The sequence below is a fragment of the Saccopteryx bilineata genome, chromosome 1 (genome assembly GCF_036850765.1).
Source record: "Saccopteryx bilineata isolate mSacBil1 chromosome 1, mSacBil1_pri_phased_curated, whole genome shotgun sequence".
In the NCBI taxonomy this organism is placed as follows: domain Eukaryota; kingdom Metazoa; phylum Chordata; class Mammalia; order Chiroptera; family Emballonuridae; genus Saccopteryx; species Saccopteryx bilineata.
The window spans coordinates 371,800,830-371,872,918 of NC_089490.1; the positions used below are offsets into that span (position 1 = coordinate 371,800,830).

The following is a 72,089-nucleotide window of genomic DNA, read 5'->3' on the forward strand; positions in this document are numbered from 1 at the left end:
AATATGAATAAATCACCTCCAGGCCTATCTCTTGTCAACCAATGGTCCTCAGCATCAGTTCTACACCAGCAGTATCTGAGGTTCAGTGAAGGAAACGTCATTCAGTGCAAACAGCTCAATTGTGATAAAACATGCCTGCAGAACAGCTCAAGAGTGATAACAGCTTAATTATATCAGCTCAGTTATAAAGCGGCATGGCTTCAGAATAGCATGGTTTCCAGTCAGCCCTGGGGCCAGGCCCTTCTCTGGCTAGACTGCTCTGCTCTGGCCTGCTCCAGCTGCTCCTGTTCAGTCCACTCCCATCCACTCGGCTCTTCTCTAATCTGTTCAACTCTGCTCTAGTAAGACATCTTTGCTCCAGTGAGACATCTTGGATGTTTTAGCTTCAGCCAGGAACCAGTTTTCAGTCTTTTGTGGAAAGGGGAATTGCTCTCCCCAAGTCAGACGCAAGCAGGCTTATAGACAGAAGTCTTTACCCCTGCTCTCTGATTCATCTGTCTTCATGTAAATGAGGACTCCAAATCCTCACGGTTTGATTGTTCTCAAAGGCACCATCCTGATGGCTAGAATGGGGCTACTCTAATTGGTGAAGATGCTTATGGGTAGATTTAGCTGCACAGCTCCAATTGGCAAGGGAAAACCTCAGTCTTATTGGTGGAAATACAATTCCAAGAACTTCTTTATAAGGGCTGGCTCAGAAGGCAGTTTAGTGTATGAGGCAGGTAGTTTAGTGCAGGCTTCTCTTTTAAGTGGGTTTACATGAGAGGCCCTGCTGTAGAAATGACTTCTAGACTCTCTTTTATTTTAAATTTGAGCCCAGGTAAGCCATCAGGAGCCCCTCTTGGTAGGTACCTTCTTCCTCAGGTCCACACTCTATAAAGAAAGCAAAAACAGTAATAATGTTTCCTAAAATTACAAGACCAAGAAATTGTGATATAAATCATATAATTCTTAATTATGAAACCCTTCTATCAAAATCAATGAAAGTTGATAATCAATATTTAAGTAATTAAATAACACTGAGTTAATAAATGAACAAGAGGATGTTTATAGCAAACTATTCATTGTACTTTCACATCTCAAAGGTTTCATTCATTTTCTTACAGACATTTAACCATTATAACCAGATATACCTGAACAATTTCTATTAAATTGCTTGGTAAAAGATGCATAACTTCTATACTTTCAAATCATGGTTTGTTTAAGTTGAAGCCTTATTTTCTGTTTTGCTCTGTTTTATTTCAGCCTTAGAGTTGCTTTAGTGTACACTCTAATGAACATAATTTATTTCTGGATGATTAAAGATAATGAAGGATTTTTAAGTTAACAACCATCTTAAACATAGCCTTTCCTGTCTACAATGTTTAGTTTTAAATTTATAATATAGGATGAAGGCATAGTAATCAGAGCATATATTTAAATTTTTTATTAAAAATAAATTTCTGTTCTCAATGTTGTTCATTTTAGGTATGATAATTTTAATACAAATATTGCAAAAAGAAATTTACTTTTTAGAGATGTCACTGCAATTTCTTATTGTTATACAATAAATCAGTCTAAAACATGGTGCCTTAAAACAAGATTAATTTCATTACTATCCCCCATCATTCTGACAGTTGACTGGACTCAGCTAAGTAATCCTCAATTTTTTTAACTTGTGTGTTGACATCTGCTGGCAACTGACACCTATCAGCCAGAATACCTAAACATGGCGTCTACATATAGCCAACGTTTCCTCACAGCATGGTGGCTGAGTACATAGAGTCTATATTCAAAGAAAGAGAAAATATAAGTTGTCACAATCCTAAAACTTGAGTTTAGAAACTGTGCCTCCTACCATATTCCATTGCTCAAAAAAAAAAAAGGAGAGTACAAGTTCAAGAGAAGGAGACATAGAATCCACCTCTCAATGAAACAAAGAATAATGCATTTGGGACCATAGTTTGAAAATGGTAGAGTTGGTCTTCTGGTTATTTATATATCACTCACTTGAAGACCCCCTATTCCAAAGTAATACCTCTTTACAAAATTATTCTCCAGCTTGAGTCTTCAGTAATCTCAAATACATCAGGTCCAGATTCAGATAAACTTTTTCATGTGATTTTTAAAATAGATGTTTTTGAGTATAGTTACTCTCAACATAAAGGATCTCAATGAAAGAGACAAGTTCTCTTCCTCCACAACCAATGTATAATGTCAGGAAAGGCATAAAATATCTTTCACTCCAAAAAAGCAGAACATAAGATTTATACAAAAGTACTGGTCCATAGATACTTTAAAATATATTTGTGAACAAGTTGCCAATCCTTTGATTAAGGGTTAGTCTTACATCTTAAGAATTCATGGGATTTTTCTCTGCCCTCTTGGCTATCATTTTTGTTCTGTAATTCACTCTTTTTCATTAGAAATTAACATTGTTTACTGCTAGGTAGTTTCCTCGTCCAACTTTCTCACTGTATTGTATCAGGGACCCACAGTCCTCTTTTTATTTCTTATTGTCTCTGTACTTCTATAAATAAGTGAGTGGTACTTCCATCAGCACCTAATAACTCTTAACATTTTGTAAGATTTCTATGAATTTAATTTGGATGTACTAGATCAGACAAAAGCTACAGCCACAAGTCTTAAGATACATCCTTATAAACCTTGGTTTCCTTATACTGCAGCTATGCAACAATATCCTTAGGATTATTAGAAACTTTATTGTTTAACAGAGTGGATCTGTTTGGTACATAAAATCTTTATAGACTCATTGGTCTGTTTAAATCGGGGGTAGTCAACCTTTTTATATCTACCACCCACTTTTATATCTCTGTTAGTAGTAAAATTATCTAACCACCCACCGGTTCCACAGTAATGGTGATTTATAAAGCAGGGAAATAACTTTACTTTTTAAAATTTATAAAGCAGAGTTACAGTAAATTAAATCATATAATAATAATTACTTACCAAGTACTTTATGTTGAATTTTCACTGTTTGGCAGAATAAATCTTTATAAAACAACTTACCATAGTTAAATCTATCTTTTTATTTATACTTTGTTTGCTCTGCTACCACCCACCATGAAAGCTAGAACACCCACTAGTGGGCAGTAGGGACCAGGTTGACTACCACTGGTTTAAATGATTATATAGATTGTTCAAGATTTTTTTTTTTAATAAATTTTTATTAATGGTAATGGGATGACATTAATAAATCAGGGTACATATATTCAAAGAAAACATGTCTAGGTTATTTTGTCATCAAATTATGTTGCAAACCCCTCGCCCAAAGTCAGATTGTCCTCCGTCACCCTCTATCTAGTTCTCTGTGCCCCTCCCCCTCCCCCTAACTCTCTCCCTCCCTCCCTCCCATGTCCTCCCTCCCCCCCCACCCTTGGTAACCACCACACTCTTGTCCATGTCTCTTAGTCTCATTTTTATGTTCCACCAATGTATGGAATCATGTAGTTCTTGTTTTTTTCTGATTTACTTATTTCACTCCTTATAATGTTATCAAGATCCCACCATTTTGCTGTAAATGATCTGATGTCATCATTTCTTATGGCTGAGTAGTATTCCATAGTGTATATGTGCCACATCTTCTTTATCCAGTCTTCTATTGAAGGGCTTTTTGGTTGTTTCCATGTCTTGGCCACTGTGAACAGTGCTGCAATGAACATGGGGCTACATGTGTCTTCACGTATCAATGTTTCTGAGGTTTTGGGGTATATACCCAGTAGAGGGATTGCTGGGTCATAAGGTAGTTCTATTTGCAGTTTTTTGAGGAACCACCATACTTTCCTCCATAATGGTTGTACTACTTTACAGTCCCACCAACAGTGAATGAGGGTTCCTTTTTCTCCACAGCCTCTCCAACATTTGCTATTACCCTTCTTGTTGATAATAGCTAATCTAACAGGAGTGAGGTGGTATCTCATTGTAGTTTTGATTTGCATTTCTCTAATAACTAATGAAGCTGAGCATCTTTTCATATATCTGTTGGCCATTTGTATCTCTTCCTGGGAGAAGTGTCTGTTCATGTCCTCTTCCCATTTTTTTATTGGATTGTTTGTTTGTTTGTTGTTGAGTTTTATGAGTTCTTTGTAAATTTTGGATATTAGGCCATTATCTGAGCTGTCGTTTGAAAATATCAGTTCCCATATAGTTGGCTGTCTGTTTATTTTGATATCAGTTTCTCTTGCTGAGCAAAAGCTTTTAATTCTGATGTAGTCCCATTCATTTATCTTTGCCTTCACTTCTCTTGCCATTGGAGTCAAGTTCATAAAATGTTCTTTAAAACCCAGGTCCATGATTTTAGTACCTATGTCTTCTTCTATGTACTTTATTGTTTCAGGTCTTATATTTAGGTCTTTGATCCATTTTGAATTAATTTTAGTACACGGGGACAGGCTGTAGTCGAGTTTCATTCTTTTGCATGTGGCTTTCCAGTTTTCCCAACACCATTTGTTGAAGAGGCTTTCTTTTCTCCATTGTGTGTTGTTGGCCCCTTTATCAAAGATTATTTGACCATATATATGTGGTTTTATTTCTGGGCTTTCTATTCTGTTCCATTGGTCTGAGTGTCTATTTTTCTGCCAATACCATGCTGTTTTGATTATCGTGGCCCTATAATATAGTTTAAAGTCAGGTATTGTAATGCCCCCAGCTTCATTCTTTTTCCTTAGGATTGTTTTGGCTATTCGGGGTTTTTTATAGTTCCATATAAATCTGATGATTTTTTGTTCCATTTCTTTAAAAAATCTCATAGGGATTTTGATGGGAATTGCATTAAATTTGTATATTGCTTTGGGTAATATGGCCATTTTGATTATATTTATTCTTCCTATCCAAGAACAAGGAATATTTTTCCATCTCATTGTATCTTTTTCGATTTCCCTTAACAATGCTTTGTAATTTTCATTATATAGGTCCTTTACGTTCTTTGTTATGTTTATTCCTAGGTATTTTATTTTTTTTTGTTGCAATCGTGAAGGGGATTATTTTTTTGAGTTCGTTTTCTAATATTTCATTGTTGGCATATAGAAAGGCTATGGACTTTTGTATGTTAATTCTGTATCCTGCGACCTTACTGTATTGGTTTATTGTTTCTAATAATCTTTTTGTGGAGTCCTTCGGGTTTTCGATGTATAGGATCATATCATCAGCAAAAAGTGATAGCTTTACTTCTTCTTTTCCGATATGGATGCCTTTTATTTCTTTGTCTTGTCTGATTGCTCTGGCCAGAACTTCTAGCACCACGTTGAATAAGAGTGGAGAGAGTGGACAACCCTGTCTTGTTCCTGATTTAAGGTAGAAAGTCCTCAGTTTTATGCCGTTTAATAGGATGTTGGCTGATGGTTTATCATATATGGCCTTTATCATGTTGAGATATTTTCCTTCTATACCCATTTTGTTGAGAGTCTTAAACATAAAATTGTGTTGTATTTTATCAAAAGCCTTTTCTACATCTATTGATAAGATCATGTGGTTTTTGTTCTTTGTTTTGTTGATATGGTGTATTACGTTAACCGTTTTGCGTATGTTGAACCATCCTTGAGATTCTGGGATGAATCCCACTTGATCATGATGTATTATTTTTTTAATATGTTGTTGTATTCGGTTTGCCAGTATTTTGTTTAGTATTTTAGCATCTGTATTCATTAGAGATATTGGTCTGTAGTTTTCTTTCTTTGTTCCATCCTTGCCAGGTTTTGGTATGAGGGTTATGTTGGCCTCATAAAATGTGTTTGGAAGTATTGCTTCTTCTTCAATTTTTTGGAAGACTTTGAGTAGAATAGGAACCAAGTCTTCTTTGAATGTTTGATAGAATTCACTAATATAACCGTCTGGGCCTGGACTTTTATTTTTGGGGAGATTTTTAATAGTTTTTTCTATTTCCTCCCTGCTGATTGGTCTGTTTAGGCTTTCTGCTTCTTCATGACTCAGTCTAGGAAGGTTGTATTGTTCTAGGAATTTATCCATTTCTTCTAGATTGTTGTATTTGGTGGCATATAATTTTTCATAGTATTCTACAATAATTCTTTGTATATCTATGATGTCAGTGGTGATCTCTCCTCTTTCATTTTGGATTTTATTTATTTGAGTCCTGTGTCTTTTTTCCTTGGTAAGTCTTGCCAAGGGTTTGTCAATTTTGTTGATCTTTTCAAAGAACCAGCTCCTTGTTTTATTGATTTTTTCTATGGTTTTTCTGTTCTCTATTTCATTTATTTCTGCTCTGATTTTTATTATCTCCTTTCTTCAGCTGGTTTTGGGTTGTCTTTGTTCTTCTTTTTCTAGTTCCTTAAGGTGTGAAGTTAAGTGGTTTACTTCGGCTCTCTCTTGTTTGTTCATATAGGCCTGAAGTGATATGAACTTTCCTCTTATTACTGCTTTTGCTGCATCCCAGAGATTCTGATATGTCGTATTTTCATTTTCATTTGTCTGTATATATCTTTTGATTTCTGCGCTTATTTCTTCTTTGACCCATTCATTTTTTAGAAGTATGTTGTTTAGTTTCCACATTTTTGTGGGTTTTTTCCCCTCTTTTTTGCAGTTGAATTCTAGTTTCAAGGCTTTATGATCAGAAAATATGCTTGGTACAATTTCAATTTTTCTAAATTTGCTGATATTGTCTTTGTGGCCCAACATATGGTCAATTCTTGAGAATGTTCCATGTACACTAGAGAAAAATGTATACTCTGTGGCTTTGGGATGAAGTGTCCTGTAGATGTCTATCATATCCAGGTGTTCTAGTATTTCGTTTAAGGCCACTATATCTTTATTGATTCTCTGTTTGGATGACCGATCTAGAGCTGTCAGCGGTGTATTGAGGTCTCCAAGTATGATTGTATTTTTGTTAGTTTTTGTTTTAAGGTCAATAAGTAGCTGTCTTATATATTTTGGTGCTCCTTGGTTTGGTGCATATATATTAAGGATTGTTATGTCTTCTTGATTCAACTTCCCCTTAATCATTATGAAATGACCATTTTTGTCTCTGAGTACTTTTTCTGTCTTGTAGTCAGCATTATTAGATATGAGTATTGCTACACCTCCTTTTTTTTGGGTGTTGTTTGCTTGGAGTATTGTTTTCCAGCCTTTCACTTTGAATTTGTTTTTATCCTTGTTGCTTAGATGTGTTTCTTGTAGGCAGCATATAGTTGGATTTTCTTTTTTAATCCATTCTGCTACTCTGTGTCTTTTTATTGGTAAGTTTAATCCATTTACATTTAGTGTAATTATTGACACTTGTGGGTTCCCTACTGCCATTTTATAAATTGCTTTCTGTTAGTTTTGTATCTAGTTTGATTCTTCTCTTTTGTTTTTCTATCATTTGTTTTTGTTTGTTTGTGTTCCATACTTCTTTCCTCTGTTGCTACCTTTTTTAAGTCAAGTGTTTTTGTGGTGGTTTTTTTAAGGGTGGTTACCATTAAGTAATGAAAAGGGTACCTACCATATTCATTGTAGTACCCTATCTTATAAGTATTTCTGTACTTCATCATCCTTTGCTACTGTTAATCTCCATCCTCTCCCCCCTTTTTTTCCTTTGTTGTCACAGTTTAAGTTTGGTTTTATTGTGTTCTTGGTGGAGCTGTTACTTGTGGTGTTGTTTTCTTTTGTTCTTTGAATCTGGTTGGAAAACCCCCTTTAGTATTTCCTGGAGTGGGGGCTTTCTGTTGATAAATTCTCTCATCTTTTCTGTATTTGTGAATGTTTTTATATCTCCTTCATACTTGAAGGATAGCTTTGATGGGTATAGTATTCTTGGCTGAAAGTTCCTCCCTTTCAGGGCTTTAAATATTGGGGTCCACTCTCTTCTAGCTTGTAGAGTTTCTGCTGAGAAATCTGATGATAATCTAATAGGCCTTCCTTTATATGTTGTACTCTTCTTTTCCCTGGCTGCCTTGAGAATTTTTTCTTTGTCATTGGTTTGTGTCATCTTTATTATGATGTGCCTTGGAGTGGGTTTGTTGGGGTTAAGAAAACTTGGTGTTCTATTTGCTTCTTGAATTTGAGGTTTTAGTTCCTTCCACAGGCTTGGGAAGTTCTCGTCTATTATTTGTTTGAGTATATTCTCCATTCCATTTTCTTTCTCTTCTCCCTCTGATATACCTATTATTCTTATGTTATTCTTTCTGATGGAGTCAGACAATTCCTGTAGGGCTTTCTCGTTTTTTATTATTTTTGAGTCTCTTTCTTCTTCTCTCTGTTGTGCCTCAAGTTGTTTGTCTTCTATTTCACTAATCCTATCTTCAATCTGGGCTGTTCTGTTAGCTAAGCTTGTTACCTCGTTTTTCAGCTCGTGAATTGAGTTTTTCATTTTTGTTTGATTTGTTTTTATAGTTTCAATTTCCTTGGTAATATATTCTTTGTGTTCATTGAGTTGTTTTCTGATCTCCCTATATTGCCTTTCTGTGTTTTCTTGTATCTCTCTGAGTATTTTTAAGATTTCTATTTTAAATTCTCTGTCATTTAGCTCCAAGGCTTCCAATATGTTAAGTCTTTTCTCCATAGATTTTTCCACATCTATTTGTGTTACCTCTCTTTCTTTTGTATCCATAATATTCGATTTCCTCTTTCTTATCGGCATCTGAGGGTGGTCTTATTGATAGCACTAATTAGAATTAATAAAGAGTAAAAATTAAAAAAAAAAAAAAAAAAAAAAAAGGTAAATCACCCCACAAAAAAAACCCAGTAATAATTTATTATTTCCCCCTTTTTTTCTCTCTTCTCTTTCCCTCCTCTCCCCTCCTCAGGGAAATATCGTGCCTATAATGGAGGGCCTGATTTGGGGTGAAGAGTTCAAGGGGCAAAAAAAAGGAAGTAGGGGCCTACTAAATGCAAAAAAAAAAAAAAAAAAGGAAGAAAATCTTAGACAAGCATAAGATGATTTGCTTGTAAGTGATAGTCAACTAAGAGATATAATGAGAGGGATAAGAGGGAACCAGAAAAAAGGACCAAAAAAGAATAATAAAGAAGAAAAAATAAAAATAATAAGTAAAAATCTGTTGTATTAAGTGGAGCGAAGACTAAATACAATGGAGACCTTGGGTTGGGAGGACCCAAAATGCCACAAAAATAAACAAACAAGAAAAAAGAAAAAAAATAAAAACAAAAGCAAAAAAGAGAAATAAAGCCAAAAAAAAGCCTTGAGTCCCAAATTAACTTATTTGTTCGTGATTGAGGATTATATGGGATGAAAGTAAAATGAGAAAAGAAAAAACGAATAGAAAGGAAAAAATAAGAAAAAGAGAACAACGAAGGAAGAAATAAAATAGGAAGAGAAAAAAACAAAATAAAGCAAGACAAAAAAAAAAAAACAAAAGAGGAGAGAGTGAGAGTTAAGTGTTTTGGAGTATAACCTTAAAGGAGGGTGAGGATGAAGAAGAAAAATAAAATGCAACACTCATGGGTAGTGTAGTTCAAGAAAGGGGAAGCATGAGATGGGCAGAGAATAGAAGGACCGAGGTGGAGGATATAAAGGCAAAAAGATAGAAGAAACAAACAACAACAACAGAAAAAAAATATTAGTGGATCAAGTTGTAAAGTCTGTGGGTTTTTCTTGATTTTGAGAGGTTAACTTCTTCCTTTTTCTTTTCTCTCCCTCTTCCTGGTCAGTGACTCTGTACCCCAGGCTCTGCCCCTGTGTCACTCTTAGGTAGGGATTTGCAGTTGATGGGATTCTATGGCAATGTCATATAATTGGCTTTAGTCTTGCTGGAAGTAAAGGCTTGTTGGCGTTTGCAGGGTCCAACGATGAGAGAGTTTGCTTTCCTGGATTCTCTCTCCTAGTCCCCCCTTTCTGAATTAGCAGCCTGGTGATCCAGCTATAAGGCTGCAACTGCTTCTGCCTGGGGAGTAAGAGGCTCAAAGAGCTGGGAAATCCCCACTCTATCCCCACTCAGTGCAAGGCTTTGGGAAAGGCTCTGACAGTCAGGGCCTCCAGTGTAATCAGGCGGGGGTGGGAGTCAATTGTTGTCAAGGTGACTGTTCAGCGCCTATCATTTAGTTGGACCTCTCAACCCAGGCTTTCCACACTTTGTAGCCTGTTTTTGCAGGGAAGAAGAGGCACTAGTCTCTGCTTACGACTAGTGTAGTATAGACCTTATTATCTGCCAAGTCCTTCTTGTTAGCGTTTATCCCTGAATATGGAGGCTCTATCAATCAGAAGTTGCCCCCGCCCCTTTAGCGAGAGGCACTAAAAAATATCACGCCTCTTGTCTTGGATCGCTGAACTGAGAGAGATCTTATCAAATAGAACTGAGGGTGTGCAGATTTCATGGGTTAAGCTAATTTCAGTGATTGGGACGCAGCTGTGCTTCCGAAGGTATTTTAGGCTGCCTGCGCGCGCCCCTCCCCCAACGCTTGATTGTTAGCTTGAATGGCTGGGTGAGGTGCCCCGCCCACGGAGAGAATCTCCCAAGCCTCTCCCGCTCGCCCCGCTGCTGGCGGCTGGACCGCACCAGGCACAGGATAATGGGGCCCCCTGGGTGTGCGGGCCAGCAGGGCGCCCTGGGCGCGTGGAATGCCCAAGGCACGTGCGCGAATGGGGCGCTCCGGGCACCGGTGGCCGGCGTCCCCCACTCGCAGTGTGCGGGCCGCTGGGAACGTCATCGGTGCTCAACCGGACGGGGCGGCGTCGGCTCACGGGGGCTCGCGGCGGCTCGCGTTGGCCGCTCGCTGCGGCTCGCGGTTCCCAAGTATATGGGCTGACTCACCACAGGCGCACTTCCTTGCGGTTTGAAAGAACGTCCCTGTGGTAGATTCCTCCACACCCTCGTCTCTCAGATTCAAGTGATAACAGTCCTTTCGCTATCAGTTTGTGTGGAACTCCGGAATGCTCCGAGGATAAATTTTTCTGTTTCTAGTTGATAAATTTGTTGTGATTTAGGGGAGAGCTGTCGGACGCGCTGCTCACGGCGCCATTTCCGTGACGTCACTCCCTCAAGATTTTTTTGATATTAAAAAAAGTCTTAATTGCCTCATCTTGGATTTGATCTATGGCCTGAAGCTTTTCTGTTTTCACGAGATACTGGAAATTGCAAAAGCATTTATTGTACCCCTCATACCCTAGATTCATTTTATTTAAAAGCTCATTCTTAGTGCATTTTTTCTTCTCTCATTTTGTCATACACAGCAGGAGGAAGCCAGAGGGCACTCATTCCACCTAGAAATCTCTTTAACTATATCACCAAACCCATTAAGAACATTTTCTATTTTCCATGTTATTCCATAGAATAGTGTCCACCATTATTTCCCAAGCATACCATTTTCTCTGGCTTTGTAACATTTTCCTTTCTTTAACCTCAAGGTCATTAAAGTTTCAGTATTACTCCTTGACTCCCTTTAGGTTTTCCCACTCTCCTTGAGGCTCTCTGACTTCCTCTGCCACATGGTGAAAAAGCCAATACCATGTGTTTTAGGTTATTTTTATGATAGCACAGAATTCTGGTACTGTGTTATCATTTGTTGCACCACAAATTACCTCAAACATTGAATCCCCTGGGTCCCAGACAGAGTCCTCCTTGGCCTCATTCTGTGGCACAAATCCAGCATCTCCTCTTATGCCATGGGATCAATAATTCTGACGAGTACAGTTAATTCAAACTCTGTCTATTGCATTATAGGTATGAGGATTCCACATGACCCTGACTACTCCCTGATGGACTCAGTACTCCTTTGGGCACTGACTTCAAACCCACTAAACCTGGTGTACAAGAATCAAAAGTTCCTGGTCCAAGCCTTGTGCTCTGATCTGAACTATGCTAATATCTATTTCTCATTGTGAGCCTAGAAGCCATCGTAAGAGCAGGACCTTGCTAGCAAAAAAAGTGTCATAAGAATTAGGGATTCAAAATTTCCAGGCTTGTGCATCTTAACCAAATGTCCTCAGCCCATGACTCAGGTTCCTACTACATTCCACCAGTGTTGTTAATTTATTGCATGAGAAAGAAAACTTTTTCTGAAAAGACAAGATAGTAAATATTTTAGGCTTTCCTGGCATATACACTCTATTGCACCTGCTCAACTCTGCCATTAGAAAGTGTCACTTGATATAAACGGGCATGGTTGTGTTTCAGTAAAACAAACACTTTTTGTATGAAAGCTAGCAGTGGGCCAGATTTGGAGAGCAGTTTGCTTACTTCTCCTTCAATGTAACAAATATATCATGCTAAGCACTTAATTGATATTGTGACCTAAAATCTTATATACAAACCTTGAAATAGATTTTTAGCAATATCTATGACTGGAGATAAAGTACTTTTTAAAACATTCTAATATAGAAGATATAGAAACCTTCTAATTATCCTCTTGTGCCCTTATTTGAGCACTCAAATTTTATCATTTTTTCTTCATGTACATTTCCTAACTTTGTCAAAAAATAGAACACATGCTTCAGTTGTTTTTAATCATCATTGCTCATCACAGTAACTATGTACCACAGACATTTCACTTCTCAAAAACTTACCCTTTGGTTAAATTATATTCAGGGTTGGCTGTATAACTATGGGGTCTAATGAAAAACAAAAATGCAGGCCCTTGTTCAAAAGCTAGAAATTTTTTTTCTTTCTTCCATGGTCTTTCTCTCAATTGTCTTTTTTTTTTTAATTTGCTATTAAGTGTGACATTTTCTCAGGTATGAAGAAAGCTGTGTCATAAGGGTGGACCCTCTCTCATAAGAGTCCAGGGTCCTGCCACATGACAGAGTGGTACAGAGTGTACGTGTCTGACCTCAATCCTCTCTGTAACAGCGCCTAAGTTCCCAATTGGGGAAGAAGGGGGCAGCAGTCACTGGGCAAAAGCAGAGCATCAGGTGGCCAAGAACCAATCACAGGAAGGTAGAGAGGCAAGGCAATGTGTCCTTGCATGTGAGCTGAAGCTGCAAGTCTTTGGCACATGTTCCATTTTCCTGTAGGACTTCACTTACATAACAAGTTCAAAGATAAAATTATTAAGATTTCAAAAGAATGACTATAGAGCATTAAACCCTAAGCATGAGGCCCTTGTGTCAGCATTGCCTCTTGGAGCTGGTACTGACTATATTCTATCTTTCAATACACACTCATGATAATTTGAGTAACTATGATGCCACTGAAAATCATAGCTTACTATCTTTTCTTTTACTCCTAACTTTCCCTAACAAGAAAGATAACCATGTACTCATCAAATATGTATATGAGCAACCCAATCCCAAGTTTTCATTTCAAAGATCTGTCCCATAGGGATATTCCTGGTCTAATTACTAAATCTATGAGGATCCTAGTAGGGTAGAGGAGGGGGAGACCATCTACTCAAAGGTGGTGATTAAATAAACTCAAGAAAAAGACTATTTATAAAGTTGTTGGGCAAGGTTAAGGAAAAGTAACAAGGAAGAATTTAGTGCCTTGAAAAAAAATAGCATCCCTTTTAAGTCTGCAAGGATGATAGAGGGAGTTTTATTCTGAAAGAAAACTTTAGTTGGAGAACAACCAGACTGCAGAACTCATCCATTGTCAGTCACACACCAGGAAGGAGGAAGTTGGTGAAATAATTATTCTACCTCTCTTCCCTCCACCCTCTGGTCTCCTACTGGTGCCTCTCATCTGCCAACCAAAGCATTCCAAAAGTTAGCACTCATAAAGGTCACACTTTTGAGGTTAAGAACAACATAGGATACATTGAAAAACAGAAAGAATATAACAAAACAGAACATAAAGGACCAGTCATATTCACTTATGTGCCTACTGCCTACACCTAGCAGTGCTCAACCCAACCACCACCAAAAATGAAATGATGATGGTAACGATAATAATGTGTGCAGACTAAGTGTGCTGAAATTTCCAATTTATAAAGTCAGGCCAACCAATCTTCAATCATTTTCACATTTTGAAAATTAAAGTTTACAGTCTCTAAACTGGGCCCAGGCTGGATAACTCGGTTAGTTAGAGCTCCTCCAAAAATGCAGAGGTTTACAGTCGGATCCCTGGTCAGGGCACATACACAAACAAATCGATGTTCCTCTCTTAATCAATAAAATAAAAATGAAAAATAAAAGAATCTCTAACTGAGAACTAACTGTTTTGCTGATCCACGACTTTGCATCACCATGGTGGAGTAGCTTTGCATCAGCCATCAGGGATAGTTCCTTGTTCTTTCTGTCTTGCAATAATAATTATTATAGGCAAAATATGTGCTAAATTAATTTAGAGTGCTCACTTTGGCAGCACATATACTAAATTAATTGACAGAAATTTTCACAGCAGTAATTTGGAATGCATTGTCAAAGATAGTGCTCCACAGACACTCATGTTATGCCAGGCTCCTTTCATAATTGTTTGGAATATAATAGAATATAATAAAATAATTATATTATAGTATAGTATAGTATAATAAAATATAATAAAATAATTCTATTATATTATATTATAATAAAATGAAGGTAAACTAGAAGAGGAGTGGAAGATAATATACCTTAGAAAAACTGTTATGTAATACATGTGATTACTTAGTAAGAAAATTTGTCATACTCATGGATAATAGCAAGAATGATTGCATATTCTAATAATATGAATGTACAAAGCATTAGAACTAACTCTGTCTTGAGGTACAGGGAAACAGTAATATACTTCTGTTTAAAAGCTGATTAACTAGATATTAAGTTATTTAGAAACCAAATAAGCTCCTTATCATTCAAGGTTTCTATTTGAAGACAGCAGAAGCCACTCTAGTTAGTTCAAGTGGAAAAGCAATTTATTAAAAGGCACCACACAAAATCTCAAGGATCTGGGAAGGGTAAGGTATTAGGTTTAGAGAGTATCCAACTAAAGAAAACACTAAAACAACACTCTGAAGATGGACACTGAACATGAAAATAGCACTACTCCAACCTAACAACTTTATATTTTAGTCATATCTATAAAAATAATATTTAAGGATATAAAATAAAATTTGAATAAAATTTTAAAAGTTGTATATCATCTTAGGAAAGCTTACTTCTGTCACATCCCTGCTTTAAACTATTACTAGTTTCTCTCTAGGATAAAGACAAAACCCCTTCACAAGGCAGATGAGGCCAGTGTGGTCCTGGCCCCGCCTCTTCTTCTTCCATATTGTCCATTAAGTGGCTTCCCATCACCATCACCTCCACTCCCTGGCATTAAACCATATCCAGTTGTGCCCTTATATAGTACATCAGGGAGCACAGGTCCCGTAAAGTCCTCTCTTCTCCTGGTTTTTCCTGGTGCTGTTGACTCAGGGCTAGCATAGTGACTGAAAAAGGGATTGTCACGCTCTCTCTGGAGCATCCCTTTAAATTTACTGTTGGAATTCGCCCTGATCCTCACTACCCCCACACACACCACAAAGTTCCCCTGACTTGTTTCCTTAGCATCCCCTGCCTAGTCTCATTGTAACATTGACCACATGATGTTGGAATTGAATTGCTTGCTCATTATTAGTCCACCTTCTCCAGTGTTCTGTGAAACTGAGAGCAGAGCTGGATCTGGTGCAAAATAATTATGCATTCAATAAGTGGACTAAATTTCCAATTTCTCTTATGTGAAATAAAAGAGTTTGACTAGATGAACTAGAAGACGATATGGTCCTATAGACAGTAACACTGATAGGCTTATCCCAAACCCAGGAAATACCTTTTCTTTGTATTCCTTTGGTTCTGGGCATCTGATATACTCCCAAGTGTCGGGAATCAGAATCTGTAATTGCCATGAACTATTAGGATCTCATGTGGTTTGGTCGTGCAAGGGGACTGCGTTTCCCAGCTGCCTAGCATCTGAGTCCTGTGTTTCCCATATAGGATTCTGGGCCCTGAGCATCATATGAGGGGGTAGCTGAGGTTGAGTCTCTAGGGCTGGAGTTCTCAGTCTGTCCTGGACAGCTGATTCAGGGTCTAGTGATCCGGTCAAGACTGCCATTCATGGGAAGTTGGAGCAGGACCTAAGCCCTATCAGGCAACAAAATGTGTTTTAGCATGCCTATGGTGAGTTCTGGTTCTTAGGCTGGTGCACACAGGTGCTGCCCAGAGAGTTGGCCAGGCTGGTTCACATGCTAACTGCCATCCAGGTGTGGACCCCTACGTGTGGAGGAAGAAGCTTACTTAGCCTGAATGGGATTGAGAAAAATCAAAGAATTCCTTGAAACTCAAGAGAGGAGGAGGGCTGGGGTCTGAATGGTTAGAATAAATTACTGGCTTTCTTTGGATCAATACTGTGCAGGATTCCTAAGGATAAGGACCTTGGGCCCCATTCTACTGGTGCATATTCATCAGCTATTGCAACTTATTTGGGCTAAAGGTAAACCACAGAGAGGGCAGGCTCATTTACTACTGCTCTTGCCCTGGATTGGTCAGGGAGGACTGCCCAGTTAATGTACAGTAATGGTGACTAAGAAACCACACTTGGCCTACAGGATATATTCTGTCGTATTCCTAAGCATCAATAGTACATTAATTTTATTCTACTTCCTTCCTTTCCTTCCTTCCTTCCTTCCTTCCTTCCTTCCTTCCTTCCTTCCTTCCTTCCTTCCTTCCTTCCTCCTTTTCTTCCTTCCTTCCTTCTTTTCTTTTTATGACGCAGAATCTAAACAAAAAGAAAAAAACATTGGCAGTTACACAGGGAAAGATATTTAGAAGGCAGTGCAATTCTGCCACTGAGTAGTCATGGAGAGTCAGAAGATGAGCATGACCTCTGCGTTGGCTAATGCCCTAGTGCTGATGCTGTTTCCTGGACTAACAAATATATCTCTACAGCCAGGTTTGCATTAGAAGAAGAGTACTAAGTATGCTGAATCTGAGGGACCTGTGAACTATTAAGTATAGATAGAAGAGTTTTTTTATTCCTTCCCCCACAAAACTGCATTTGTGTTTAGACTTTGTGATCCCTTAGAACCAATTTTGTGTTAAAAGTTTTATTAATTAACTTATATTTTTCCGTCTTTACTCTTGAATTTCCTTCCATTCTTCTGCTATAAAATTATTTACTTTAATATGAATAGTAATTATATGTGTGTATATATATATACATACATCAAATCATCTTCCACAAACACTTGTATAATTTGCAGGTGTCCACTCTTTTTCTTTAGACTATGCAATTTCTAAGAGCAGTAACTGAAACTTTCTCTTTAATATGGTGACACTTGGAAAAATCTCTAAAAAATTAGCTCAAATTCTAATGAATTAGAAGGCCCAGTGAGCTTCTCAGTATTTAAACAGGATGATCTTGTTTTGTTATTGCTGCTGCTGTTGTTGCTGTCATTAGCATTCTGAACACATTCTCTACTCTGATTTAAATCAAGATTACCCTAGATGCTAATCTATGTAGGATAATTTTTTAGGGAAAGATCAACTTGTAAGTATATCTAAAGGAATGAAAACTGTGAGGTTCCCGGCTCTTGGTTCAGGGTGTCAAACAAGAGGTGACCTGTAGCAACTGCATAGACAAAATTGTTCAAAAAAAATAGTGAAAAGGGACTAAAATATGTCTTTGATGGATGTATCAGGTTGGAGTTTTCTGGCATGCAATAAATAAAGTCGCCACTTCCTTTGGAGGCGTGCTCCACATGAACCCACTTAAATTTCAGCCATGAAGTCCCACTAGGCTTATAAACTTTTACTATTTGGAACCATTGCCTCCTGCCCAGCTAGTGAGCTAAGGTGTATCCCTTGATCTTGGCATATCTGTGGTATATCTCTTCGCAATAATTTGTACAATTTAGAGGTCCATGGGGTCTCTAGTCCAATTACACTGTAGCTAACAGAGGTTTTTTTGTCACATAACATTTGACTTCTTTTCAGAAAAGACCACTCTGGAGTACAGCAGACTTCACTCTCAGTACTGTCATTTTATTTTAATGAGAGGCAAAGGTGTGTTGTCTAGGAAGCCCTTGACAGAATATCATTACAATGAGATGTTTAGATGTTTGTCTGGCACTAAAGTTCCCATTAGCACTTACAGAGAGTCCCAGACAAATCTCTTTATAAATGCTATTCAGACTGCCATGACAGAAATCACAACATTTACTCAGTCTTTTCATATATGCTCGATTTTTCTCTTTAAATTATAACCAAGCAATATTAGCACAACTGTAGTAAAATAAAGTTATATGCAGAAATACTTGAACAAAGTTTTGTTTTTCCTTTAGTGTCTTGTTATTTTCTTACAGAAAAATTAAAATAAAAAGTAGGTGATAAGTCTTTAAGAAACATCAGATATTGGAAAATAGAAAACACCAGTTTAAATCTGTGCACAATAATACAAATTTTAACACTTAAAGAGTGACACAAGTTTAAATATAGTTATACAAGATATATGTTTATAAAATTTTGGAAAGAAAACAAAGCAATATAAAATAAAGCAGATATTAATGTTAATGTATAAATAACCAAAACATTAATAATTTTTTCTTGACAAATGAATGATCTCTAGATGGTGTTAAGAACACTGCTTCTCTTGACTTCTTATAATTATAGATCAAGAAAATGTCTATGGCTAGAAACATAGACATTATTTGAATATTGGAAACTTAGGGGAGCAATGGCTACAGACTTTATTGTTTAGAATCAGTCAGATAACTTGTCATTTCTATGTTTTAATGATCTAATAGCTTCAGTGCTTTTCATTTCTATGTCTGTGAGCTACAACTGCAAGCATATGTCTATATGAAACAATGGCAATGATTTTGGCTTACCATTACCTAATCAATGCAGAAAAACACTAGCTGCTGCTCAATATTTTTAATACTGGATGGGAAACTGGTTTTAATACAGTCAGAATCAGCCCTGGCCGGGTAGCTCAGTTGGTTAGAGCATCATCCTATAATACCAAGGTTACAAGTTTAATGGTTTAATCTCCAGTCAGGACAGATACAAGAATCAAACCAAGAAATGCATAAGTAAAGTGAAATAACAAATCGATGTCCTCTCTCTCTCTCTTTTTTTTCCTCTCTAAATAAAAAAAATAATAATAAACATAGTAAAACTCTGGAGGGCAGCATTTCTCAAACTTTTGTCTAAAACTGACTGGAGAATAATTAAATATAATGTAGTGTTTTAAGCCCCACAAACATCTAAACTAGAATTTCTGAGAAAACTGTGTAAGGTAAAATAAATATGTAGTTTTAAAGAGCTCCTCAAGAAAATTTTTTCACACTAAATATTCGGAAAAACATTTTTCAGAATTATAATATATTAGGTGAGTAATGCAAGCTATTCTAGAATTTCCTGCCCTGGCCGGTTAGCTCAGTGGTAGAGCGTCAGCCTGGCATGCGGGGGGACCCGGGTTTGATTCCCGGCCAAGGCACACAGGAGAAGCGCCCATTTGCTTCTCCACCCCCCATCCTTTCTCTCTGTCTCTCTCTTCCCCTCCCGCAGCCAAGGCTCCATTGGAGCAAGGATGGCCCGGGCGCTGGGGATGGCTCCTTGGCCTCTGCCCCAGGTGCTAGAGTGGCTCTGGTCACGGCAGAGCGACGCCCCGGAGGGGCAGAGCATCGCCCCCTGGTGGGCAGAGCGTTGCCCCTGGTGGGCGAGCCGGGTGGATCCCGGTCGGGCGCATGTGGGAGTCTGTCTGACTGTCTCTCCCCGTTTCCAGCTTCAGAAAAATATAAAAAAAGAAAAAAATAGAATTTCCTTTTAAAGTCTTTTCTGTCTCCAGATCAAATCAGTTACATCACTTCAAAGTTACTGATATCTAATTTTTATTATCAACACCACAGCATGTTGGGACTCTGATACTCTATTTAAAAGAGTAGCTTCTAGCCACTTACAGCTAGTAAGTATTTGCAATAATGCGACTGAGAAATGAAAGTTTTAATTATATTTTATTTAAATTTGTTTAATTACAATTTTATAAATAAATACTTAATTCATATATTGTGAACAGTTTTTTTCATATATATCATTGAATTTATTCCTAGGTATATAATATTTCTTTACTGATTTTAATTTGTTGTGTTTACATATATTCTAGTGTCCCCCCAAATGCATCCTCCTCTCCTCTGTAATCCCCTCAACATCCTCCTTGTCCGCCTGGCCCCAACGCCCTCTCCCCTTCCCTCCAGGATTTGCTTTTCTGCTCTCTGTAATGCCATGTTAAGTGTATATAATTTCACCAATCTCTTTCCCTTCTTTTATCCCTTCCTAACATCCCCTTTCATTCTGTATGTTTTCCCTCTGGTCCCTTTGATCCCACCTCTGTCTTTATTCTGTTCCTCAGTTCACATTGTTCATTGGATTCTTCAAATGAGTGAGGTGGGAATGCAGATTGCTGCAGCCACAGTTGAAAACAGTATGGAGATTCCTCAAAAACTTAAAAATGGAACTGCCTTTTGACCCAGCCATCTCATTTTTAGGAATATATCCCAAGAACGCCACATCACTGATTCAAAAGAAGAAATTCACCCCCATGTTTATGGCAATGTTGTTTACAATAGCCAAGATCTAGCCCAAGTGTCCATCAGTGGATAAGTGGATTAAAAAGTAGTGGTACATATACACAATGGAATACTATGCGGTCATGAAAAAGAAGGGAATCTTACCTTTTTGCAACAACATGGATAGACCTGGAAACTATTATGTTAAGTGAAGTATATGTGAACTTTTAAGTGTGTTTGAATCAGTAGAAAATGTGAATCTACTTTTTTTTAACTTTTAATTTTATGAAATTTCAATATAAGTCAAGTAATTCTAATGGAAATTTAACAACCAAATTGAGGTGTGTACATTAATACATAAAGATGTCAAATGTATACTATGGAAAAAAAAGGAATACACTCTATCTTAATAATTTAATTTATTTATATTCTAAAATAATAACTTGTATATCTTAAGTTATTTAAAATCATTTTTAACTCAACTTTACCTGTTTCTTTCTGTTTTCAATGTGGCTAGTAGAAAGATTTTAAATCGTATACATGAATTTTTTTATATTTTTGTTGTAGAACACTGTCCTAGAGTGAGGAAACTGATGTTATTAAGTGTGAGCAGGACTGTCCTAACCATTAATGAAAGAAACATGCTTTCAGAAAAACCTCAAAGACAAGGGAAGAACAAAGAAGACCTGGGAGTCAGCATTGGGCCTGGTAGGCAGGAAAATTAAAATGATAAGAATGGAAAATTCATCTATTTCACATTTTAACTTAATAATGAAGTAAACGTAAATAATAGTGTCAGACTTTTTTTGCTAACTCTTCCTTCTTTGTTCAGTATGTAGGACTTTTTTATTCCTGGCACAAGACTGACACCAAAGAATCAATGTGTTCATAAATAAGAATAGTTTTCTTTACGGAGTAAGGTATTGACAATGTTTCAGTCATTCTATTTCATAATTAATATTGTCATTAAACATCCTGCATAAGAAATATCATCTTCACAGTTGTTCTTCAATTTTATCTAACAGTCATTCAAAGAAGACAGACTGACAGAGGGTAAAAATAAGGCTAATGACACAAAAGATCCAGTAAAGCAATCTCAGCATGTGTTAAAACCATGAGAATCTCCTTTCTTCTCTTCCATCCCTTCTAGTCTCTCTTATTTCTACCATTTTTATGGCTTTCTTTCCTTTCCTGAACAAGCAATATAGCCTTAGAGCTATTAGGTAAGGCCACACAAGATAATAATCAGCACTAACTGGAAAAGAGTCATAATGGCCCAAAGCAGGGATCAAAGCCCAGGGAGTGGAGGAAGGCATTCCCATAGGAGAGAAATGGGAGTGAAGAATGGAAGTCCCAGCAAAAAGAAAGACAGTCCAATATGGGATATTCAAACTCAACGAGGTGGGGGTAGAACAGGCAGCCTTTTGGAGAGTACCAAAGCCCAGAATGGGTGCTACGAAATTATTTGACACAGGGTATCAGAGCATAGGCGGAAGAAGGTGAGTTTTCTATACAGGTGGGTAGTAGTTGAGGCTGGGAAGAAGAAGTCTAAAATACTAAAGTATTTGGAGATGATAGAATATCATGTTCTCACCTCTGGCAGTAGCTCATAAAAATAAGCTATTGTTAAATCTGTTCTTGCAACTTTTTTTATACATTTTACAAAAATTATAAAAGACTCATTAGAATAAAGTATATTTTTAAAACTCTAATGCATTAGATGGTTTTTAAATATTTTCTTTCTAGATATAGTTATTTTTCCAGTTGCTTTAGTTTTCTCAACTAGGTAAGAACCAAGGTCATAAGCTAAGAGATGGTGAGGGCTTTTGAAAGTTTGAGAAGAAAGGAGAAATGTAAAGTAGCTATCTAGGAAAATAGGGGAGAGAAAAGGCTGGGGACTTACAGCATGGCGCTAGACAATTTAAGGACCCACTTGAATGTAGAAACCATAAATTTAAAATGAAGTCAGAATTATTTTAGGTATAGTCATCTACAAAGGAGCAGGCTGGAGTAGAAAAAAAGTTTAATTTAACTTGGATTGTGGTTTTTCCAGGGAATATGAAAAACAAAAGAAAGAAAAAGCAGTTGAGGATGTTTGCAAGGTAGTTATAATGATTGAATATAAACTTCTATAGGTTACAAGATGATGTACGTTGTGGAAGGCTGTGCTGTTTTTCTGACTCAGTTTTATTAATGCAGGTGTTCCTAAAATCCATTCATTCATAATTGGAGAAAAAATTAGCCTTCCTGGTGTTTTGTTAAAGATGAAGTGCCATAATACCTTGTATATTTATTGCTCTGTGTATCTCCAGCACTAATGTCACAGCGTTATTCTATCATTATCACGTGTGTCTGTCTTCCCAACAACACAAAAAGGTTCTCAAAGATGAATCTCTTTATTTCTTTTAAGTACTCAGCAGAAAGTCTGATACACAGAAACCCATCTGTCTTATAGGAAGTCAGTTTATTTTTTTTGGAACAAAATCACCATCTTGTGGCAAAATAGAATATTGTCACTATAGACTTAAAAAGAGTCATTGTATCTTAATAATTATTGGCATAAATATAATTACTTTCTGGTCTTCTGACTCTAAAATAGATAAGATTAAGTGGAAAACAGCATCTTGAAGGCACTCAATTTTAGCATTTCTGCTTTATTCTCTGTCTATATGATCTAAGTGTTTGGTTCTATTTAACTGTATTTTGTTCTATAAACTGAATGTATTATTTTCTGTATTAAATTTTGTAGTAGTGACATGCTTCCTTAAATTTGGAGTAGTTTCTTTGTTTGTTTCAAGGGGATATTTTTCATATTTGCTTAAGATTGGAAGGCTTTTTCTTAAAAAAAACAAACAAACAAACAAACAAAAAAAAACAACACCAAGAAAATCCTGGAATTTTCCAGAGCCCAAGCACGGAAAGTAGGACTTCTTAAGAAGTGAAAGCCCTCAGGAACACAGGCAAGTTCATCACTTGGGATCTGATTATATCTTGGCCCTCTGATTATTTTTCTCTCTCTGAAGAGCCTTCATCTGATCCTTCAACTTGAAAATGTTTAGCAATGACTGGCCTTGGTCCCTTTCTACTCAAGGTCATTTGTTTTAAATCTACCAGCTAATTGACACAATCTCTGTGTCTCAATACCAGGAGGCAGAAGAGTTATCTGATTAGCCCAGATAATCTTTTCTCAACTGGCCTGTCTATGGATGATTTTCTTTGACCATTTTTTCTCTCCTAGTTCAATTAATTGTCTTAACAAAACTCCCCTATTTTAATTAGTTGTGATAACAAATAGGTCAATAATTTCACCAAGGCTCAAACAGCAACAGGACCACAGAGAACATACATGGTTACAGGATTGGCTATAAGGATAGAGTCTTACAGGATTGTGGAAGAAGTAAGGTCTAGAAAGGAGAGTTGGACAATCAGAGAATACTTAATAATTGGCTTCCAGAAGAATATCTAGCAATAAGTCTCAAAGAGTCTTATGGAAATGCAAATTTGGTCTTAATGGTCTGGTGAAAAACATCCCAAAACTGAATGGTATTATACTGTTTTTAGTATTCAATTCTCTAGTAGTGACACATTTTCTTAAATTTGGAGGAGATTTTTTGCTTCTGATGATATACTTACTAACTTTTATGATTTGCCCTGATAGCAATGGGGATGGTAACTTGATGAAGTTGTTGCTAAAAATTCCAAAATTACTAGTCCGTTTCATAAAATAATGTCAATTTTTTCCAGTTTAACATCTATGAGATGCATGAAATTTAAGTTATATACTCTATGGTTTGTATTTCTATACCTTTAATCCCTGGAATTTATTAGGATTCTAAGAAAACTATGAAGGTATTATTCAGTTCTTTTTAAATATTAAAGCAGATTGAAGTCCTATATTAGTTTAAGAATACCTATAGGCAGGTTTCTGAGAAGTCTTCTGGAGACTAATATAGTCAGCCATTTTTTACAGACCTGGAATCATCACTGAAGAAAAGTGCTGGGTATTAATTAGAATTATTTTTTCCAAAATAAGAAAATTACAGAGTAGATTTTCTAAGATGTATGGCAAAGATGTTATGGAGAAGGAGGATTTTAAGTACAAATGTTTATTGATGGATTTTAAAGTTTTCCGACAAGAGAATACAGCCTGACCAGGTGATGGCACAGTGTATAGAGGGTTGGACTGAGATGCAGAGGATCCAGTAAAAAATCTTCAGTGTCGCTGGATTGAATGCGGGGTCGTTGGCTTGACCATGGGATCATACATATGACCCCATGGTCATTGGCTTGAGGCCAAAGGTTCACTGGTTTAAGCAAGGGTCACTTACTCTGCTTTAGCCCCCAGTCAAGGCACATATGAGAAAGCAATCAATGAACAACTAAGATGCCGCAACAAAGAATTGATGCTTCTCATCTCTCTCCTTTCCTGTCTGTCTGTCCCTATCTGTTCCTCTCTGGGTCTCTCTCTCTCTCCTTGTCTTTCTCACTAAAAACAAAAACAAAAAAAACCAAGAAAATACAGAAAAGGAAAAAAGTCAACTAAATTTTACTGACACAAGTTGTGAAGTGTTAGGGGAGAAAGCGTGTAGAGGTTGTGTGTCCTCCTCCTAGCTCAATAACACTGAATTTGCTTCTTTTGACTGAAAGAGCAAGATAGGCTTAAACTGATATATGGCGGTCTGTGGTAAGAAACGTTTTCCTTTAACACATATAATATAAGAAAAAGAAAGCTCTGAAATAAGCAGTCTTAGTTTCTGATACTGCAGTATTTTTTTTTAAATATGTTAACATATTTGAGAAGATTGCTGTTCAATCCCACAGCACATATGACCAGGTCAAAGCCCATAACAGTCTACGGGATGCTTATCTCTTTGCCATTTTATATTGCCTTACTTGAATATGAACTGGAAGAGGAAATGTACTACAATCTCATGCTTATGTTCAGTGCAAAGTATAAACTAGAAGAAAAAAGGATATGTATGAATGATGTCCCTGTCTAATAAAGAGATGCTTTTTAATATTTATTATCAAGCCTGTGGCTATAGAATATGAGAATCAAAGAAAACTGGTTAATTTGAAAGTAAAATAATAATAATAATAATAATAATAATAAAGCACTGATTAAAGTTAGCAAAATTTATTATACCAAAGGGCTTATAAGGGTTGAAAAATACATATACCTGTAAAATTTATTGTATAACCTAGCAATATGTTATAGAGGTACAACCTTCCAGGGACTGGAATAGAAGGAAAGTACACATTGCCAAAATAAATGATCCTTGTGTTGTGACACCACCTTAACTTATACTAGAGGAAATTACCTGTTCCTGCAATAAATTATTGCCTAGCCAGTTACGGTTACCTTACTCATAAAAATATATCTATCACAATCACTCCAAATAATGGACACTTTTTCAGTACAATTTCTAATTCCTACTTTCACTCTAGTACAATGTCCTTGTCAGTCAACATTTCCTGCAGTTTCACTTTCAACCTAAATCTTCTCCTGCCCTGATTGATGATTGCTTAGATCTATCAATAGCTCCCTCCTCTAAGCGGAAACTCAATATCTAGTGTCAATGGTCAGAGAATTACTGAACACCATTCCTATTCCCAGATGCTAGTAACAATTTAACTATAACTTAATCATTTCTATTGGACATAAAAATGATTGTGTTAAAAAGAAAACCTCACACCCAAAATGTCATCACTTATGCTAAATAAAGACCATGGTACCAAATCTAGATTTATTTATTTTATATTTATATTTTGCTGTTAAAATAAAAGTATCAATTTTATTGACATGTTTGGGATAAAATGGACTTCACAGACAGAATAGCCTGAGACACCGGAGTATAACATTGCAACAGACAGGTTAATACTCTGCCCTCATCCTCTTCCTCAGCACTATCTGCTCATCTTCTTCATAACTCTTCCCTGGGCCAGCCATGTCCTCACTGGCCTCTGAAATGTCCCTTCTTCCAGGCCCTCACCCACATACCAATGAACAAAAGCATGTTTGGCATGCATCAGGTCAAACTTGTGGTCCAGGGGAACCAGACTTCAGGAACAGCTGTGGTGTTGCTCAGCATGTACACAGCTCACTGTGCTTTGGCCAGGTCTCCCCCAGGTACGAAAGCGACAGGCTGGTAATTAATGCTAATTTTGAAGCCCATTGGATACCAGTCCACAAAATGGATGCTGCACTTGGTCTTGATGGTGGCAACGGCAGAATTAACATCTTTGGGAACCACATTACTACAGTACTACAGGAAGCAAGCCATGTATTTACTATGGCGAAGATCACAGTTCACCATCTGGTTGGCTGGCTCAAAACACATTGGTGATTTCTGTTACAGTAAGCTGTTCATGGTAGGCTTTCTCAGTAGAGATGACAGGGGCATATGTGGCCAGAGGAAGTGGATGCAAGGACAGGGCACTAGGTTGGTCTGAGATTCAGTCAAATCAATATTCAGGGCTCTATCAAACCTGATAGAAGCAGGGATAGAGGTCAAAATCTAACTAATAAGACACTTAAGGTTAGTAGGTTGGGTGCTTGATATCAAGGTTTCTATGACAGATATATAGATGTCTCATTGTCATCCATGAAAGCACAATCAAAGTGCTCCAGGGTGGTGTGGGTGGTGAGGATGGTTGTTTAGAACTCAACTACAGCTGGGGAGACATGGAGGGCTGGGTAAATGGAGAAACCCAGCTTGGACTTCTTGCCATAATCAACAGAGAGATGTTCCAACAGCAAGGAGAACCAGTTCCCCCACCAGAACTGTGGAAAACCAAGAAGCTCTGAAGACTGGGCACTGATGTATTGGTCAGCCAGTTTCCTAATTCAGTCCAAAATGGGGTCAGTGTTGTCCTTGCCAATATGTAGTATCTGTGGGCTTAGTTATTGGCAGCATATTTTTTGTCTTTGATGAGCTGTTCATGGTAAAAGAGCTGACTGTAGGTACCAGTGTGAATTTCATCAATGACTGTGGGTTCTAGGTCTACAAATACTGCCCCAGGTAAATTCTTGCCAGTACTTGTCTCACTGAAGATGGAGTTGAAGGAGTTATCTCCTTCCTCCCATGGTCTTGGCATCTGGCTATTGGGCTCATACTATTTTCCAAGCAATAGAGCTCCCAGCAGGCATTGATGATCTGTACACCAACCTGACCAATGTGAATGGAGATGCTCTCATGCATAACTGAGACTGGCCGGTTTCTGTGGGGCTGGAGGAGGTGAGGGGAAGACAACAAGGACCTACCACTGAAAAACTACCAAGGGATATGGGAGAGAAGTCCTAAACTGAAATTTATTACTTGACCTAGTTACTGTTTCAGCCTCTGCAAGAAACATAATCTTAATCAACCAGTCTACAATCTTCTGGTCAACACCAATGAGGCAATCTTTCATATGGGCTTTCTCCACCTCCATCTCCCCAATACAAAAGAAGAGGCAATCTTCATGACAAAACAGAGAAAAACCTTGCCACCCTTTTTCTTCTTTTTCTTTTTCTTCTTCTTCTCCTTTCTTTTTATAGTAGGTCTCTTGCCCTGCTCTTTTTCCCATAAAAATTGTCCATTTTGTACAACCCCTCTGCAGTATCCTTCTAGTTACTAGACAGGATGCTGCAGAATTCATGAATTGCTTGATGAAGCCAATTAGGCCTTCAATTTACTTGGTTGAATTTTGTTCTTTAACAAACAGAGGACTGTAACTAGTAGATATTAAGGCATGTTGCAAGACTTTAAAGCTTGGTTCACTCTGGCATCATACATTTTTTAAAAAATCAATTTTTTTCAAGTGAAAATATATCATCATACACAAATTTCAATAAAATGTTCAGCTTTTAAAAAGGGTCCTGAAGATTTTTTATTTTATTCGGGGATAGCTGAAGGTCACAGGATGACTAGTTAAAGTATAATAAGTGTGTCTACTCAAAATTGATGGTTAGCTCTGGGAACTTAGAATTTTCCTGGGAAAAAAATATTTTTCTCGTTTTTAGAAAATAGAAAGAAAAAGCCAGTAAACGTTCAGGCCTCCTGCCAAAAGAAAATTATCTACGCCTAGAATGGACAATTCCCAGCATATGAAGATTTTTTTTCTCTCATTTCCATGGCATAGTCACGTCTTATTCCAAGAGCCTCTGATAGTTGCAAGAAAATTGTTGCACCACTGGGCCTCATTAAGACTACCTCTCCTTTTATAACAATTGTACATCAAAGTACTGGTATTTTTCCCTATTGAGCACACATAGTAAAATTCCTCATACATTTAAAACTTGGGAATAATTACTCAGAAAATAAATTAATGCCTGTTGAGTTGTTGCTAACACATGAACACATGATAAGAAGGGTGCTTAGTGATTTACAGTCTTACTACTTGAGACAATTGACCAAGTTTAATTACTATCTTGACTCTATATAGAAGAGTACTGAATCACAAAAGTTAAGCAATTTGTCCAAAGTCTGATAAGTGAGGCAGAGATTGGATTTGTTTCAGTTGTATTGTATATAGCATTAATACTTCTCTTATAAGAATACAATTTAAAAATTAACATTTATTGGACACCTCCCAAGATAGAGCTTTAGGGTTAGATATTGAGACAGAAAAAGAGACTGTACTTCTCTCTGCCCACTAGTCTGCTAAAAGATGGATGAAAGAGCATAGCACTGTTCAGGGTGTCTCCATGGAAGTATATTTACAGTGTGACATTTACAAAATCTATTGGATTTACTGTGTTTTCAATAATAAATACTGATTTGAAAGAAAGTATCATATGATCTCACCTAAATGTGGAATCTAGTAAAATAACAAAATAGAAACAAAATAAAGTAACTAAAATAGAAATAGTCTCATAGATACAGAGAACAGACTGACTATTGTCCGAGGTGAGAGAATCGGAGGCTGGGTGAAAAAAAGTGAAGGGACTAAGAAAGAAATCTCATAGACTGACAACAGTTTGGTGATTACCAGAGGGAAGGCAGGTGAGGGGAGACAGAAAAAGGAAAAGGAGATAAATGATGATAGAAGGAGACTTGACTTGGGGTGGAGAAGACACAATACAATATACAGATTATGTATTATAGTATTGTACAGCTGAAATCTATGTAATTTCGTTAACCAGTGTCACCACAATAAATTCAATAAAAAATAATAATAATAACACATACTGATTGCTACCAAGTCTCATTGTTTTTATCAGTGATATACTAGTGGAAGCCTCTCCCTCTAACCTGCAACACCGCAGGGGTCTCCTAAAATGCCTTTTTAACTCCATTCTTGACCCTCTGTAGTCAGTGTCCCTAAAGCAGTCAGGGCAAGGTTCTGACAAAGTAAATCCCATCATATTGTACCTTGACCAGGATCCTTCAACATTGTCCTGCCAAATTGGATTTCGACTCCTGTCTCCCTCCCTGGCCTCATTTTTTTACTCTTCTTCCCAGTTCTTTACCATGTGATAGCCACTGGCCCTGCTGAAATCCAAATCAGACAAAGCTCACTCTTGCCTCTGACCACATTTCTCTCTCTCTTACTCTCATGCATTTCCCTTCATTTGCACTACTTTTTCACGTATGTCTCTGCAGAAGGGCCATCCCTGAATATTCTGTAAAAAAACAACAAAAAAAAAAAAACCCACACGTGGGTCTCTGGGTCTCTGTCTCTTGTCTCGGCTGGATTTAGCTTCACAGCTTGTTATTCTTTGAAACAGTATTATATACTTACCCATGTCTGACTCCCAGCAGGATATAAGTGTGTGCTTTCTCTCCATATCATATATGTGTCTACAAGATTTCTAGCATGAATAAAAGAGTGGATGAATGAAAGAAAAAAGAAATCCTTATTTCATTTCACAAGCATTCTGAGCAATGCAGAAGACATTGTAGGAATCATTTTATCTGTTTTCCATTGTGTAATAACCGTGTGCTTTTACTCCAGAGCTCTTGTCAAATCCAGGACTTAATGTAGTCATTTACTTTAATGGTTGGGAGACAAGAATCCACTCTCCTCCAGTGTCCACAAGGAGGACATGATAGGCTGGACTGTCAACCAGGACAAGAGAAAAGGCAGCTTCAGGGTACACAGCAAAGCAGCAAAAACCTGATGACCTGGCGAACCTGCCCTACCTCTGTCTTTTAAATTACATTTATAACCTCTGAGTACTAAAGCAACTGAAACTTTTATTACTTGAAATCCAAAGCCAGCTTAGCTAAAACATGTTCACATAATATGTCCGGTTACTTAGTAAACAGCTCTAGTTCTTCATCTAACTCCCTTTATTGTCACTTGTACATATTAGACTTTTAAGAAAGGCATAAAGAATGTTTAGCCTGTATTTTCAGCAAAGTTATAATTGGTTAAATCACTTAGGGCAGGGGTCTCAAACTCAACTCAGCATGTGGGCTGTAGAGCAAGATCACAGCCATTTGGCAGGCCGCACTAGGTCTACAAAGGGCAACTGTTACGCAACACTTTTCTCACTGCAGTTGAAAACAAAAAAAAATCAGTACAACAAGCACAATTGTACATGCAGTTTACTCAGTGTCACAAAACGACCAGAAACTGTAGTTCGCATCACAACTGCTGTTAACTAAGCTAATATCTAGCTAGGATGCTAGAGAAATGAAAAATACAAGTAGGCCCCTAGGCTTACTTAATTTTATCCAAAATATTTTGAACTTCGTGGATTAGTCTGCGGGCCGCACAAAATTGTTCGGTGGGCGGATGCGGCCCACGGGCCGCGAGTTTGAGACCCCTGACTTAGGGACTCATTGAGAGACCAGATATCTGGATTTTTACTGAAGTTATTTTTACACTATATATTTTTGTCTTCTTGCATATATTTTTAGTTTGTTTTAAAGAATTCCAGTTCTAAAAGATTTTCTTGTCTTTGTAGTGTGGTTGACATCACACACTAACTTGAACTCTTGGTTTTGTGAGAAATGAGGTCGGTATTTTCAAAATAAATATAAATTCATCTGATTTTTTAAATATAGACAGCATAAGCTATAAATGCAAGCAAAATTGTATAAACATAAGAAGAAAGTGAAACAAATTCATAAATAGGTCAAACAAGAGATTTTCATGGGAAGTAAATATCAAATCAGTTTCCTCCTTGGCTTGAATTCTTTCTGAAGTTCAAATAAACAGATTGTGTAATTTTAGGGAAAAAATAGGAAATGAAGATTTATTCTCATGGAAAAATGACATAGTTAAAGCAACATAAAACAACACAGTGAGGAAAATAATGTGTGAGGAGAAAAAAACAAAGAAAATAATTAACATTTCATTTAGTGCATTAGTGATGGCATTTTATTTGCACTAAAATACTTGAGAAGTGTATAGTAAAGATGCAGATGTTTTTATTCTATTTAATTCTTTCATAAGTAAAGGTCATGAATTAGCCCAGGGAGTAACTGTATTTTAATCCTAGAATCTACCCTCCCTGAAAACTAGATGCTTCGGTAATTTATATTATGTTAATCAATCTGAATCTTGGTAAACTAAGATAATGAATGAACTTTATTTAGTGATTTCTTCCTACTACTTATTAATTGTAATATTGGTGACAACCTGCTTTAATGAGTTTAGCTTTTCTCTCTCAGTATTCTATGGTACAACTGAGTTTCCCAAAATGCTAGTAACTGCTCACCAAGAATTTTTTTTTAAGTATATCTCCTTTAAAATACATATATTATAGAAATACCACATTAATGTTATTCTCTTTCCTTAAAAGTATATCAGGCCTGACCTGTGGTGGCGCAGTGGATAAAGCATCGACCTGGAAATGCTGAGGTCGCCGGTTTGAAACCCTGGGCTTGCCTGGTAAAGGCACATATGGGAGTTGATGCTTCCAGCTCCTCCCCACCTTCTCTGTCTCTCTCTCTTCCTTACTCTCTCCTCTCTAAAATGAATAGATAAAATAAAACTAAAAAATTAAAAAAAAAGTATATCAGATATTTATTATTTTTTTAAGTGAGAAGAGGGGAGACAGACAGACTCCCACATACACCCCCACTAGAAAGCCCACCCCCTACAAAGCAATGCTTATCTGGGGCCATTAACTGAGCTATTTTTAGCAACTGAAGGGGAGGCTTCATGGAGCTATCCTCAGCACGCAGGGCGAACTTGCTCAAACCAATCAAGCCATGGATGAGGAAGAGAAAGAGAGAAACAAAGAGAGAGAAGGGAATGAAGAGGAAAGAGTGGAGAAAAAGATGGGCGCTTCTCCTGTGTTCCCTGACTGGGAATTGAATTGGGACATTTACATGCCAGGCTGATGTTCTACCACTGTGCCAACCAGCCATAGTAAGATTTATTATTCTAATGGACAATCAATAAAAGATTTTGTGTGGGAGATCACCAACATTTTTACATATCTTAATCTCTTTGAAGTAAATGAAGCAACTGATTTCTGTGGTACTGTGGGTTATTAGGCAGATATCACTCAATAAGTTGTTCAGCCACCCATTGATCCTTCATTGATTTGTAACTCTGATATTAACCCTCTAATAGTTTGGGAAATGCACAAGTTCAGTGTGCCCAGAAGAACCTTGTGTTATTCATGGCACCTTAGAGTCTGAAAAATAGAAAAATTTTTATTTTCCATTCACCTAATATGAGCTGCCCACTGGTGTTTGCTCACCCTTCATGGTTACCCAAATCCACGCTCCTTCATTTATTTTTTTTACTCACTTCACACCGGAATATTTTGCATTATCTCATAATTGTTCATTTAATTATTGCCGATAATGCTAAATATACAAGCAAAACATAAAACTCTTCTTAATAGTGATTGCCTCGCTCATAGAACATAATTCTGATGTTGGAATGCTAAAAGACCCCTTTCATATGAGGCAACACAAAAGTGGGAAAATGAAACACAGACTTCCCTCCATTTGGATCTTCTAATATACACTTATACTGTCTTCCTACTAATATATATTTTTACTGTTTTCCATAGTAACTAAACTCAACAGAATCATCTAGCTCAGTCATTTCCTTTCAGCTTCTGTTGTCATGCAACTAAGTTCTAGTGAATGAAATGGGAATTAATTGCTAAGAGGGATTTAATACTGTTCTTTAGATGGAAGAGAAGACATTCACATTGTTCTTCTATTTATTATTCAGTGTGATACGTATGTTGCTGCTGAAGCTACAGTGGCCATCACAAGGAAGTTTGAGGATGAAAACCAGCAATGCTTGTACAGAAAGATAAAAGTAGTGGAGGTTCCTGATGACTTTATGAAGCATTAGATAAACTCAAAATTGCCTCCTTTTTAACTTGGTTTATTTAAGAGAAAAAATGCTAGTATTTTAAAAGGATCTTCTGTTTTTTTACTCAAAGCCAAGCACAATGCTTGTCTGATGCAAACATTCTACATGTTTTCCTAGAGCCCGTTCTGCCTTTGGAACTGCACTAACCTATGCTCTTAAACTATTTTGATAGTGACCCACAAGAAGAGTTTAATTTACATCATAACCCAGTATTCACATATTCATTTCTTTTTTATATATAATTTCTTTTTATATATAATAGGACAATGTGTTATCTTTGTTACATTCACTATATATTCAGTATGTCCAATACATCTATTCATTGTATATGATATTTGGAAACAGAATTGGTCTAATAATGCCAAGAAGTGCAAAAGGGAGAAATGTTGATACTGATTTGAGCAAAGGAATGTGTGCTGCATATAGAAAGAAAGGGAAAGAAGCTAACAATATAATAATTGCTATCTGCCGGGTAGGTTGTTAGATGATTGCATAAGTTTAGCTCATTTGATTTTTATAAAAACGCTATGAGTAAACTTACCTACATTTAAATTAGTGAACAACTGTAATTCTTTGAAAGAAATTACCTTAATTAATGGGTGCTAGAGCCAGAATTTAAATTCAAGTTTATTTGCCAAAATAAATTACTTTCCATGTTCAGTTCTTTCAGAATCAAATATCTCATTTTTCTGATTCTCATTTAAAAAAATAGGGCTCATTAGCTGGTTTTATATTCACTCAAATGATATCTTTGAAAGTTTAAGGACTAAAGAAAAGGAGTAAATAAAATCAAGGTAAAATATTGTGTTCTCTTTTGCTCCCTAGTAAGTTTGTTGATGGGCCAATTAAAACACAGTCCACACTAAATGATTCCCTTTATGTCTCATAAAAAACTGTGTTCTCTATTGCATGTTTCTGAGCATTGCTGTGGCATTTCATTAGTCACAACTTGATTTTCTATCTCTGTTTTGTTCTTCACATGATCCCTCTTGAAATTGTGAGTATTAAGTGCCAAGTCATATTGTGCTGAATTGGGCATTGGAATTTTAAATACATTAATATAAATCTTGGTCCTAAATAAAAATGTCACCTTGTACAAATTATTTAACTTCAGTTTCCTCGCATGTCAAATGGTAACATAAACAACCCACTGCACAGCATTGGTGAAATAACAAACAGAATGAACATTTAGTGTTAAGTGTACAAGCTTCAGGTCACAGAAACCAAGTTTCAGATCTTGGTTCCTTCATTGCTACCTGAGCAAAATGGGAATGTTATTTAACCTCCCTGAGCCTTTTTTCCCCTCTTCAAAGTAAACATTAAAATACTCTTTTTGTGATAGCTGTGATAATATAAAAGATAATTCATTCAAAGTGCTTATCACAAATGCTAGCACTTATCATTCCTCATGGATTAATAATTAGCACATATTTGAAATAGAGGCTCCCAAATTTTAACAGACAAGCTTTTAGAACCATGCTAGAAAACCAACCCAATTAGTGCAATAAATCTACCATTTGGAGAACCATCAAACTCCAATTAACAATATAAATATCCACTTACATAATCTTGCAGTGCTAATTCTGGGAGACTTGACTGACTTCAAAGAAAAAATAAGATCTAAAATGATTAAAGATTAAAGTATGTACAGACTTTTGAAGTACATTTCTCTGTTTTGATGTTTAAATGATTAATTAGAAAATACATTTAATATAAAACTGAAAACAGAAGTTTTCCCACTATTTGACTCAATGTAATTTAGGTCATAAACTGATTATTAAATTGATAGCAAAGTTGAAAAATTCAATCTGACACATAAAATATTATTTTCTTTATTTAGAGATTTATTCTTGTGAAGTCTTCAATATATATAAAGTAACTTTAATGAAATTTTTGTGGACATTAGATGATTTTTTTAATTGCCAGTATTTCAGAAGAACCCAGTTGTTTTTCTAGATCATTGATTTTCAACTGATGTTCAGCAAGAATGTTTTAAAATATGCAATACCTAACTATTTAGTCAGGGGAACTGACCTCTTTTCCATTAGACTATCAAATTTAAAAAATGGGGCCTGACCTGTGGTGGGGCAGTGGATAAAGCATCAACCTGGAACCCTGAGGTTGCTGGTTCAAAACCCTGGGCTTGCCTGGTCAAGGCACATATGGGAGTTGATGCTTTCTTCCCCTCCCCCTGCCCTTCTTTCTCTCTCTCTCTCTCTCTCTCTCCTCTATAAAATGAATAAATAAAATCTTTTTTAAAAAATGACAAAATATTACTTGTGGGACGTCAGAGTAATGGCGTGGTAGGAAGCGATACCGATAAATCTCCCCCAAAACTCAACAAGATCTTCAACCAGAAACAGAAAAACCTATCCTTGGAGCCTTCAGGTGTTTTGCAATACACCCGAAGGTATGGTCAAGCAAAAAATTGGCTAAATATATAATCAAACCCAGAAGTAAATAGGGAGTAAGAAGTGCTCTGCCTTCCTCACTAACCTAAACAGGGTGATTTCACTGGGAACTGAAAATATAGAAACTGAGGCAGGCAAAGGGGGTGAATAGATCCAGGCCACAGCACAAACGGTCGAACCAGGCTGTGGCATAGAGATCCAAGCCTAGGAAAAACTGTTCCTGTGGCAACCCGGGCAATACAAGCTAACACTCGCACCAAACCCAGACAAAGAAAGACAAGCGGGGCAGCCATTTTCCCCAATCTTCTGGTTGGCACGCGCAGATAGTGGGCAAGAGATTCCTTCCAAAGCCCCGAGAGTGTGTGCCCGTGTTGTCCTACAGAGAGGCAGAGTCAGAGGCCTTTGTGTGGGCCAAAAGCAGAATCTCCGGGCCGCCCCAGCTCGCTGGGAAAGCCGCGCACAGAGAGGGAGGGAGAACTAATTCCAACGCTGGAACTTTTCCGTGCGGGAGGGGGTTTCACTCAGAAGGTGAGGCAGCCAGCCTGATATCCTGGTCTGCGTGCACAGATAGTGAGCGAGAGATTCCTCCGAGTGCCTCGGCAGTGCGTGCCCGTGTTATCCCACAGAGGGGCAGAGTCAGGGGCCTTTGTGTGGGCCAAAAGCAGAATCTCGAGCTGCCCCAGTGCCCTGAGGGAGCCGTGCCCAGGGACAGAGCGAGAGCCAATTCCAACGCTGGAACTTTTCCATCCGGGAGGGGGTTTCACTCAGAGGGTGAGGCGGCCAGCCTGATATCCTGGTCTGTGCACGCAGATAATGGGCAAGAGATTCCTCCAAGTGCCTCGGCAGTGCGCACCCATGTTATCCCACAGAGTGGCAGAGCCAGAGGTCTTTGAGTGGGCAGAAGCCTCGCCTGATTATGCTAGCAGCTCTGACTGACTAAGCCTTACCCAGAGCCCTGTGCTGAGTGAGAATAGAGTGGGGAGTTGCCAGCTCTTTGAGCCTCTTACTATCCAGGCAGAGGCAGCAGCAACCCCATAGCTGGATTATTAGGCTACTAATTGAGGAAGGAAAGACAAGGAGAAAGGCTCCAGGAACACGAACTCTCTCACTGGTGGAGCCTATAAATGCTAATGAGCCTCGACTGCCAACGAGACTGAAGCACAATACACAACATCGCCATAGAGACTTATCAACTGCAAACCTCTACCTGAGCGTGCCAAAGGGGCAGAACCCGAGGTACAGAGTCACCAACCAGGAAGAGGGAGAGAAAAGAAAAAGCAAGAAGATAACCTCTCAAAATCAAGAATAATACGCAGACATTATAGCTTATCCCATTCTATTAGATTTGTTCATTTGTTTCTCTTATCCTCATTCTTGATATTTTTTATTCCTCCTCCAATTTGGTCATTTAACTCTCTGCTGGTCTTACTCTTTCCTCTCCTTGAACTACAAAGTGTTACATCTCCCATTATCTTTTCTTTCCTCTTCCTTTCACTCTATGAGGGTTGCACTCCAAAACCCTTAACTCTCTCTCTCTCTCCTCTTTTTTCTTTTTTCTTCTTTTAGTGGTTCCCTCTTTTTTCTCTCTATCTCTCTTTCTTTTCTCCCTCTATATTAGTTTCTTCCTTTCTCCTTTACATCTCCTCTCATTCAAACCTCAATAACGAACAATATCTTATCTGGAACTCAAACTTATGTTTGTGGCATTTGGGTTTTTTTTTACTTCACCTTTTTAACACACTAGCAGTGCTCCCATCCCTGGCTCTCCATTTTATCTAGTTCTTGTTCCACTAAATACAATAGTAATTTTTTAATTTGTCCCCCCATTTTATTGTTTCCCTCTTATTCCTCTCATCATAACTCTTAGTCAACCAACACCTAAAAGCAAATCATTTTATTCTTGACCCAATTTTTTTTCTTATTTGCTTTTTGTGGGTCCATACGCCCTTTTTTTTTTCTTTTTTTCCCCCTTCATTATTTTCCCCAATTCAGGCCCTCCATTACAGGCATTGTTTGTTCTATTTAGCACAATATAATTCACAGTTCACCACAAGATTTTCTCAAGAAAGAGGGGAGAGGAGAGGAGAGAAAAAAAAGGGGGGGAGAATAATTTTCTTTTTTTTTCTAAATTTTTATTTTATTTTTCTTTATTTCATTATTAATTTTTTTAAAAAAAACCCAACAACTCTTTTTGAATTTTATTTTTTTAAACTTTTTATTCTTTATTAAATCTCATTAATACTATCAACAAAACCACCCTCAGATGCCATTAAGGAAGAGAAAATCGAATATCATGGTTACAAAAGAAAGAGAGGTAACACAGTTAGATGAGGAAAAATCTATGAAGAAAAATTTTAATATATTGGAAACCTTGGAGCTAAATGACATAGAATTTAAGATAGAAATCCTAAAAATCCTCCGAGATATACAAGAAAACACAGAAAGACAATTTAGGGAGCTCAGAAAACAACTCAATGAACACAAAGAATATATTTCCAAGGAAATTGAAACTATAAAAACAAATCAAACAGAGATGAAAAACTCAATTCACGAGCTGAAAAATGAGGTAACAAGCTTAGCTAATAGAACAGGCCAGATAGAAGAGAGGATTAGTGAAATAGAAGACAAGCAACTTGAGGCACAACAGAGAGAAGAAGAAAGAGACTCAAAAATTTAAAAAAATGAGATAGCCCTACAAGAATTATTGGGCTCCATAAAAAAGAATAACATAAGAATAATAGGTATATCAGAGGGAGAAGAGAGAGAAAATGGAATGGAGAACATACTCAAACAAATAATAGATGAGAACTTCCCAAGCCTGTGGAAAAAACTAAAGCCTCAAATTCAAGAAGCAAGCAGAACTCCGAGTTTTCTTAACCCCAACAAACCTACTCCAAGGCATATAATAATGAAATTGGCACAAACCAACGGCAAAGAAAAAATTCTCAAGGCAGCCAGGGAAAAGAAGAATACAACATATAAAGGAAGGCCCATTAGATTATCATCAGATTTCTCAGCAGAAACTCTACAAGCTAGAAGAGAGTGGACCCCAATATTTAAAGTCCTGAAAGAGAGGAACTTCCAGCCATGAATACTATACCCAAAAAAGCTATCCTTTAAATATGAAGGAGAAATAAAAACATTCACAGATACAGAAAAGATGAGGGAATTTATCATCAGAAAACCCCCACTCCAGGAATTACTAAAGGGGGTTCTCCAATCAGATACAAAGAACAAAAAAAAAAAACAAAGCCACAAGTAAAAGCTCCAAGAAGAATACAATAAAACCAAATTTAAAGTGTGACTACAACAAAAAGAAAAGGGGGGAGAGGATGGAGATTAACAGTAGCAAAGGACGATGGAGTGCAAAAGTACTCACAAAATAGTGTGCTACAATGAACAGGGTAGGAACCCGTTTCATTACTTAAAGGTAACCACCATTGAAAAAACCACCACAGAAGCACATGAGATAAAAAAGATAGCAACAGTGGAAAGATGTATGAAATACAACCAAATAAAAACAAAAGAGAGAAAAAGGAAAGAGAAGGATCAAACAAGACACAAAACTAACAGAAAGCAATTTATAAAATGGCAATAGGGAACTCACAAGTGTCCATAATTACAATAAATGTAAATGGATTAAACTCACCAATAAAAAGGCACAGAGTAGCAGAATGGATTAAAAAAGAAAATCCAACTGTATGCTGCCTACAGGAAACTCATCTTAGTAACAAGGATAAAAACAAATTCAAAGTGAAAGGCTTGAAAACAATACTCCAAGAAAATAACATCCAAAAAAAAAGCAGGTGTAGCAATACTCATATCTGATAATGCTGACTACAAGACAGCAAAAGTACTCAGAGACAAAAATGGCCATTTCATAATGGCTAAGGGGACACGGAATCAAGAAGACATAACAATTCTTAATATATACGCACCAAACCAAGGAGCACCAAAATATATAGGACAGCTACTTATTGACCTTAAAACAAAAACTGACAAAAATACAATCATACTTGGAGACCTCAATACACCGCTGATGGCTCTAGATCAGTCATCCAAACAGAGAATCAACAAAGATATAGTGGCCTTAAACAAAACACTAAAGCACCTGGATATGATAGACATCTACAGGACATTTCATCCCAAAGTGACTGAGTATACATTTTTCTCCAGTGTATGTGGATCATTCTCAATAATTGACCATATGTTGGGCCACAAAAACAACATCAGCAAATTCAGAAAAATCGAAGTTGTACCAAGCATATTTTCTGATCATAAAGCCTTGAAACTAGAATTCAACTGCAAAAAGAGGAAAAAAATTCCACAAAAATGTGGAAACTAAACAACATACTTTTAAAAAATGAATGGGTCAAAGAAGAAATAAGTGCAGAGATCAAAAGATATATACAGACTAATGAAAATGACAATACAACATATCAGAATCTCTGGGATGCAGCAAAAGCAGTGATAAGAGGGAAGTTCATATCACTTCAGGCATATATGAACAAACAAGAGAGAGCCCAAGTGAACCACTTAACTTCACACCTTAAGAAACTAGAAAAAGAAGAACAAAGAAAACCCAAAACCAGCCGAAGAAAGGAGATAATAAAAATCAGAGCAGAAATAAATGAAATAGAGAAAAGAAAAACTATAGAAAAAATTAATAGAACAAGGAGCTGGTTCTTTGAAAAGATCAACAAAATTGACAAACCCTTGGCAAGACTTACCAAGGAAAAAAGAGAAAGAACTCATATAAACAAAATCCAAAATGAAAGAGAAGAAATCACCACGGACACCGTAGATATAAAAAGAATTATTGTAGAATACTATGAAAAATTTTATGCCACTAAATTCAACAACCTAGAAAAAATGGATAAATTCCTAGAACAATACAACCTTCCTAGACTGAGTCAAGAAGAAGCAGAAAACCTAAACAGGCCCATTAGTAGAGAAGAAAAAGAAAAAACCATTAAAAACCTCCCCAAAAATAAAAGTCCAGGTCCTAATGGCTATACTAACGAATGTTATCAAACATTCAAAGAAGACTTGGTTCCTATTCTACTCAAAGTCTTCCAAAAAATTAAAGAAGAAGCAATACTTCCAAACACATTTTATGAGGCCAACATAACCCTCATACCAAAACCAGGCAAGGATGGCACAAAAAAAGAAAACTACAGACCAATATCTCTAATGAATACAGATGCTAAAATACTAAACAAAATACTAGCAAATCGAATACAACAACATATTAAAAAGATAATACATCATGATCAAGTGGGATTCATCCCAGAATCTCAAGGATGGTTCAACATACGTAAAACAGTTAACATAATACACCATATCAACAAAACAAAGAACAAAAACCACATGATCTTATCAATAGACGCAGAAAAGGCTTTCAATAAAATACAACACAATTTTATGTTTAAGACTCTCAACAAAATGGGTATAGGAGGATAATATCTCAACATGATAAAGGCCATATATGATAAACCATCAGCTAACATCATATTAAATGGCACTAAACTGAAGGCTTTCCCCCTTAAATCAGGAACAAGACAGGGTTGTCCACTCTCTCCACTCTTATTTAATGCGGCACTAGAGGTTCTAGCCAGAGCAATCAGACAAGACAAAGAAATAAAAGGCATCCATATCGGAAAAGAAGAAGTAAAGGTATCACTTTTTGCAGATGATATGATCCTATACATCAAAAACCCCAAAGAATCCACAAAAAGACTACTAGAAACAATAAGCCAATACAGTAAGGTCGCAGGATACAAAATTAACATATAGAAGCCTTTCTATATGCCAACAATGAAACATTTGAGAACGAACTCAAAAGAACAATCCCCTTCACTATTGCAACAAAAAATATAACAAATAAAATACTTAGGAATAAACATAACAAAGAATGTAAAGGACTTATATAATGAAAACTATAAACCATTGTTAAGGGAAATAAAAAAAGATATAATGAGATGGAAGAATATACCTTGTTCTTGGTTAGGAAGAATAAATATAATCAAGATGGCCATATTACCCAAAGCAATATACAAATTTAATGCAATTCCCATCAAAATTACAATGACATTTTTTAAAAAAATGGAGCAAAAAATCATCAGATTTATATGGAACAATAAAAAACCCTGAATAGCCAAAGCAATCCTAAAGAAAAAGAATGAAGCTGGGGGCATTACAATACCTGACTTCAAACTCTATTATAGGGCCACCACAATCAAAACAGCATGGTATTGGCAGGAAAATAGACACTCAGACCAATGGAACAGAATAGAAAACCCAGAAATAAAACCACATATATATAGTCAAATAATTTTTGATAAAGGGGCCAACAACACACAATGGAGAAAAGAAAGCCTCTTCAATAAATGGTGCTGGGAAAACTGGAAAGCCACATGCAAAAGAATGAAACTGGACTACAGTCTGTCCCCCTGTACTAAAATTAACTCAAAATGAATCAAAGATCTAAAACATAGGACCTGAAACAATTAAGTGCATAGAAGAAGACATAGGTACTAAACTCATGGACCTGGGTTTTAAAGAGCATTTTATGAATTTGACTCCAATGGCAAGAGAAGTTAAGGCAAAAATTAATGAATGGGACTACATCAGACTAAGAAGTTTTTGCTCAGCAAGAGAAACTAATAAGAAAATAAACAGACAGCCAACTAAATGGGAAATGATATTTTCAAACAACAGCTCAGATAAGGGCCTAATATCCAAAATGTACAAAGAACTCATAAAACTCAACAACAAACAAACAAACAATCCAATAAAAAAATGGGAAGAGGACATGAACAGACACTTCTCCCAGGAAGAAATACAAATGACCAACAGATATATGAAAAGATGCTCATCTTCGTTAGTTATTAGCGAAATGCAAGTCAAAACTGCAATGAGATACCACCTCACACCTGTTCGATTAGCTATTATTAGCAAGACAGGTAATAACAAATGTTGAAGAGGCTGTGGAGAAAAAGGAACCCTCATACACTATTGGTGGGAATGTAAAGTAGTACATCCATTATGGAAGAAGGTATGGTGGTTCCTCAAAAAACTGAAAATAGAATTACCTTATGACTCAGTAATCCCTCTACTGGGTATATACCCCCAAAACTCAGAAACATTGATACGTAAAGACACATGCAGCCCCATGTTTATTGCAGCATTGTTTACAGTGTCCAGGACATGGAAACAACCAAAAAGCCCATCAATAGATGACTGGATAAAGAAGATGTGGCACATATACACTGTGGAATACTACTCAGCCATAAGACATGATGACATCGGATCATTTACAGCAAAATGGTGGGATCTTTATAACATTATACGATGTGAAATAAGTAAATCAGAAAAATCCAGGAACTGCATTATTCCATACGTAGGTGAGACATAAGGGTGAAACTGAGAGACATTGATAAGAATGTGGTGGTTACGAGGGGAGGGGGGAGAGGGAGAGGGAAATGGGGAGGGGGAGGGGCACAAAGATAACTAGATAGAAAGTGACAGAGGACAATCTGATTTTGGGTGATGGGTATGCAACATAAGTGAACGACAAGATAACCTGGAGTTGTTATCTTTGAATATATGTATCCTGATTTATTGATGTCGCCGTATTAAAAATAAAATTGTTAAAAAAATATTACTTGTGGTGAAGAAAACTGTGTTTTTCAATTTCCCCTTAGTTTCTTTTTATTATTTTATAAGTTCAAATAAACATAAAATTTTAACTTAAATAAAAATGACAACAGCCAACACAATTGCCATCTGGTATAAATGTATCAAAATTATACTTTTTTTTGTCAGATTGGCAAAAATTATAATACATTTTTTGGTGTGCTGCAGAATTTTAGTAGTTTATGTGTGCCAGAGATGAAAAAGATTGAATATCACTGTTCCAGATGTATCTGTATTTCTATAGGACACACACAGACACATTAGCAATAAACAAATGATAGGATTTTGAGGTTATTTGATACACAGCATGTCTAATTAATAGCTAGTTGCCTTCCCTTTCTTTAATTTAATACATATCCTATTAGATTAATTCTGTTACCTATAAACCACTGAATAATTTCATTTTTGAGGCACATTTTATCTAACTTTCTTATCTGAATTAATCTTTTGTGCTGCTACCTTATGTTCAATATATAGCCACTGGCATTATAATTGGCAAGATTGGGGTTCATTATGAAAAGTAGAAAAACTTCAAAAAGTACTCACCAGACTAATTTAGTAAGAATTCTAATGTCATTTCATTTTCTGTAGGCTTAAAACATGAAATAGTCTCAGCAACTTTGTAAAGCAATTTCTGGTTAGATTGAGATTATAGACACAAGTGATTAGTTAATTTATTTTATACTGCAAATTTACTTTTGGTGAGGTAGTATCCATAAATCCAAAAAGAATCAGCCAGCATTTTCACACAAATGTAAATCTATAGCCTAAATCAGGTCTAATTATAAATGGTTGCTTGAAATCTACTCATCTCTTTTTTTACCATTTGATCTAATTGTTCTAAAAGTATCAGCTAATTAATGACTCAGAGCTATCATTTTGAAATAATTAAATAGTATTATAATTTAGATACACATGTATAAAACCATATTTATGCAACTAGATTTTTTATACAATATTGTAAATAATAGCTAGGAACTACAAGATTATGTTTCCAGATTAAAATAGTACTGAACATAATACTGCTTTAAAGTTTACCAGATTAATTGATATGTGTAAAATAACCATCAATTAATTTTCTACCCCTATATCTTATTTTAAGTCCAAAAATGGAAAAATCTGGCTAGAGTACTCTAAACTTAAAACAAACAGAAATACTTTCTATATACTTTCATTAGGTTTTAAAGCTTCATTTCAGAGACATCAACTAGAAGATACAGTTCACCAATTATATTTCTTCATTATGAGGGCACATTTCATTTTTAAGAGTTGTGCATGCATCTTCATTGGTATCTTTTATTTTAAGATATTTTATAAGATTAACTAGGAAATGTTCTAACCACTATCTATAAATCTGAAACTACTACAGAATAATACTGAGTACAAACTGCAATTAAAAAAAAAAAGCCCTGGTGGGATAGCTCAGTTGGTTACAGCATCGCCCTGAAGCATAGAGATTGCTGGTTTGGACCCTGGTCAGGGCACATACAAGAACAGATTGATGTACTCTCTCTCTCTCATCTCCCTTCCTCTTGCAGTAAAATAAGTAAATAAAAATATTTAAAAATTAAAAAATAAGACAACTTAATTGTTTAAACAAATATTTTATATCTAGAAAAGTAGCCATTCTTTCAATACACTCTACCTATGAGTCTTTTCATTCCACATTGCATGTGCTATTTCGATATTTCATCTAAAACAGTGCATCAAATTTGAATACATTAATGCCAACTGCAGCTTCTTTTTGTCCTTGCTCCCATCCCTCCATACCCATTATCAACATTTCCTCTATTTTTCATCTAAAACAAAGATTTATTGAACCCAGGCTAAGAACCAAGTAACACGTCTTATTCAGGAGCTACAAACAAGATGAAGCAGCCTCTGTTCTTAAGCCCTTCACAGACCAGCTGCAAAGGCAACACAAATTTTAATAACACCAGAGAAGTGTGACAAGATCTATAACATAGATAAAATTATGAGTATGACAGAGAGAAAATCATCTCTGCCTAATGAATAGAGAAAGATTTCACCTATACCACAATTTATTAAAGGCCCTTGAATTTTTTACGAGCACAGAGGAAAAGTAGGGCTATTCTGACACACATGGGCACTAGAATGGAAAAATCCAACAGGTATTAGGATCCGTTGTAGGATTTAAGGCTATGGGATCATAGTGCACTACTATATAAAACGGGGTTCTAAATAGATATAAGAAGAACTTTATTCTATCTAAAGGATTAGAGTAGCATTCTTCTCCAACTTTTTTCCTAGAAACTGATGAGGTACAGGAATAAAACTGGGCTAGTGAAGGTCAAAGGAGAGCTTCAATTTTATCTGTAATGTTCCATGATTTCCAATGGAAATTAACTATTATTTTAATAATAACTATTACTATAATTTTATCCAAAATTATGTCTAAAAAAAACTACCTGAAAGAAAATGTGTCAAAATATTAAAGGTAATAATTAAGAACATTTACATTTTTTCTCCCTTGAATTAATTTTAGTACATTAGAAATCATCTAAAAATTTCCCCACTTTCAAGGAGAGTTTATACAATTGGAAATTTGAATAGCAAATTAATGAAACTAAGAATAAGGGCAGCAATACCAGGCAGGAGATGAAAGAAATGCCTAGTAAGAGGCGATGTGTTTCTGATAGAAAGCAGTGACCGTAGGAGACTGAGTTGACAAGGTCAATGCTGTTTTCTACGAGGGAAGCATCCTGCACAATGAATGCAGTCCTCTTTACTACAGTGAGTTGGGCTGTTTCTTCATGTAACTAGAGCTATTTTTGTGTTAAAATTTGTAGTTAGAATTTTCTTTTTTTTTCTTTTTTTTTTAATTTATTCATTTTAGAGAGGAGAGAGAAAGGGGGAGAGAGAGACAGAGAGGGAGAGAGAGAGGAGAGAGAGATAGAGAAGGTGGGGAGGAGCAGGAAGCATCAACTCCCATATGTGCCTTGACCAGGTAAGCCCAGGGTTTTGAACTGGCGACCTCAGCATTTCCAAGTCGATGCTTTATCCACTGCGCCACCACAGGTCAGGCAGAATTTTTATAATATAAAATAACCACGTATAATATGACAATCCTAAATTAATTATTGTTTATTTGTAAGAACCAATCTAAATTATTAATAGAAAGTTAATGTGCAGAAAGCTTAAAACCAAGAACTAAGAGGAATGAAATCATCTCTTTAGGGCATAAAATGAGGATGTTGTCATTAATTGTCTGTGAGGAAACAGAAAGCAAAAGGTTGGAAAGTCACAACCGGTGCAAACAATGTATTTTAAAAAGGCAGGTGTACATGAACGCTTTAGCAGTAATGTTTTTGTCTCCCTTGGCTTCGATGAGTTCTCTAAATGTTTACAGAATGCACATCATGCTCTACCACATTCTTTCAAACGTTGGAACATAGCTGCGATTTCCTCTCACTTTGCGGTCTTCTCTTTATTTGTTCCCGTTTTGAGAGCTCAAACAAACCTTGGAAAAAGATTGTCTCTTCAGTCTATAACTGGGTATCAGAAAAGAACAGACTGGGGTGAAAGATGCACAATGCAGTGTGTAGATGATGTTATATTGAGTTGTACACTTGAAATCTGCTTGCTTTGGCAAATTATGCCATCCCAATAAATTAAAAATAAATATATTAATTGTAAAAATTCTGTAATCTTTTCAAATGTAGATATTTTCATTTGTTTATAAAAGATTTCCAAGTAACTTAAATATATGTTCAGTATATTTTCAGATACATTTTATAGACTACAAAGATTATATATATATATATATATATATATATGCACACACATATCTTTTTATCAAAGAGTTTATAACCAAATTGGAAGAAAGAACACTATACCCAGAAAGCTATAAAACACAAACCCAGTTGTGTATTTCATGACTATTAAATAAAATAAATACTACAAGCCAGAGCTATCACTATAATCTCTATGGTACATTAGGTGCATGCAGAACAAACAGTGGCACATGTTTTTGATTTGTTGTTATAGTTTTCAGTTCAGACTGCTATAACAAAATACCACAGATCCAGTAACATAAACATAAGAAATTTACTTCTCATCATTCTGGTGGCTGGAAGTCCAAGATCAGGGAGCCAGCATGTTTAGGTGAAGGCTCCCTTTCTTGTATCAGACTTCTTGTTGTGTCCTCATATGGCTGAAGGGACTAGAAATCTCCCAAAAGCCTCTTTTATAAGGTAATGAACCCATTCATTAGGCTTTACCTTCATGAATTAAGCACCTCACAAAGGTCATACTTTCTAATACCATCAATTTTGAGGGTTAGGATTTCAACATATGATTATTTGAGGGGGAAACAAATATTAAGATCATAGCAATAAGAGGTATGTGTTGGAGTTGAAATGTGTATGACTGGATTCTACCTCTAACATTTAATTTCATAGTTATCATGTACTGTACAAGTTTTTGTTTCTATATCTTCAAAATGAAATAAGGTTCTCACTGGTAGGCTTAGCGGTAGAGTATCGGCCCCGCGTGTGGAAGTCCCAGATTGGATTCCCGGTCAGAGCACATAGGAGAAGCCCCGGTGCTAAGAACAGGTCTGTGTTCTCCACCTCAGGTGGTAGAATGGCTCCAGCTGCAACGGAACAATGCTTCAGATGGGCAGAGCATCGCCCCCTGGTGGGCATGCCAAGTGGATCCTGGTCTGGCACATGCGGGAGTCTGTCTGACTGCCTTTCAGCTTCTAACTTCGGAAAACTACAAAAAAATAAACAAACAAATAAATAAATAAATAACATTCACTTAGTGTGTTGTTGACAGGATTGGATACCAAAATGAATGGGAAAGCAAAAAACAAATACATAGTCTAAATACAAAAAGCATTTATATAGGCAAGGCAGTCTGCATTTTATTTGAATGCCAAATTCCAGTTATGTTTAAAGTAGATAAAAATATTTAATCCCACTGTCACAATTTTCAAAAAAAAATCAAAACTATTTGGTTTTTAATTTTACATTCTTCTTTGAATTTTATGATTTATTACTCCTGAAAATACTTGTGTAGCTCACTGATGTCCAAGAGATAATAAAGCTCTTAGTTAAGATTTTTAAAGTACAGAAAGAAACAAAATCCTTAAGAGTAAGGAAACTTAAAAATATCCAAAGAAACTTAAAAATAAAAGAAGAGAAGATGGAAAACGTATTTTTAGAATAAAAGGCACCCAGAAAACTCACATGAAGAAAAATATATTTCAAAATATCTAATCTAAGATTCTGATAGAAACATATTTTTAAAAATGCAGGTTGAGTTTTCAATAAAAGGAGCATGAGACTCTGTTATTAATTTAAAAAATAATATTCCTTTTGGCCCTGGCTGGTTGGCTAAGTGGTAGATCATCAGCTTGGTGTGTAGATGTCACCAGTTTGATTCCTGGTCAGGCACACAGGAGAAACGACCATATGTTTCTCCACCCTTCCCCTTTCTCTCTCTCTCTCTTTTCTTCCCACAGTCATGGCTCAATTGGCTCAAGAAAGTTCACCTCAAGCACTGAAGATAACTCCATAGCCAATGCCTCAGGCACTAAAAAAATGGTTCTGGGTTGCAATGGAGTAGCAGCCCCAAATGGGCAGAGCATCGCTGCCTAGCGGGTTTACTGGGTGTATCTGGGTCAGGGCGCATACAGGAATCTGTCTTTCTGCCTCCTCTTCTCTCACTGAAATTAAATATTTATATCTTTAGAATTTGATATGTACTCACACCTTAATATGTATTAACATATTTAGTTCTCAGAACAACCCTAGGGGATAGTAGTTTCCACTTTACAGATGAGAATACCTAAACCCAGGAGGTTACGTGACTTGTCAAATGTACACATAGGTCACAGACACAAACCAACTGACCCCAGTGTCCTTGTTCTTAGCTATAGAAATTCCTACATCTCTTACTATATTATCTTCTAAAAATGCACATTCTGGGGACATATTAGAATGTCTCTGAAATTACTGTCCTCAAACAGATGGACACACACCTTATTCATTACCATTTTCCCTTTGCCTGGAAGCTTCCTGTTCCACATATCCACAAAGCACATGCCTTTTTATTTTTATTTTCCATGCAGACAACTTCCCACTGCCTTGACCACTGCATTGTGAGCTAATTTATATCTAATATGTGTGTGTGTTTTAAATAATGCTTACTGTTGTTCTTCATGTCACATTATAGGTTTGCTGTCTTTATTCTATCTTTCCAACTATTTTGATAAACAATACCTGAACCAATGAGTGGTATATTAAAATGCATAAAAAATGTTCTGAATGAGTAGGTAGGCATGAGTCAAATGTTATGCTAGGAGCTTTGAATATGTTATTTCATTTACTCTTAAAACAATACTTCTAAGCATGGCTATTATTATTCCACTTCCACACATGGGGAAACATTTGAATATGTCAAATAAATTTAACAGATTAATGTAAGTACTTAATATGTGAGATAGAATTGAATCCAGGTTCATGATTTTAGAGTTCCAACTTTCTCTATTACTCTGCTGCCTTTCTCATTATTTTGAATATAAAGTCAGGAAAATGAAAATTTTATCTCTGCTACAAGCCATTATTTCAAACATAATAATTTTTTTTAGTATAAGATATCCATTAAACTATATAAGTTTGTAGTTTGGCAAGAGTATTTCCCCACACTATTACAATCAAAGTTTTGATTGTCTTCTTCTAATATATTTTCATCTCTGTTAGTACCTCTACAGAAATTTGCAATTTAAGATCTTCATTTAAAAATTATGTGCAATTTCTTGAACCTAGAGGACTTTAGGAATCGCACTTATCCTTAACCTTATGAGCCCCAGGGCCAAGTCAATTTCAAGGCTTTTCATAATACTTAGAAGTCTAGCTCTGGCCCGTTGGCTCAGTGGTAGAGTGTCAGCCTGGTGTGCAGGAGTCCCAGGTTTGATTCCCAGCCAGGGCACACAGGAGAGGTGCCCGTCTGCTTCTCCACCCTTTCCCCTTCCTTCCTCTCTGTCTCTCTTCCCCTCCTGCAGCCAAGGCTCCACTGGAGCAAAGTTGGCCCAAATGCTGAGGACGGCTCCATGGCCTCTGCCTCAGGAGCTAGAATGGTTCTGGTGGCAACAGAGCAATGCCCCAGATGGGCAGAGCATCGCCCCCTGGTGGGCATGCGGGTGGATCCCAGTCCGGTACATGCAGGAGTCTGACCACTTCCCTGCTTCTAACTTTGAAAAAATACAAAAAAAAAAAAAGTTTATCACACAGGTGGCCAAAGTTGTCTCTGCTCTATTTCAAGAAAAATAAATGTTTCCTCTTCCTTTTGTTCTTAAATTTTTATTTTATGAAGACTTTATAATTTAAATATATATATATAATCATGATATTATCCTGGTACTTTTCTTATAAGTGCTTGATTGCTTGGCTCTGAACTCATTTTTTAGGAACAAGCACATCATCATCTTTCCTATATTAGAATGCATCCTTGGTTTAAGATAATGGTCATGTGATAGGATAAGTGTAGAGGTTGTCTCACAAAAAGGATTCTTGTGGTTATAGTTTGTAAGTGATGGAATGTGTAGGTAATGCATTCAAATAAGTTTTCCATTATTTTAAATAAAACTTGTGCTAAATTGAATACTTTTAACTCTACCTAGAGTTTTTTTCAAATGCATATATGTGTGAGATTGATTCTCATAAGTGAATTTTTAGCACCTCATTTAGAAAGTAAAGAAGCAAATACCCCGAGCTTAGAAATGTGCATTACCTATGAATGTAATGAGATTAGAACTCTTTCCTCTATCAGTAGTTGTTGCCATTGATGAAAATATTTGGATATGTAATGAATTTGATTGATTATAAGGTTTTGAGTAACTTCCAAACACATTGACTGTTATATGTGAGGTAGTGTATAAAAAAATATCTGGGAAATACCTTAGGTCGGTTAATATTATTAATCAATATATATAAAATCAAAAGCCATAAGAGGATAAAATAATATTCAATAAAGTTAAAGTTGGAGACCAAGTAAAATGTCTTTTAATCCTTTCTGGCTTTATTCTGATACTAAAAGTCTCAGAATTCAAGCTGGAGTGTGTCTTGGTTTACTTTTTCATAAAACATTTTGTAAGTTTAAGTAAATTAGCTAATTTCACTGGACTTCTTTTATTAAAAAAATGAAAAGTTCAGAGTGCATTGATTTCTAAATTGCTTTTAAATTTTATGTGAATTTTTTGGAGACTAATAATATAAAATCCTCAGAATCTTGTATCATAGCATTTTAAATAACTCAAAGGCTCTTGGGTAATAGCTAATTACTGAATCCCAAATATTACTCTTTACTGAGATTGACAGGTGGCTGTTGAAACGTGTAACTCCTCCAACTCCATTTCAAAGATTTCTGTTCCATAAATACGAGTTTGGTCATGGAAAATATGTTAACACTTCATGGATAAGTCCAATAAACGGAGCCAATGAAAAAGCTGAGGTTAAATGTATGATTTTTCTCAATAAGTAGAATTGCTGAAAGAAGTCCTTTAAACCATGATAATAATTTTTTGTTGACAAGAAATAACCTTCATTTTACTCAGTGCATGATTTGTGCCAGTTGCTACTCCTGGAGAACCTGTTTGTAGGATTTTGTTAAGATAACCAAATTCTTGTGATTTACACACTGGATTAGCCTCTGCTTCCACTCCTCTAGTGTGGAACTTGGTGCAACTTTTAATGGATATTCAGAAAGGAAACTTTGGGAAGGGAGGGTATGTATGAAAATTGCACTACTGAGAAGACTGCCTTTCCTCAGTTTCTTGGAGTTCTCTGCATTAAGCTGGGGAATGCCCCTTATTCTATCCTTCCTTGACATCCAATCAAAGAAATAATTGTACACTGATAACATGTTTATTTAGCATGAGGTTTGAATCAAATGATGCTTAGGGACAAAGCAACATAACCTGTCTCACCTTAAGTGTCTCCAGCCTTTAAGTTGGCAAGAGTAAGTGCTTCCCATGGTTGTCCAGAGTAAAAATCTTTACTGACTTCCAGGCAACTTCCTCTTGGCTTTCATGGAAAGCACATTATTGATCTGTTCAGCACTCATTCCCACTATATATTCCAGAATTTTCTCAATTTCTCTGATAATGCACTGTTTTGCTATTTTTAGATTTTAAAAGTTCTTTATAGGTATTCTCTGGTAACTTATTTAGTTAATTCAATTATTAGTTAAATGGAAAGGATGCAATATGAACATGTGGGTTCAGACTCATTCTAAAACCAGAAAAATAATAAATATATGTCTAGTGAATTGGTTCCCATATTGTTTGGAAGAGCAAAGGATCTGAGACAAGGAGAATACATCATTGGGTTTAACTTCCTAACAAGTGTCAATTTCAGGACTTGTAAATCTACTGAAAATTGCATAAAAACAAGCTTGTTATACTTATTTTAAAATGCATTGATTTATATAATCCAGTTAAAAATTAAATTATTCAGACTAAGTTTAGTTATTTTCAAAAAAAATTAAAGTTAGATTATCTAGTAAGAGAACAAAAGACAGATTATACCAAAATTAAGCATGCCTGAGAAGGTGAAAGGCTTGCAAATGCAGTTTATGTTTTGAAATGAATGAAGGACCAGACATCTGATTGTATGGAAACTATTGAGTGATTTCTATAGAAACAAAGACAAACTTGAACTGAAAGAAAAATATTTGCAGCTAGATCACTGAAAAGGTAGGAGGTTTCTGTGTGGCATTTCCTGCCGTCTTCTGTTAGCACTCTAAGAATAAAAAGGTGGAGGACATGTCCAGGGTATTAGGAAGATGATGTGAGTAGCAATTTTATGCTGTTTTTGCTTAAGATTGACAGAAAACTATCCTACATTTAAGTATGAGCTAATGTTTCATAGAAAATACTTCACTAAAGACCCATGCAATATTATACGCAAATCTTATACAATCTTATATGTCAGTGATTTCTCAATAAAGAGTGGGGAGGTAGAGGTGACAAAGTCCTTCTTGACTTAAGAAAAAACTTGAAGTCTGTTTTCAACTTTCAACTGTCAAGTGCTCTGTTTCCATGAATTTAGCCCTTCTAGAGCCCATTTATAACTGAGATTGTGCAGTATTTGCCTTTTGCTGTCCGACTTATTTCACTTAGTACAATGCCTTCAGATTTCTTCTTTGTTGTTTCAAATGCTAAAATTTTCTTATTTATGGCTGAATAATATTTCATTCTGTATTTTTTTTAATCATTCATCCATTGACTAACACTAGGGTGGCTTCTGTGTCTTGGCTATTGTAAATAATTCTGCAGTGAGTATGGGGGTGAAATTATGTCTTCCAGATGTGATTTTATTTCATTCGAATATATAGCCAGAGGTGGAAACACTGGCTCATGTGGTAATTTTGTTTCTAATTCTTCGAGGACCCTCCACATCATTTTTTATAGTGGCTGTAATAATTTACATTTCCATCAGCAGTGCACTAGTGTTCACTTTTCTCCACATCCTTGCTAATACATGGTATTTCTTTTCCTTTTTCTTTCTTTTTTTTTTTTTTGTACTTTTTTAAACTGATCTTCCTAGCCCTCACCCTCCCTTTGGCAAACATCAGTTTATTTCCTATATCTATGGGTCAGTTTCTGTTTTGTTTTGTTTGTTTCTTTTTCTTTTTTTTTAGATTCTCATAAAAGTGAAATCTTACAGTATTTGTCTTTCTTTGACTTATTTCACTTAGCATAATACTTTCAAGTTTTATCACTGCCGTTGCAAATGGCAAGATTTTGTTTTATTTTACTATGTTGAGTAATATTCCATTGTATCTTCTTTATCTTCTTTATACGCTCATCTATTGACATTTATCTAGGTTACTTCTGTCTTGGCTATACTAAGTAATGCGCCAGTGAACACAGGACTGAATATACTTTTCCAAATCAGTGTGGGTTTTTTTTTCCAGATATATACACAGAAATGGAATTGCTGGATCACATGGTAGCTCTATATTTTTTTAAGGGGAGAGACAGAGACAAAGAGAGAGACAGACAGGGACAGACAGACAAGAAGAGAGAAAGACAAGAAGGCTCAACTCTTCATTGCACACTGTAGTTGTTCATTGATTGCTTTCTCATATGTGCCTTGACCAGGGTGTGGGGGTTACAGCTGAGCCAGTATCTCCTTGCTCAAGCCCACGAATTTACGGCTCTAGTCAGCCACCATGGGGTCTTGTCTATGATCCCATACTCAAGCCAGCAACTCAGCGCTTAAGCTTGTGAGCATGAGCTGGATAATCCCACACTCAAGCCAGTGACCTTGGAGTTTCGAACCTGGGTCCTCTGTATCCCAGACTAATGTGCTATTTACTGCACCACTGCCTAGTCAGGCAGTAGCTCTCTTTTTAGTATTTTTAGATAACTCCATACTGCTTTCCACAGTGGCTATACTAATATGCATTCCTACCAACAGGGCATGAGGGTTCCCTTCTGTCCACATCCTCGTCTGCATTTGCTGTTTGTTGATTTGTTAATGATAGACTTTCTGACTGGTATGAGGTGACATCTGATTATACATTTTTTTTTACAGAGACAGAGAAAGAGTCAGAAAGAGGGATAGATAGGGACAGACAGACAGGAATGGAGAGAGATGAGAAGCATCAATCATCAGTTTTTCACTGAGGCACTTTAGTTGTTCATTGATTGCTTTCTCATATGTGCCTTGACTGGGGGGGGTACAGCAGACCGAGTGACCCCTTGCTCAAGCCAGTGACCTTGGGTCCAAGCTGGTGAGCTTTTTGCTCAAACCAGATGAGCCCACACTCACGCTTGTGACCTCAGGTCTTGAACCTGGGTCCTCCACATTCCAGTTTGACACTCTATCTGGTCAGGCTGATTATACTTATAATTTGCATTTCTCTGATGATCAGTATCATTGAGGTTTTCCTGTACTTGTTTGCTATTTGTATGATTTGTATGTCTTCCATTAAGACATACAGGTTGCTTGCCCATTTTTTAAAAATCAGATTTTTTGTTATTGAGATATGCATTCTTTATATATTTTGGATATTAACTCTTGATCAGATATATGATTTGCAAATGTTTTTCCATTCTGTAGGTTACTTTTTCATTTTGTGTGTTATTTCTTTTGCTGTGCAGTAGCCTTTTTAGTTTAATTCACCTTTTAATCTCCACAATCATAGTCATCTTTTAAAAAGAAGCAGGGCTATAGTCTCACAATCTTGACCCAGATAATATCATTTAAGATTAATGTCCTTCCAAATTAAAACATTCCTCTGATGATCTGCCCAGTGGAATAAAGTTGTATTTCTGACAGCCTTTAGTCCCACCCAGCTGATGTTTTGTGTACAGGAATGTGAATGTGAACTTCTAATACCAAGTTGCTAAAAGCTTCTCTCTGCAGTCTTGCCTGTGTCTTCACTTATCCCATTATACTTTTTACTGCGGTCTCTCTGAGATGAGAGTTAGTGCTGCTATCATTTAAAGGCAGCAAGATATCTTCAAGGAAAACAACTCTAAAGTACATCCATCCTACTGAAGTCAATTGCCTAGGAGAGGCGTGAATACGGAAAACAAGAGAATCAGATCTGCATCTTTTATCTCTTTTGGATTTCCAAGCGGAAATAATTACTGGGAAGCCTGGACTTATTACTGACTCTAGTAAGGTGATTTTTTTGCTCCCCACTGTGATTTTTAAAACTTCAGTAAATTTTGCAATGTCAACTGTGAAGCTTGAACTGGATTATCTTTCTTCTGAAAGCTTCAGACATGAGCTTTCTTTCAACTCAGACTTTACTTTAACCTCTTTGACTGAACCCTCTGGTGATTCTAGTCACTTTGGACTTCAGAGCTCCAATTTTGTCCTTGCTGGTAAGCTAAACTTTTGATTGAAATTTTTGAGCATCTAAACTTACATTTTTACTTCTTTAATGTCAATGTCTTAAAAGATAAATCTTGATCTCAATCACTTTGTGGTGGTACAGCTAAGGCTGATGTTAGTTTTTTGAGGTTTTGTTCTCCTCAAAAATATATAAATAGATTTTTACAAAAAATACAGAGGGTTTTGCCAATAGAGTGAAATGTCAGAAAATAATTTCCGTGAACTCAGAAAAATGTTAATGGTTAAGTAGATTTTGTCTGGTGAATGCTCAAGCCTTTGAAGTCTTACTTTTGTTTGTGATAACTCATGGAATCAGAGATTTTATTCATAAACTGCAGATAAAATGTTATGCCATTTTCTGTTCATCTCTTTTATGTTTCTTTTTATATAATTGTATAAAAGGTAATATATTTCATACCTTCTCAATGAGAATGAGAAAATAATACTTTTGATTGTGTTTCTTTATGACCTGACTTTCTATATGAGATGACAGGATTGATAGATTTCAATGTAAAGAATTTCTATTTTGACAACTGCTTACCCAGAATTGTAGTTCTCACTCTTCCTCTGTAATTTTGAGTAAATGATATATACTAACAGTTTGCAGTTAAGAAAACTTTTTGAGTGTTTTGCTTATAAGGCACACATATGATATGTCAATAATGAATTAGTTGTGCTTCATAGAAGAATTTTGAATAGTAAGTAAATGATATGTTAAATGTCGTTCAAAAGGAAAATTCTATTATGACTTAATTGTTTAATCCTTCTTCATATAAAAGGCAATGTAATGTGAATCTGAAAGTTACACAAAGACTTTACAGCTCTGAATGTTACTGGACATTAAATTGTGTCCAATGAAAAGTACTTGTAGAAATAATGAATCCATTTTGGAGCCAGAGAATTATTCAAAGACAGTTTGGAGCACTTATTTTTTTTTAATGTTTAAAAAGAAGTTTCATGTGACTCCCAACCAATTGCTGATTTCTTGTTTGTAAAGTCTTTGGTATCATGTGACTTGTTTACAATATAGACAGTTCTATAAACATGAGCTATCCCATCTTTTGTAAATTTTCTTTCAACTGTAAGAAAAGAGATCTCCATATTTTACTGCTATTAATTTGAGCCTACAGTTTTGTAAAGTGGAAAATAATAAGTTCTTTACAAATGGACATAGCTTATTATAATCATTTTGGACAGGAAAAGATTTATAAGCAAAGTATTTATCAATGTCATCATGATTTAAATATCTATGGATTTGAGTTTTTTTATTATTTTCTTGACTTCTAGTTATCTCAGTCTCTGCACATCTGTTTTAATAGACTCAACAGCTGTCTTTATGAGGCTCACCTACATATCCATAAAGTAGATATAAACTCTTCCACTGAGACTGGAATATCCTGACAGTGTCTCCGATTCAACACAAATAAGCCAAACTCTCTGGAAATTCCTCTTCCTTCTTATATTCTTACTTTTGTCAATAACCTTTAAGTCATCTCTAATATTTCTTAGCATTTATTTCCATATAAATTTTATGTTTATTAGTGTTTGCATTAGTTTAATATTTGTCTTCTCTACCTCTTTGTCCATCACTATAGCTCTTGTACTCAGTAAGGTGCTTGGCAATAAAAGATTCTTTATATTTTGACTCATGACTACCTGGCTAAGGGACTGAAAGGTTAATATCTTTGGTATCCCATAGTGCATGTGACTGTATGCACTTCAAACCACCAAGTTATCTATAACAAGCTTCTTTCTCACTAACAGTTGCACAGTTTTTCATAAGCAGAAGTTTAACCCAGTCCTTCTTTTGTTTGCAATTTCTGTAACTCTGTGTGATTGGGTTATAATCATGGTGCTCTATGATCTAAACCTGTTTTTCAGTCTCATGTAAACTATATATATATATACATATATATATATTGCAATAATGATGTATAGCCCCAATCACTGTTCAAATTACTTTAAGTAATTTCAATATTTTCCCTTTCACTATTTTATTAAGATATCACTGAAATAAAATACTATCTTATATCCAAATGCCTATAGATAATTCTCTAACTTCTTCCATATAATGTCCTGTATATTAAAATGCTCACATTCTAATTTTTGTTGTAAATACATATGTTCATGGTTTCTCTCCTATTAGGTTATGTTTCTTGAAGGTAATTGTTACTTCACAACTCTTTGTGCCTGTGCATTATACACAATAAATATGACTAAGTGACCAAGTAATACAGTGTAGTTTATCTTTTATTAAATTTTCTGTTATAGAGGTTATTTGTTTAAATCAAGTTATACATGTATTTTATTTGTTAAAATATATTATGTTGAAATTATCACACAATTTGTTACCTAATAGTGCCACTGTACAGGATAGTACCATTGTGGAATTTGTCCTTCATTTGAAATTTATAAAACGTTGATCATTCTAGAATCTATTTTGGATGATAGAGCTTTATTCCCTATTTCCAATAAAATCAAGTTAAATTAATTCATTCAAAATACATTAATTAAATATTTGTGATTAAGAAGTATATAGCCTGATGTTTATATGAAAATGAAAATTAGGTGACAGTAGACATGGGAAAAGAGCTCTGTCCTTCAAATCTCAGTGGCGTGGCAGTGTGGATTAACACGCATGCCCACAATTTCTTAACAGGAGAAAATAAAATAGAACAGATGATGGTTATACCATAGAAAATTTATCAAGTCTGTTTAAGAATAAATAAATTCCATTGTCAGCAAAAACAATATTTACACCTTTCCCTTATATAATACCTTGAAAGTAACTCTTACCGACAGAACCTCAAAAGTTCTCACAAATTGTCCTTGAGGTAGAGTTCATTAATCTTTTTGAATACAAGAAGAATCCAAAGACCAGAGAGGTAATGTAATTGGAACAAAGTCACATACACATAGTAAATGTGTGTGTGTGTGCTGTGTCAGTAGAGGAAGTGGTGGCAGAAATAAGGGAATGTTAAGAAACACTTCATCTATTTCCTGTCTTTAAATTTCATGTTCTTTTTTCTCCTCCACACCACTTGTACTTAAGCGTAAAATGCTTTTTTGTCTTCTAGAAATGGATTTTATCAGTAATCGATAGTGAAAATGTAAATATTCTGTCTGGATTCTGGAACATATTTTGAATAACTATTAAGGCCATGAATATTTCATCATCACAATTGCATGGTCATTATCATTACCACTGCTGTATTAATGATAATGATCAAGTGTGATATATATATATAGAATTCCAGTAGAATATATATAGAATATATATATATTCTACTGGAAAGTTCTGTTCATTTCTATCACAACAAGTTTCGACACGTAAGCACATGTTTATTTGGCGCATGTGTTCCTCTCTATTTTTATTTTTATCACTTAATGTATACATACTGATGTAGCAAATTAACTAAAACAAAGTTGATTCACGTTAGTCTTATGTGTGAAGCGATAGTGTACCTATGGCTACTGATAAAGTTCATTTATGCCACTGTAATTTTTATGAATTTCAACAAGGAAGAAATGCTACAGAAGCATGCCTGTCACATTCACCATATTTCCAGGACTTAGCACCCTCCAACTATCACTTGTTTTTGTCCTTCCAAAATTTTTTGAAGGGCAAAAAATTCAAAAATGAAGAAGATATCAAACAAGCACTGGTTGAATTTTTCGCATCAAAAGATAAAACATTTTTCAAAAATGGGATATACAAATTGCCCTCACGCTGACAAGAAATCATTAATAATAATGGCAATTATATTATTTAATAAAGTTTATTGACGGTAAGAAAATTTGTATTTTGTTTTATTCCAAAAACGGACAGAACTTTCCAGTATGTTAATATGTAACATTATTCTGTATATACATATATTTATATATTTTAATCCTCCACATTCAGCCCTATAAAGAGTTAGGTAACATTACTATTTCATATCAAAGTATAAGCAAAAAACCTAATATTTCCAACTCCTTAAGAAATTTGAAGTGGAAAAGCGGGTTATTCTCCACTGTGAGATCAATAGTACATCTGTACACCCATGTGTGTGTGACATTGTTTTTTCTTTTGTTGTTTTTTTACAGAGACAGAGAGAGTCAGAGAAAGGAATAGATAGGGACAGACAGACAGGAATGGAGAGAGATGAGAAGCATCAATCATCAGTTTTTTGTGGCGACAGCTTAGTTGTTCATTGATTGCTTTCTCATATTTGCCTTGACCGTGGGGCTAGAGTAGACCAAGTAACCCCTTGCTTGAGCCAGCAACCTTGGGTCCAAGCTGGTGAGCTTTGCTTAGACCAGATGAGCCCATGCTCAAGCTAGCAACCTCAAGGTCTCGAACCTGGGACCTTCGCATCCCAGTCCTATGCTCTATCCACTGTTCCACCACCTGGTCAGGCTGTGAGACACTGTTTCTATGGCGAACATACACAATAAGAAACAAAATATTTGTACATACATACAAACAGCTCTTACCACTGATTTATAGATCTTCATAAATTCTACACATTTTTAATTCCATGTAGTGATCTATTAAGCATCTATCATTCATGAAAATGTCTTTGGATCTAATTATGTCTTTCAGTTTCATGATTTTATTTTTTTGGTGATTGTCTCTACTTGAAGCTTAGAGGACCCCATATTAGGTAGCTCATCATTTGCTTGAATTATGGTTAATATAATATAGCAGACTGAATATATGACTATTATGTCTGAAGTTAGCCTTGGGAAATTTACAAACTGTCTTCTCCCTTTGTCTGCAATGTCTACCTCTATGGTGTCTAATTCTTAGTTAGATTGGCTTATTACTGTGTGTTTTCATCCATTGTCAGTATATTTGATGCTTTTGAAGATTCTGGTGTTTTTGTCAGCTCTTTAGAGATCCTTTTTATCTTTCATGAATTGTGATAGTACTAAATTAACAGGTTGCTCTGTGATGAAAGCATGGCATTCCTTTAAAATTTAAGTTCCTCATTACAATTAGATAATCACCTCTTAACAAAACATTTATTTTTTAAGAATTGTTTTGTCAGTTATCCCAATGATATGAAATTAGACAAGTAGCAATAAACATCAAATTGGACCAATTGACCGCATATTTAAACAATGTAGATATAATTTACACAAGTACTGATACAATTATTCAACAGTGGTGGTAAATACACAATGCTAATTCCAAAGGATCGAAATCATTTGGTTTTTTTTATCTGTTTTTCCTTTTAAAACAGGTATGTCCTACTGGCAATTATAAAATTTCCAGTTACCAATGGTGAAGATAAGAAGTTGAGTCTCATGATTCTCTGCTCATTGCCTTTCACACTAAAATAAATACCGTCCTTCACAGATTTTTTTGGGTCATGTCTTCCTGCTACCTGATGAAAATAAATATACTCTGCCAAAGTATAACTGAGCCATACAAGAATTAACCATTGTGGTTTTCTAAGAATGACAGATTTTAAGTTCTCATCCGAACCCAAACAAATGCCATATTTTTAAAAATGTGTTACACTATATAGTAGTATCCAGAAGAGTAAACATAACTTTATTCTTTTAAATTAAATTTATTGGGGTGACACTGGTTAACATAATTATACAGGTGTCAAGCGCCCAATTCTACCACACATCTCTGTATACCATATTGTATGTATACACCCTCTTAAGTCAAGACTTCGTCAATCACCATTTATTCCCCCATAACTTCTTCCACTTAACCCTATCCCCTAAACAGAACTCTTTATAAAAATTACTGTATACAATATCCCCATTAAATTACACACACACACACACATATATTTATCATTTTGGATATGTTTTGAAACCCAAAAGTGACTAACCACTTTGATAAAATTTTAGTTGTGTTAATGTCAGCATAAAAAACACTTTTTTTTTTTTTGGTCACAGGTGGCTTGGGGCTTTATGAGAGGGGCTTTGGGATGATTAATTCTTTGTCTCAGGAAAATGAAGAGCATAACATCTAAGGATATACAAGAAATTAAAAAGAATAAACTTTGTATTTTATGGCCTTAGTTTAGAAGATGAGCATCTAGCTAATTGCATCCCAGAAGATCATCTCTGATCAAAAAGCAAAAGACAAGCCACTGTGTAAAAGGATGTTTGTTTAGTTAGAAAGAGTTTGAGGTCCTAATTTCTTAGATACTGAAAACTATGACCGTTGTCACATGACTAATGATACTTATGATGCTACCATTGTCAACTATTTGTATTTATTAGATGTCTACTCTGTGATGCCAGTCTCTGTGAGCAATGTATTTGGAAGGTCCTTGCCTGCTCTAAATGTACTTTCTAAAATTAGTTATGAAAAATAAATTACACATGTAATTGAAATATCTCATCCTATCAGTCTTATTCATGGTAGGGTTACATCAGCTGAGAGAATGGTGCTTTAGTAATGTTTTTTTCCAAAGCCAAAGTGTAGCTCATGAATCACTTGCATTAGAATTATTAGGATACATGCAATGTGTGAAAATTTTAAGTTCCCATCCTAGCTCCTTTATATGTAATGTCTTTGGGTATAATCTAAAATATAGATTTTAGACATTCCTTGTGTTATGTATATATGCACTAACGTTTGAAAAACAATGTTTCTGTTCGTGGTTATGATAGGTTCATTGGCAACAGCTCCTGTAAGGATCTTTCCATTATGAAATCTTCTCCAGATGATGTCTGGTGATAGTAATCTATAATCAACTATAGCTCTGTGTAAGCAGACTTTTATATAGTGGTCATTAATCCATTTATATACTTCACAGAGTGTTTTTCTATTTTTCTTATATTTACATATTACCATCAGATGAATTTAGATTCAAAACCTTCTAAAAAGTCCTTCTTCTCTTCCTTCATATAAAGCATCTAATTTTCTCTGTATTGGACGCTGAGAGCACCCATTTCTGTGGCATTGATATCAATATAAAATGTTTATTTTCAACAATTAGTCTTTCCTTTAAGTGTTTTATCTGTTAGATATTGGGTACAGATCTCATTATAATTCTGTGAAATAAAAAATGAACTGCCTCCGAATAATATATATGATGTACTATTTCTATTCCTCAACAAAGGACCAAGAGAGAGTTATATGAACAGAAAAAAAAACTGAATTGTTTGTTCCTAATACTACTTTACAAAGATGGACCAATTGACAGAAACTTTGACTTCCTTTGCAGAATTTTTAAATATAACTCTGATCTCTTAATGGTTCTGCCTTGGGGCTTTCAACTCATTCTGTCTCAAGAAGAACAATCTAGGTACATATAATATGCATACATTGACTGCCTTGGAAAAATGAAAAGTTAATGCTAATGCATTATCATTGTAAAATGAAATGACCTCAACAACTATTATTTTGTTAAATGCCTGCTGAAAATATTCTACTAGACATTGAGTATATAATCAAAATCATGAATTAAAAAATGGCCTTTCTGATAGCATGGCAAGCGAATGCTAATGGAAGTATTGATAAGTGGTCATTGCATTACTACATAATACCTGATGGAGTCCACTTTAGTGTCTCTATAAAGATAGAGACAGATACCGATGGATAGATCTCTATTCTCCAAGGTTTCCAGGTATTTTGTCTTCCTGATATCAGATGACAAAATTTTGCTATGTTTTTTGAATTAGGAATTGGTACCTTGGCTTATCTAATGCTTTATACAAAAAATCAAGACTTGCTGCGTGCAATATTTATGAGATTCACAGGTTGACATGATGAAACAGAGCCACTATTTCTTCATAAAGTTCCTTCTGGGAAGCAACTGGCAAGGACTCTCTTTTAAGTAGAGGGTGGGTTTTCATCTAATGTATGAAATCATGTATGCTACCAATAATTTATAGTCAAGTATAGAAGATGTACTTTACTTTAGCTTACAAGTGTTATTCTCTTTTAAAGTACAATAGATTCAAGATTCCCTTGTAGTTAATCAATATCACTTTAGTTTCAATGCTTCTTTTTAAGTGGGAGACAAAATAGTAGGGTACATGTACACACTGTGAAATTAGTCAAACTCTGTATATAAGAAATATATCTGTGTGTAAAAGTAGAAAAAATTGAAAATAACTATTTTACAGATATAAACAAGAAGATAGATATCAATGAGTAAATTATTCTAGACAGAAATTTGACATATTCAAATGGATTTGAAATCATGCATAGCCTTGTGTTCATAAATTCTATTTCTAGAAATTTGTTTCAAATAAAAATGGAGCAAAGAAACTCTTTGCAGTGTTGTTTTTAATAGAGAAACTTAAAAACAACAATAAACTTTTAAAAAACTTAAGTCCAACAATATTATATTTGGTAAATAAACTATACCATAACTCCCAAGAAAGCATGTTTTAAAGACTGATATTATACAAAATTTTGTTGGCACTGAAAACTATTTGGGGCATGATATTAAAAGAGGCAAAGTAGCGTCGGCCTGGCGTGCAGGGGACCCGGGTTCGATTCCCGGCCAGGGCACATAGGAGAATCGCCCATTTGCTTCTCCACCCCCACCCATTCCTCTCTGTCTCTTTCTTCCCCTCCCGCAGCCAAGGCCCCATTGGAGCAAAGATGGCCCGGACGTTGGGGATGGCTCCTTGGCCTCTGCCCCAGGCGCTAGAGTGGCTCTGGTCGCCGCCTAGCGACGCCCCGGAGAGGCAGAGCATCGCCCCTGGTGGGCGTGCCGGGTGGATCCTGGTCGGCGCGTGCGGGAGTCTGTCTGACTGTCTCTCCCCGTTTCCAGCTTCAGAAAAATACAAAAAAAAAAAAAAAAGAGGCAAAGAAATTACATGCACACTTGCACAACTTTTGTGTAGGTGTTTACAATTGAGTGAGATTTTGCAGGAAAGAAATATAAGAAAGATATCTACCAAAACACTAAAATTTATTAGGGCAAGGGATAGATTTAGAATTACTTCTTTTTTTTTTTTTTTTTTTTTTCTGTTTTCCAAATTTTCTTAATTGATCATGTATTACTTTTACAAATGAGAAAAGTAAATTATATTAAAGGAATTTTACCTTTTTATTCATTTAAGAAAAACAAAAACAACTTACATGAATATAAACATAGAGGTAAATTGTTCCTGAGTCCTTGACTAATCTAGATTTCATGCCATTTGCGAGTTTTTAGGTCTCCACAAATCTCTCACTGCATTCCTGTGACCACTCTTTTTTTTTTTTTTTTTTCTGAAACTGGAAACGGGGAGAGACAGTCAGACAGACTCCCGCATGTGCCCGACCGGGATCCACCCGGCACGCCCACCAGGGGCGACGCTCTGCCGCGACCAGAGCCACTCTAGCGCCTGGGGCAGAGGCCAAGGAGCCATCCCCAGCGCCCGGGCCATCTTTGCTCCAATGGAGCCTCGCTGCGGGAGGGGGAGAGAGAGACAGAGAGGAAGGAGGGGAGGGTGGAGAAGCAAATGGGCACTTCTCCTATGTGCCCTGGCCGGGAATCGAACCCGGGTCCCCCTGGCGGCCTACGCTCTACCGCTAAGCCAACCGGCCAGGGCCCTGTGACCACTCTTATTCCAGTCTGAAACCAAAGCTGAAACCAAAGCATAGAGGCCGACATGAAAGCATTAGATGCTCAGACAATTGTTTCAGGTTGTTGAGGATATTCATCGTTAGCACTATCCTTGCAGCCATTGTTCTCCCCAGCCCTACAAAGCCCTCACCTTATTGCCAACAAATTCTTCCATATACAGTAATAGCTGTTGCACATATAAATAATCATTTTTTAAATTATATCCAACAAAAATTATGGCTATCATTTTATGAACTTTATTATTTTTATTTTTCAGAAAATAAATTATTTTATTCCATTTAAGATGAATAATTCAGGGAAGGCAGACACTGAGACAAATTGAGGTGTCCACCCACTTTTGAAAGGCTGGACTTAGGAAAAAAAAAGAAAGAGAGAGAAGGTAATCAGTGATAGCCTTAGGCATAAAAACTCAGTAGGCATCAGAAAGCAACTATAAGAGAGAAGAGAAAGGTAGGCGTACAAAAACTGTAACAACAGGAAGCAGGAAGAAGATAGTATTGCAAAGGAGAAATAATTTTTATGAATCAGGGCCTGTCTATTTAAGCATGAAGATAACTTTTGGCCTCTGTTTGTTCTATCCCTCCCTTACCCAGTCCCTTCACCCTCAGCAGCTGTCAGCCTGCTTTTCATGTATGACTCTGTCTCTATTTTGTTAGTTCATTTTGTTCATTAGATTCCACGTACGAGTAAAATCATATGGTTCTTGTCTTCCTCTGACTGACTGACTGACTGACTGACAACACTGTGGTGATTGCCAGGATTGGGTGCCCTGGAGGTGGGTATGGTGGGGAGGGGAATAAATGGTTATGGATGAAGACTACACTGGGATGGGGGTGGGGGTGAAACACACAATGTAGTATACAGAGTTGTGTTGTGGAGCTGGACACCTGAAACGTGTATGATTATGTTAACTAGTGTCACCCTAATAATTTCAATTTAAAAATAAAATAAATAAAACAAAAACAAGATTTTTTTTTAGAAAGATATGTTATATATAGCTCATAGAATCATTACATCAGCTTGATATTGAGGCCCTCAGCTAAGTTTTTCAAGAAAAAAATCTATACATGCTGATGATTAGATATGAAAAGAGAGATAGGGCTGCCTCCAGCTCCAGCTGCTGCTTTGGCTGGGATTACAAAGCATGCACCACTGCTCTGACCCCAAAACTGCACTGAAAATCAGAGTAAACAGGAAAAGGACACAATGGGACTCCTGAAACCAACCCCATGCCGTGATTATCTCTGCTTGAGTCACTGCTGAACTCCTAGCTCCAGGGTGGGATGAAATCCACACAACACACATTGGCTGAGAGTAGGCAAAGGCACATCCATCAGGACAAAGCCACTTTGCACCTGCTTTTCTATTTGAAAAACAAGGACTCAGGCAGTAAGGTATATTCTTTGAACTTCATTCAAAGATTCTTTGACTTAATTTTTAAACACTTTTGATTTAAAAATACTAAGTCTTTATATTAGGAGGTTCTAAGAAGTCCTGAAAGTCACCATAAATTCTGAATGCTTACTGTTTGATATAAATTTACATGCTGGGGAAACTTATTATTGGCTTCTGGTCACCCAACTTTTTACGGCTACGGTCTTACCCATAACTTTGGCTTTTTCCGAGCTCATTGTACTGGATGACATGGGTATACTTTTCAACTTCTCAAGAACATTGGAAAACCCACAGATTGTCCCTTGAGTTGACCTGGGTCCTTTTACTGATAGTAGAACTTTGCCTATTTTTAGTGACCAGTGTACTACCTGCATTTTCCATGTTTGGATTTTACTTTCATATTCTCTAACATCAGCTTTCATTTTGGTTGTCTTTTGCTTTTTTGAGTTTATAATTTCAATTCTCCAAAGCTAAATATGCATGTTTATGTACTCTGAAAATTCTATGCATAAATCTTTCACTCTAGTTTTTGAGTAGAGAATCTAAACTACAATGATAATCTTAGATATAACATTTTCATTTTCTACTTTTCCAAAGTAAATCCAAAAGCCTGTATCAATTATTTCGGTAATTTTCTGAGCTATACATTTTACCCGAACACTGGCTGGTTGAGAGAAGTTATCTGTGTAAGAATTTTTACCTCACTGAGTAGTTAAGAATATTAAATGAAATATTACTCCCAAAAACTGTTTAGCACAATACCTATGACTAGTAAATATCTAGGAAATGTTGTTAATCTAAATACATCATATAGGGTACATTATGTACAATAATCTTGCTCCAGAATGTAATGTGAAGACTGACAATGTTCTAAGAATTAATTCATAAGATTTATCCACATTAGTTCAAATTGCAGAATCTATAATATGTAGTGCAAACTGAGCTTCTCATATTCAGGCACTGTTGTACCCAAGAATACATGACTGTGTAGAGAGAGAACATCATCAACTACAGAAGCACTTATTTTATGTGATAAGTAATCTTATTAATTTTTAATTAAAAGGCTATTTGGTAAGAAAGTAAAACAAAATTTTTATTTATTAATTTTTATAATAAAATGCTAAACTTCAAGGAAAAGTCTTGTTAGCTTAGTGATGTCTGTGGGCATTCACTTTTCTCTAACAAGAGAGAGATAAACCTAGATGAAAGTTTGTGTGCACTGGAAAGAAAGCTGAATGGTATCAGGTGCATAAGAGCCTGGTTTCTATTGGCTGCTTAGATGTCAATGTCCCATAATGACAGTGGGTGTTCAGTGTTTTTGATAACATCAGTGATTTGTATTGGATGCAATGAAGCTGTGTTAGCTAGTTTGTTTTGTTTTGTTTTTTAAGTGAGAGGAAGGGAGGTTGTGAGACAGACACCTGCATGTGTCCCAACTAGGATCCACCTGGCAAACCCATCTGGGGCCAATGCTCAAATCAACTGAGTTATTTTTAGCACCTGAGATTAACTGCACTGGGATGAAGAAGGTATCCTCAATGCCAAGAGTTGATGCTCAAACCAATTGAGCCACTGGCTGTGGTAGGGGAAAAGAGAGAGAAGGGAAAGAAAGAGGGAATAAGCAAATGGTCACTTCTGTTATGTTCCCTGACTGAGAATTGAACCTGGATGTCCATATGACAAGGTGATGCTCTATCCACTGAACCAACTGGCCATGGCCAAGATTGTGTTAGATTTTTATTGTTTTGTTTTGTTTTTCATCCTGAGTGAAGTAAGGAAAAGCCTGGTGATTACCCATGGCTTTAATTTTGGCTAGGAGTTGGAGCAGGCCATCCTTTTTTCCTTTCTTTTTAATTTATTGATTTTAATTTGTTGAGTTTACTTAGTTACAAGTGTTCCCCTGAATATATCTTCCTCACTCCCCCTCCGTGTTCTCCTTTATACCAACTTTGCCCCCTCCACTCCACCACCTTTGCCCCTTAACCATGATTTACTATCCTGCCCTCTGTCTCTCTGTGTTATGTGTATATACTTTCACTAAGGTCTTTCCTTTCTTTGATCCCCTCCTCTCATCCCCTTTCTCTCTGACCGCTTTTCCTCTGGACTCTTTAACCCCTTCTCTGCCTCTCTCCCACTCCTCAATTTACATTGTTGACTGGATTCCTCATATGAATGATGTCATATGATATTTTTCTTTCCCTGCCTGGCTTATTTCACTTAGTGTAATAGACTCTAGGTCCATCCATGCTGTTACAAAGGGTAAAATTTCCTTCTTTTTCACAGCCACGTAATAGTCCATTGTGTATATGTACCAAAGCTTTTTAATTTACTTGTCTACGGATGGACATTTGGGTTGTTTCCAGATCTTTGCTATTGTGAACAATGCTGCCAAAAACATGGGAGTGCATTTCTTTCTTTGAATCAGTGACTTGTTATTCTTAGGATATATTCCAAGAAGTGGGATAGCTAGCTCAAAATGCAGTTCAATTTTTAATTTTTTGAGGAATCTCTATACTGTTTTCCACAGTGGCTGCACCAGTCTGCATTCCAACCAGCAATGCAGGAGGGTTCCCTTTTCTCCACATCCTCGCCAGCACTTGTTATGTGCTGTTTTGTTAATGAGCGCCATTATGACAGATGTGAGGTGTTATCTAGTTGTGTTTTTAATTTGCATTTCTTTATTGATTAGTGATGTTAAATATTTTTTCATATGCCCATTGACCATCTGTATGTCACTTTGTAGAAGTGTCCACTCAGTTTTTTGCCCAATTTTTGACAAGAGTTTTTACTTTCCTGTTGTTGAGTTTTTCAAGTTCTTTATAGATTTTCATTATTAACCCCTTATCAGATGTGTTAGTGAATAGTTCTCCCATTTGTGGTTTGTCTCTTTATTTTGTTCATGTTGTCTTTTGTTGTGCAAAAGCTTTTTAGTTTGATATAGTCCTATTTTTCATCCTGTTCTTTATTTCACTTCCCCGTGGAGTTAAATCAGCAAGTATGTTGCTTCAAGAGATGTTGGAGAGCTTACTGCCTATGTTTTCTTCCAAGATGATCATGGTTTCACAGTTTACATTTAAGTCTTTTATCCATTTTGAGATTATTTTTGTGAATGGTATAAGTTGGTGGTCAGGTTTCATTTTTTTGTATGTATTTGTCCAATTTTCCAAGCACCATTTGTTAAAGAAATTGTCTTTACTCCACTATATACTCTTACTTCCTTTGTCAAATATCAATTGTCCATAAAGGTGTCGGTTTATTTCTGGGTTCTCTTTTCTGCTCCATCAATCTGTATGCCTGTTCTTATGCCAGTACCAAGCTGTTTTGAGTACAATGGCCTTATAGTACAACTTGATATCAGGAAGTGTAATACCGCTCGCTTTATTTTTCTTTTTCAAGGTTGTTGAGGCTATTCGTGTTCTTTTTTGGTTCTATAAAATTTTTGGAATATTTGTTCTATATTTTTGAAGGACGGCATTGTTATTTTAATAGGAATTGAATTGAATTTATAAATTGCTTTGGGTAATATGAACATTTCAATGATGTTTATTCTTCCTATCCATGAACATGGTATATGCTTTCACTTGTTTGTATCTTCTTTGATTTCTTTTATCAATGTTTTATAATTTTCTGAGAACAGGTCTTTAACCTCCTGGATTAAATTTACTCCTAGGTACTTTATATTTTTGGTTGTAATAGTATAGAAGTTGTTTCCTTAATTTCTCTTTCAGACAGTTCATTGTTGGTATACAGATATACCAACAATGATAATATAAATGATACTAATTTCTCAATATTGATTTTATATCCTGCCACCTTTCTGAATTTATTTATCATGTCCAGTAGTTTTTTGACTGAGACTTTAAGGTTTTCTATGTACAGTATAAAGTCATCAGAAATTAATGAAAGTTTTACATCCTCTTTTCCAATTTGGATGCCTTTTATTTCTTCTTCTTGTCTGATTGCTATGGCTAGGTCTTCCAGAACTATGTTGAATAAGAGTAGTGAAAGGGGACACCCCTGCCTTGTTCCTGTTCTTAAGGGAACTGCTTTTAATTTTTGCCCATTGAGTATGATGTTGGCTGTGGGTTTCTCATAGATGGCCTTTATCATGTTGAGGTATGTTCTTGTATTCCCACTTTGCTGAGAGTTTTGACCATAAATGGGTGCTGGATTTTATCAAATGCTTTTTCTGCATCTATTGATATGATCATGTGGTTTTTCTTCTTCCTTTTTTCTATGTGATGAATCACATTGATTGATTTGTGAACATTGTACCAGCCTTGCCTCCCCAGAATAAATCCCACTTAATCTGATGTATGATTTTTTTCATATATTGCTGGATCTGGTTTGCCAATATTTTGTTGGGAATTTTAGCATTTAAGTTCATCAGGAATATTGCCTATAGTTTTCTTTCTTTGTAGTGTTTTTGCTTGGTTTTGGAATAAGAATTATGTTCACCTCATAAAAGGAGTTTGGAAGTTTTTCCTCCTCTTGAATTTTTTGAAATAGATTGAGAAGAATAGGCGTTAGTTCTTCTTGAAATA

The 72,089-nt window shown here is 36.0% G+C and overlaps 1 pseudogene; it reads right to left on the minus strand.

The window, feature by feature from the left end:
- Positions 1 to 26,138: 26,138 nt before the first annotated feature.
- On the minus strand, positions 26,139 to 27,545 carry LOC136319664 (tubulin alpha-1C chain pseudogene; annotated as a pseudogene).
- Between the last annotated feature and the right edge of the window lie 44,544 nt (positions 27,546 to 72,089).